The 72,089-nt window shown below is 48.7% G+C and overlaps 1 protein-coding gene across 1 annotated transcript; it reads right to left on the minus strand.

The window, feature by feature from the left end:
• Positions 1 to 19,487: 19,487 nt before the first annotated feature.
• chp2 (calcineurin-like EF-hand protein 2) lies at positions 19,488 to 49,319 on the minus strand. The gene is made up of 7 exons (XM_078241635.1): positions 48,934 to 49,319; positions 43,439 to 43,511; positions 41,124 to 41,204; positions 39,505 to 39,629; positions 28,350 to 28,411; positions 23,233 to 23,355; positions 19,488 to 21,060 (listed from the first exon to the last, which is right to left on the minus strand). Exons 1-7 carry the CDS (start codon positions 48,998 to 49,000, stop codon positions 21,007 to 21,009), a joined length of 585 nt encoding a protein of 194 aa, XP_078097761.1. The 5' UTR covers positions 49,001 to 49,319; the 3' UTR covers positions 19,488 to 21,006.
• Positions 49,320 to 72,089: the final 22,770 nt, after the last annotated feature.

Raw genomic sequence — 72,089 nt, forward strand, 5'->3', positions numbered from 1 at the left:
CTGCCAGCTGAAGAATCGGCGGCTAATGTGTTGCTGCCATTACTGCCAGCCCCACTGCCCTTTCCGAGGATCATGAATTGGCTGGAGGCGGGGCTTTTGTCCCTCCCTCAGGATTAAGCCCTGCCTCAGACAGCTGCCGGCCAATCTGATTGGTCGGAGGTTCTCCGTATGGCCCACGCAGTAGGGGTGGACAGGGCTGGAATTGGGATTGGGATTGGCTGCAGTCCCCAGGGATGAAGGTCAGGATCCTTCAAGCCCATCTAGAATAAACTGGAGTGGGGTGAGAATTGCACAGGAAGAGGCCACATTTCTGCTTCCCGATGGTGGGATAAACTATTGCGAGTAAGTTGGCTGAATTTTAGGGCCAAGCGTCCAGGAAGTATTCTCGCATGTATTTGCATATCATGCATACTCATTACAAGGCCAACTGGCCAGATTTAAGCTCCCACTCCAATTCACTTCTATGTGGGCCAGAAATCCGGGTCTTCAGACTCACCACTCGAGGGAAGTGGTGTGCACCCAGCGAGCTGGACTTCCCCCTGGGCACTGGAGTGAATAGCCACTGCTTTGGCCTTCATGCACCCACTCAAAAATGTCAGCCTCCTGATTCAGATCCAATGCTGGTAGCCCAGGCTCCATGAAGGCTGGGTAAGGGTGGCAGGGTCAGTGGGTAAGGGTGGCAGGGTCAGTGGGTAGCAGAGGGGGTCGGTGGTAAGGGGGGGTGAGTGGGTAAGGGGGGTAAGTGGGTAAGGGGGATGAGTGGGTAAGGGGGGTAAGTGGGTAAGGGGGATGAGTGGGTAAGGGAGGGTGACTGGGTAAGGGGGGTGAGTGGGAAGGGGGGTCTGGGTAAGGGGAAGGGGTGAGTGGGTAAGGGGGGGTCAGTGGGTAAGGGGGTAAGTGGGTAAGGGTTGAGTGGGTAAGGGGGTGAGTGGGTAAGGGGGTGAGTGGGTAAGGGAGTGAGTGGGCAGAGGAGTCAGTGGGTAAGGGGGGGTCAGTGGGTAAGGGGAGGGTCAGTGGCTAAGGGGGGGAGTGGGTAAGGGCAGTGAATGGGTAAGGGGAGTGAGTGGATAAGGGGGAGTGCATGGGTCAGGGGGTGAGTGGGTCAGGGGGTGAGTGGGTAAGGGGGGGTGAGTGGGTAAGGGGGGTGAGTGGGTAAGGGGGGATGAGTGGGTAAGGGGGTGAGTGGGTAAGGGGGGGTGAGTGGGTAAGGGGAGGGGGTGAGTGGGTAAGGGGGGATGAGTGGGTAAGGGGGTGAGTGGGTAAGGGGGGGTGAGTGGGTAAGGGGAGGGGGTGAGTGGGTAAGGGGGGGTGAGTGGATAAGGGGGGGTGAGTGGGTAAGAGTGGAAATTTCACAAATTCTGCGAAGATTTGTGGTGGGATGGAAGGCTGCTTGGAATTTAAAAACCAGTGAAGGATGCCGAAAATAATAAAGTGGGAGAAAATAGAGCATGAGTTTTTTTAAAAAGTTTATTTGTTAGTGTCACAAGTAGGCTTACATTAACACTGCAATGAAGTTAGTGTGAAAATCCCCGAGTCGCCACACTCCAGCGTCTGTTCGGGTACACTGAGGGAGAATTTAGCACGGCCAATGCACCTAACCAGCATGTCTTTCGGACTGTGGGAGGAAACTGGAGCACCCGGAGGAAACCCACGCAGACACAGGGAGAACGTGCAAACTCCACACAGACAGTGACCCAAACTGGGAATCGAACTCGGGTCCCTGGCGCTCTGAGGCAGCAGTGCTAACCACTGTTCCCAGAATCACTTTAATTCAACAGAAAGTTCTTGTGGGGTTGGGGAAGGGGTGTGGTGCCTCTGATGGGCAAAGGAAACACCCAGGGGAAGTCCATCTTGTGGCTGTTAAATAGCACTTTATTTCTACAATGATTTACTGGCCATGTTGTTGAGGACCTGCTACAGTAACTCACAACACCAGCAGATGACGCTATGGAGCAGATTTTTTCCCATCAGTGGGAAGGTTTGGGAACAGGATCCATTTATTTAAGAGAGAAAATTGCTTGGATTTATGTAGCGCCTTTCATGGGCGTAAATCTGAACTGCTTTACAGCATTGAAGTATAACTATCTGTTGAGTATATAAAACTTGACAATCAAATGATAAATGAGCAGGTGAACAATTCTATAGGGCTTCAATCAGGGATAACTATTGCTCAGGACACCAGGGGGAGCTCACATTGACTGAAATACATCAGACAGGGCCTCGGTTTAATAGCTTACCCCAAAACTCGACCAGTGCAGCACTCCCCCAGTACAGACCCTCTGACAGTGCAGCACTCCCCTGTACGGACCCTCTGACAGTGCATCACTCCCTCAGTACTGACCCTCTGACAGTGCGGCACTCCCTCAGTACTGACCCTCTGACAGTGCAGCACTCCCCTGTACGGACCCTCTGACAGTGCAGCACTCCCCCAGTACTGACCCTGTGACAGAGCGGCACTCCCTCAGTATTGACCCTCTGACAGGGCAGCACTCCCTCAGTATTGACCATCTGACAGTGCAGCACTCCCTCAGTACAGACCCTCTCACAGTGCAGCACTCCCTCAGTACTGACCCTCTCACAGTGCGGCACTCCCTCAGTACTGACCCTCTCACAGTGCGGCACTCCCTCAGTACTGACCCTCTCACAGTGTGGCACTCCCTCAGTACTGACCCTCTCACAGTGCGGCACTCCCTCAGTACAGACCCTCTCACAGTGCGGCACTCCCTCAGTACTGACCCTCTGACAGTGCGGCACTCCCTCAGTACTGACCCTCTCACAGTGCGGCACTCCCTCAGTACTGACCCTCTCACAGTGCGGCACTCCCTCAGTACAGACCCTCTCACAGTGCGGCACTCCCTCAGTACTGACCCTCTCACAGTGCGGCACTCCCTCAGTACTGACCCTGTGACAGTGCAGCACCCACTCAGAGCTGACGTTCAGGGCGGCACGGTAGCACAGTGGTTAGCACTGCTGCTTCACACTCCAGGGACCTGGGTTCGATTCCCAGCTTGGGTCACTGTCTGTGTGGAGTTTGCACATTCTCCTCGTGTCTGCGTGGGTTTCCTCCGGGTGCTCCGGTTGCCTCCCACGGTCCAAAGATGTGCGGGTTAGGTTGAATGGCCATGATAAAATTGCCCTTAGTGTCCTGAGATGCGTAGGTTAGAGGGATTAGTGGGTAAAATAAGTAGGGGTATGGGGGTAGGGCCTGGGTGGGATTGTGGTCGGTGCAGACTCGATGGGCCGAATGGCCTCTTCCTGCGCTGTAGGGTTTCTATGATTCTATGACCCTCTGACAGTGCTGCACTCCCTCAGCACTGACCCTCTGACAGTACAGCACCCCATCAGTACTGTCCATCTGACAGTGCGGCACTCCCTCAGCACTGACTCTCTGACAGTGCGGCACTCCCTCATAGAACATAGAACATAGAACATTACAGCGCAGTACAGGCCCTTCGGCCCTCGATGTTGTGCCGACCTGTGAAACCATCTAAAGCCCATCTAACCTACACTATTCCAATATCATCCATATCTTTATCCAATGACCATTTAAATGCCCTTAATGTTGGCGAGTCCACTACTCTTGCAGGCAGGGCATTCTACGCCCTTGCTACTCTCTGAGTAAAGAACCTACCTCTGACATCTGTCCTATATCTATCACCCCTCAATTTAAAGCTATGTCCCCTCGTGCTAGCCATCACCATCCGAGGAAAAAGGCTCTCACTGTCCACCCTATCTAATCCTCTGATCATCTTATATGCCTCTATTAAGTCACCTCTTAACCTTCTCTCTAACGAAAACAGCCTCAAGTCCCTCAGCCTTTCCTCATAAGACCTTCCCACCATACCAGGCAACATCCTGGTAAATCTCCTCTGCACCCTTTCCAATGCTTCCAGATCCTTCCTATAATGCGGCGACCAGAACTGTTCGCAATATTCCAAGTGCGGCCGCACCAGGGTTTTGTACAGCTGCAACATGACCTCATGGCTCCGAAACTCAATCCCTCTACCAATGAAAGCTAACACACCGTGCACCTTCTTAACAACCCTATCAACCTGGGTGCCAACTTTCAGGGATCTATGCACATGGACACCGAGATCTCTCTGCTCATCCACACTACCAAGTATCTTACCATTAGCCCAGTACTCTGTATTCCTGTTACTCCTTCCAAAGTGAATCACCTCACACTTTTCCGCATTAAACTCCATTTGCCACGTCTCAGCCCAGCTCTGCAGCTTATCTATGTCCCTCTGTAACCTGCAACATCCTTCTGCACTGTCCACAACTCCACCGACTTTAGTGTCATCTGCAAATTTGCTAACTCATCCTTCTACGCGCTCATCCAGGACATTTATAAAAAAGACAGTGGCCCCAAAACAGATCCTTGCGGTACACCACTAGCAACTGAACTCCAGGATGAACATTTCCCATCAATCACCACCCTCTGTAGTACTCCCTCAAGACTGACCCTCTGACACTACAGCATCACCTCAGTACTGACTCTCTGACAGTGCAGCACTCCTTCAGTACTGGCCCTCTGACAGTGCGGCACTCCCTCAGTACTGGCCCTCTGACAGTGCAGCACTGCCTCAGTACTGACCCTCTGACAGTGCAGCGCTCCCTCAGTACTGACCTTCTGACAGTGCGGCACTCCCTCAGTATTGACCCTCTGACAGTGCAGCACTGCCTCAGTACTGACCCTCTGACAGTGCGGCACTCCCTCAGTACTGACCCTCTGACAGTGCGGCACTCCCTCAACACTGACCCTCTGACAGTGCAGCATTCCGTCAGTACTGACCCTCTGGCAGTGCAGCACTCCTTCAGTCCTGGCCCTCTGACAGTGCACACTCCCTCAGTACTGACCTTCTGACAGTGCGGCACTCCCTCAGTATTGACCCTCTGACAGTGCAGCACTGCCTCAGTACTGACCCTCTGACAGTGCGGCACTCCCTCAGTACTGACCCTCTGACAGTGCGGCACTCCCTCAACACTGACCCTCTGACAGTGCAGCATTCCGTCAGTACTGACCCTCTGGCAGTGCAGCACTCCTTCAGTCCTGGCCCTCTGACAGTGCACACTCCCTCAGTACTGACCCTCTGATAGTGCACACTCCCTCAGTACTGACCCTCTGATAGTGCAGCACTCCCTCAGTACTGACCCTCTGACAGTGCAGCACTCCCTCAGCACTGACCCTCTGACAGTGCGGCACTCCCTCAGCACTGACCCTCTGACAGTGCAGCACTCCCTCAGTACTGACCCTCTGACAGTGCAGCACTCCCTCAGCACTGACCCTCTGACAGTGCGGCACTCCCTCAGCACTGACCCTCTGACAGTGCGGCACTCCCTCAGCACTGACCCTCTGACAGTGCGGCACTCCCTCAGTACTGACCCTCTGACAGTGCGGCACTCCCTCAGCACTGACCCTCTGACAGTGCAGCACTCCCTCAGCACTGACCCTCTGACAGTGCGGCACTCCCTCAGCACTGACCCTCTGACAGTGCGGCACTCCCTCAGCACTGACCCTCTGACAGTGCGGCACTCCCTCAGCACTGACCCTCTGACAGTGCGGCACTCCCTCAGTACTGACCCTCTGACAGTGCAGCACTCCCTCAGTACTGACCCTCTGACAGTGCAGCACTCCCTCAGTACTGACCCTCTGACAGTGCGGCACTCCCTCAGCACTGACCCTCTGACAGTGCAGCACTCCCTCAGATGAGGGAGGAATGTTGGCTGGGCCATTGAGGAGAACTCCTCCTCTCCACTCCCTCAATGTCACGGGGTCTACTTTTTAATTTTGAGCCGAGTACGTACATGTGGCTTTATGAATAATATGGACCAGGATTTTTCGGATGATGGCATTCCCATTCCTGCCAGCTGAAGAATCGGCGGCTAATGTGTTGCTGCCATTACTGCCAGCCCCACTGCACTTTCCGAGGATCATGAACTGGCGGGAGGCGGGGCTTTTGTCCCTCCCTCAGGATTAAGCCCTGCCTCAGACAGCTGCCGGCCAATCTGATTGGTCGGAGGTTCTCCACGCAGTAGGGGTGGACAGGACTGGGATTGGGATTGGGATTGGCTGCAGTCCCCAGGGATGAAGGTCAGGATCCTTCAAGCCCATCTGGAATAAACTGGGGTGAGAATTGCACAGGAAGAGGCCACATTTCTGCTTCCCGATGGTGGGATAAACTATTATAGAATAGAATAGAATAGAAATCCTACAGCGCAGACCACAATCCCACCCAGGCCCCACCCCCACATATTTTACCCGCTAATCCCTCTAACCTACGCATCCCAGGACTCTAAGGGGCAATTTTTTTTAAACCTGGCCAATCAACCTAACCCGCACATCTTTGGACTGTGGGAGGAAACCGGAGCACCCGGAGGAAACCCACGCAGACACGGGGAGAATGTGCAAACTCCACACAGACAGTGACCCGAGCCGGGAATCGAACCGAGTAAGTTGGCTGAATTTTAGGGCCAAGCGTCCAGGAAGTATTCTCGCATATATTTGCATATCATGCATACTCATTACAAGGCCAACTGACCAGATTTAAGCTCCCACTCCAATTCACTTCTATGTGGGCCAGAAATCCGGGTCTTCAGACTCACCACTCGAGGGAAGTGGTGTGCACCCAGCGAGCTGGACTTCCCCCTGGGCACTGGAGTGAATAGCCACTGCTTTGGCCTTCATGCACCCACTCATAAATGTCAGCCTCCTGATTCAGATCCAATGCCGGTAGCCCAGGCTCCATGAAGGCTGGGTAAGGGTGGCAGGGTCAGTGGGTAAGGGTGGCAGGGTCAGTGGGTAAGGGTGGCAGGGTCAGTGGGTAGCGGAGGGGGTCAGTGGGTAAGGGGGGGTGAGTGGGTAAGGGAGGGTGACTGGGTAAGGGGGGTGAGTGGGAAGGTGGGTCTGGGTAAGGGGAAGGGGTGAGTGGGTAGGGGGGGTCAGTGGGTAGGGGAGAGTCAGTGGGTAAGGGGGGTGAGGAGGTATGGGAGGTCAGTGGGTAAGGGGATCTGTGGGTAGGGGAGGGTCACTGGGTAAAGGAGGGTCAGTGGGTAAGGGGGTAATTGGGTAAGGGTTGAATGGGTTAGGGGGGTGAGTGGGTAAGGGGGGGCGAGTGGGTAAGGGGGGTGAGTGGGTAAGGGAAGGGTCAGTGGGTAAGGGGCAGTGGGTAAGGGGGGTCAGTGGGTAAGAGGGGGTCAGTGGGTAAGGGGGGGTCAGTGGGTAAGGGGAGGGTCAGTGGGTAAGGGGGGTGTGGGTAAGGGCGGTGAATGGGTAAGGGAAGTGAGTGGGTCAGGGGGTGAGTGGGTAAGGGGGGATGAGTGGGTAAGGGGGGGTGAGTGGGTAAGGGGGGATGAGTGGGTAAGGGGGGATGAGTGGGTAAGGGGGGGTGAGTGGGTAAGGGGGGTGAGTGGGTAAGGGGGGATGAGTGGGTAGGGGGGGATGAGTGGGTAAGGGGGGTTGAGTGGGTAAGGGGAGAGGGTGAGTCGGTAAGGAGGGGGTGAGTGGATAAGAGTGAAAATTTCACAAATTCTGCGAAGATTTGTGGTGGGATGGAAGGCTGCTTGGAATTTAAAAACCAGTGAAGGATGCCGAAAATAATAAAGTGGGAGAAAATAGAGCATGAGTTTTTTTAAAAAGTTTATTTGTTAGTGTCACAAGTAGGCTTACATTAACACTGCAATGAAGTTAGTGTGAAAATCCCCGAGTCGCCACACTCCGGCGCCTGTTTGGGTACACTGAGGGAGAATTTAGCACGGCCAATGCACCTAACCAGCACGTCTTTCGGACTGTGGGAGGAAACTGGAGCACCCGGAGGAAACCCACGCAGACACGGGGAGAACGTGCAAACTCCACATAGACAGTGACCCAAGCTGGGAATCAAACTTGGGTCCCTGGCGCTCTGAGGCAGCAGTGCTAACCACTGTTCCCAGAATCACTTTAATTCAACAGAAAGTTCTTGTGGAGTTGGGGAAGGGGTGTGGTGCCTCTGATGGGCAAAGGAAACACCCAGGGGAAGTCCATCTTGTGGCTGTTAAATAGCACTTTATTTCTACAATGAATTACTGGCCATGTTGTTGAGGACCTGCTACAGTAACTTAACGATGTGGAGATGCCGGTGTTGGACTGGGGTAAACACAGTAAGAAGTCTCACAACACCAGGTTAAAGTCCAACAGGTTTATTTGGTAGCAAATACCATAAGTGGCACGGTAGCACAGTGGTTAGCACTGCTGCTTCACAGCTCCAGGATCCTGGGTTCGATTCCCGGCTCTGTGTGGAGTTTGCACATTCTCCTCGTGTCTGCGTGGGTTTGCTCCGGTTTCCTCCCACAATCCAAAGATGTGCGGTTAGGTTGATTGGCCAGGTTAAAAACAAAAAATTGCCCCTGAGATGCGTAGGTTAGAGGGCTTAGCGGGTAAACATGTGGGGGTAGGGCCTGGGTGGGATTGTGGTCGGTGCAGACTCGATGGGCCGACTGGACTCCTTCTGCACTGTAGGGTTTCTATGATAAGCTTTCGGAGCACTGCTCCGAAAGCTTATGGTATTTGCTACCAAATAAACCTGTTGGACTTTAACCTGGTGTTGTGAGACTTCTTACAGTAACTCACAACACCAGCAGATGACGCTATGGAGCAGATTTTTTCCCATCAGTGGGAAGGTTTGGGAACAGGATCCATTTATTTAAGAGAGAAAATTGCTTGGATTTATGTAGCGCCTTTCATGGGCGTAAATCTGAACTGCTTTACAGCATTGAAGTATAACTATCTGTTGAGTATATAAAATATGACAATCAAATGATAAATGAGCAGGTGAACTATTCTATAGGGCTTCAATCAGGATAACTATTGCTCAGGACACCAGGGGGAGCTCACATTGACTGAAATACATCAGACAGAGCCTCGGTCTAATAGCTTACACCAAAACCCGACCAGTGCAGCACTCCCCCAGTATGGACCCTCTGACAGTGCGGCACTCCCTCAGTACTGACCTTCTGACTGTGCAGCACTCCCTCAGTATTGACCCTCTGACAGTGCGGCACTGCCTCAGTACTGACCCTCTGACAGTGTAGCACTCCCCCAGTACTGACTCCCTCACAGTGCGGCACTCCCTCAGTACTGACCCTATGACAGTGTGGCGCTCCCTCAGTACTGACCCTCTGACAGTGCGGCACTCCCTCAGTACTGACCATCCGACAGTGCAGCACTCCCTCAGTACTGACCCTCTGACAGTGCAGCACTCCCTCAGTACTGACCCTCTGACAGTGCAGCACTCCCTCAGTACTGACCCCCTGACAGTGCAGCACTCCCTCAGTACTGACCCTCTGACAGTGCGACATTCCCTCAGTACTGACCCTCTGACAGTGCAGCACTCCCTCAGTACTGACCCACTGACAGTGCGGCACTCCCTCAGTACTGACCCTATGACAGTGCAGCACTCCCTCAGTACTGACCCTCTGACAATGCGACATTCCCTCAGTACTGACCCTCTGACAGTGCAGCACTCCCTCAGTACTGACCCACTGACAGTGCGGCACTCCCTCAGTACTGACCCTATGACAGTGCAGCACTCCCTCAGTACTGACCCTCTGACAGTGCAGCACTTCCTCAGTACTGGCCCTATGACAGTGCAGCACCCCCTCAGCACTGACTCTCTGACAGTGCGGCACTCCCTCAGCACTGACCCTCTGACAGTGCAGCACTGCCTCAGTACTGACCCTCTGACAGGGCAGCACTCCCTCAGCACTGACTCTCTGACAGTGCGGCACTCCCTCAGCACTGACCCTCTGACAGGACAGCACCCCCTCAGCACTGACTCTCTGACAGTGTGGCACTCCCTCATAGAACATAGAACATTACAGCGCAATACAGGCCCTTCGGCCCTCGATGTTGTGCCGACCTGTGAAACCAATCTAAAGCCCATCTGACCTACACTATTCCAATATCATCCACATCTTTATCCAATGACCATTTAAATGCCCTTAATGTTGGCGAGTCCACTACTCTTGCAGGCAGGGCATTCTACGCCCTTGCTACTCTCTGAGTAAAGAACCTACCTCTTACATCTGTCCTATATCTATCACCCCTCAATTTAAAGCTATGTCCCCTCATGCTAGCCATCACCATCCGAGGAAAAAGGCTCTCACTGTCCACCCTATCTAATCCTCTGATCATCTTATATGCCTCTATTAAGTCACCTCTTAGCCTTCTCTCTAACAAAAACAGCCTCAAGTCCCTCAGCCTTTCCTCATAAGACCTTCCCACCATACCAGGCAACATCCTGGTAAATCTCCTCTGCACTCTTTCCAATGCTTCCACATTCTTCCTATAATGCGGCGACCAGAACTGTTCGCAATACTCCAAGTGCGGCCGCATCAGAGTTTTGTACAGTTGCAACATGACCTCATGGCTCCGAAACTCAATCCCTCTACCATTAAAAGCTAACACACTGTACGCCTTCTTAACAACCCTATCAACCTGGGTGCCAACTTTCAGGGATCTATGCACATGGACACCGAGATCTCTCTGCTCATCCACACTACCAAGTATCTTACCATTAGCCCAGTACTCTGTATTCCTGTTACTCCTTCCAAAGTGAATCACCTCACACTTTTCCGCATTAAACTCCATTTGTCACCTCTCAGCCCAGCTCTGCAGCTTATCTATGTCCCTCTGTAACCTGCAACATCCTTCCGCACTGTCCACAACTCCACCAATTTTAGTGTCATCTGCAAATTTGCTAACACATCCTTCTACGCCCTCATCTAGGTCATTTATAAAAAAGACAAACAGCAGTGGCCCCAAAATAGATCCTTGCGGTACACCACTAGTAACAGAACTCCAGGATGAACATTTCCCATCAACCACCATCCGCTGTAGTACTCCTCAAGTCTGACCCTCTGATAGTACAGCATTCCCTCAGTACTGACCCTCTGACAGTACAGCATCCCCTCAGTACTGACCCTCTGACAGTACAGCATTCCCTCAGTACTGACCCTCTGACAGTACAGCATCCCCTCAGTACTGACTCTCTGACAGTGCGGCACTCCCTCAGTACTGACCCTCTGACAATGCAGCACTCCTTCAGGACTGACCCTCAGACAGTGCGGCACTCCCTCAGTACTGACCCTCTGACAGTGCAGCACTCCCTCAGTACTGACCCTCCGACAGTGCAGCACTCCCTCAGTATTGACCCTCTGACACTGCAGCACTCCCTCAGTACTGACCCTCTGACAGTGCAGCACTCCTTCAGGACTGACCCTCAGACAGTGCAGCACTCCCTCAGCACTGACTCTCTGACAGTGCAGCACTCCCTCAGTATTGACCCTCTGACACTGCAGCACTCCCTCAGTACTGACCCTCTGACAGTGCAGCACTCCCTCAGTACTGACCCTCTGACAGTGCTGCACTCCTTCAGGACTGACCCTCTAACAGTGCGGCACTCCCTCAGTACTGACCCTCTGACAGTGCAGCACTCCTTCAGGACTGACCCTCAGACAGTGCAGCGCTCCCTCAGTACTGACCCTCTGACAGTGCGGCACTCCCTCAATACTGACCCTCTGACAGTGCAGCACTCCCTCAGTACTGACCCTCTGACAGTGCAGCACTCTTCACTATGGACCCTCTGACAGTGCAGCGCTCCCTCAGTACTGATCCTCTCACACTGCAGCACTCCCTCAGTACTGACCCTCTGACAGTGCAGCACTCTTCACTACGGACCCTCTGACAGTGCAGCGCTCCCTCAGTACTGACTCTCCGACAGTGCATCACTCCCTCAGTACTGACCCTCTGACAGTGCGGCACTTCCTCAGTACTGACTCTCCGACAGTGCATCACTCCCTCAGTACTGACCCTCTGACAGTGCGGCACTCCCTCAGTACTGACCCTATGACAGTGCAGCACCCACTCAGAGCTGACCCTCTGACAGTGCAGCACTCCCTCAGCACTGACCCTCCGACAGGTCTGCATTCCCTCAGTGCTGACCCTCTGACAGTACAGCACCCCGTCAGTACTCTCCATCTGACAGAGTGGCACTCCCTCAGTACTGACCCTTTGACAGCGCAGCACTCGCTCAGTACTGACCCTCTGACAGTGGAGCACTCCCTCAGTACTGACCCTCTGACAGTGCGGCACTCCCTCAGTACTGACCCTCTGACAGTGCAGCATTCCCTCAGTACTGACCCTCTGACAGTGCAGCACTCCCTCAGTATTGACCCTCTGACAGAGCGGCACTCCCTCAGTACTGGCCCTCTGACAGTGCAGCACTCCCTCAGTACTGGCCCTCTGACAGCGCAGCACTCCCTCAGTATTGACCCTCTGACAGAGCGGCACTCCCTCAGTACTGATCCTCTGACAGTGCGGCACTCCCTCAGGACTGACCTTCAGTTGAATGGATGAAGAAGGTACAGTGGGCCACGGTTCGAGAAATGGAGATTGCGGGCTCGGTGTCGAAATATCCCATATCTTAGGGATGGGCCCTTGGTCTGACTTTGCCCTGTTCGGGACACTTTTTGCCTTCTTTGTGAGCACGGTGGCACGGTGGTTAGCACTGCTGCCTCACAGCGCCAGGGATCCGATTTGATTCCCAGCTTGGATCACTGTCTGTGTGGAGTCTGCACATTCTCCCCGTGCCTGCGTGGGTTTCCTCCGGGTGCTCCCGTTTCCTCCCACAGTCCCATGATGTTCGGGTTAGGTGCATTGGCCATGCTAAATTGCCCCTTGGTGCCAGGGGGACTAGCAGGCTAAATGCATGGGGTGATGGGGATTGGACCTGGGTGGGAGTGTGGTCTGTGCAGACTCGATGGGCCGACTGTCCTCCTTCTGCACTGTAGGGATTGTATGATTCTATAAGCACTGAGTCCAGCAGGGGGAGTAACGATGACATGGATTCTGGCTTTGAAGAGTGAAGTCTAATTGTCTTCTGGGAACTCTGCCACCTCGAAGCATCTTCTAATCCCTATGTTTAGTAAATGATTGCAGATACTTATCTCAGAGTAAAGGATATTGCCCTGATATCTGTTCCAAAGTTCCTTTCACATCCTCTGGTTTAATATGGGAAAACTTTGACGTTATAAACCACCCTTATCTCAGCTTTTCAATATTTAATTGTACAATTCCCTTTAAAAGCCCTCAGCCCTGGACCTTAGACCTTTTTAGTATCTCTGCTCCAAACTTGCCTCCTTTGTTCAGTGTTCCTCCTTGCTTGCAATCTTCACAAGCGCAGAAACTAAAGTTGAACCCCACAATCAATGCCGGGTCTGACCATTAACTTTAAAAAGATGTCCTCCACCCCCCACCTCAGGGTTCTGCTGATATTGTGCCCCAGTGGCCACCATTCTTCTGTTGAAGATTGCAGTCCGCCACCAGGCTGCCCGACTGTCTGTCTCGGCGCTAACAGTGTGAAGCAATGCCGGCTCCACCTTCCGTCCAGTTCCACCTCCTGCCACTGGAGGGCAGACCGAATGGGCAGACCAAGTGGAGACCAGGAACTGGGCGCCCAATCACCAGAGAAGGCCCGGTGACCTCTCCTCATGTTACAGCACAGGACATCAATACCATACAGTGGAGACTGAGGCCACTCGGCCCTTTGAGCTTGTGCCAGATTAGAAAAAGAATTCTCTAATTAACCTCCCACCCCCCTCCTCTTCACTCTTAACTCTACTCTTTTCTTTTCCCTTTACAAGAGTTCATTGAAATGCCTGTTACAGTTACCCTGAAATTGCTTTTAATATCAAAAAACCTTCTCCTCATCTCCACCTCAGGCTCTTTTGTCAATTAATTTAAATCCTTGTCCTCTGGTTAACGAATTTCCACAGGGGAAGTTGCTAGTCTATTTTGGGGCAGCACGGTAGCACAGTGGTTAGCACTGCTGCTTCACAGGGACCTGGGTTCGATTCCCGGCTTGGGTCACTGTCTGTGTGGAGTTTGCACATTCTCCTCGTGTCTGTGTGGGTTTCCTCCGGGTGCTCCGGTTTCCTCCCATAGTCCAAAGATGTGCGGGTTAGGTTGATTGGCTATGCTAAAATTGCCCCTTAGTGTCCTGGGATGCATAGATTAGAGGGATTAGCGGGTAAAATATGTAGGGATATGGGGGTAGGGCCTGGGTGGGATTGTGGTCGGTGCAGACTCGATGGGCCAAATGGCCTCTTTCTGTACTGTAGGGTTTCTATGATTCTATGATCTATGATTTAAAAAAATTATTTCTAATTTTGATCTGCTCCGTTAAGTCTCCCGTTAACAACCCCAGCTTCACCCATTTAACTGAAGTCCCTCATCCCTGCTACCAACCTAGTAAATCTGTGCCCTCCCCAACCATCTATCCCAGAGATATCTTCTTTTGCACTGTCTGCAATTGAAGAGTTTCTTCTGATGAAACAAAGCTCAATGCCATTTATCTAAATTCTTCATCATTTGGTGCCCACATCACCTTTCATCACATATCAGATAGGGTGATCTCAACTAGACACCCCAGGGTGCAGAGTGAGGAGGACAATGGAACTTTTCAGTTAATACACATGGTGCAGGAATCAACCACATTCACCGGCCCCATTGTGGCTTCATACGGCGTAGAATGAGGCCATTCAGCCCATTGTGCCTATGATAGCTTTTCAACAGACCGCCACACAAGTGGCTTCAAGTATCTTAGGTAATTAAAAGTCACAACAGTCCCAAATGACCATAGGCTGCTCTGCCCTTTGAGGGGGGAGAGCTGAAAGGTGGTGATTTAATCTGAGGGTCACCATACCTCAGGAGAGGGGTAATGTTGAGAGAAGATGGGGCCTTTTGAATAACCTCAGCTGGTACGGGAATTGAACCCACACTGTTGGAGTCACTCCGCACCAGCTGTCCAGCCAAATTTGCTAAACAGACCTATCCAAGCCTAGTGTGTTTAATAACAGTTACAATATGTAAACTTGCATTCCACTCAGGTGAGATGGAAAGGAGCAGTCACTCAAATATCCTTGGGAGCACGAAAGACCCCATCTCCTGTTGGCTTTTACACTTTTCCAAAGTTTCTGAGATGAGACATCAACGGGCAATCACCTGTTCCAGACACAATGACTGCAGCAAATATGGATTGATTGAATTCCTCTGGAATATACAGCCAGAAAGACTTTTAAGAACTATTTGCCAAGCTAGAGAGATCAGAATGCTGTATTGAAAGGCTACAAAGTCTCTCCCTCTCTCTCTCTTGCCCAGATATGCAAAAGTAACCATCCTGAGAAGAGAAATCTGCAAACCAGGGTCTTAGAAACCAGAATCATAGAAACCCTACACAGTGCAGAAAGAGGCCATTTGGCCCATCGAGTCTACACCGACCACTATCCCACCCAAGCCGTACCCCCATATCCCGACATATTACCCGCTAATCCCTCTAACCTGCGCATCTCAGGACACTAAGGGGCAATTTTTTGTAGCACGGCCAATCAACCTAACCCGCACATCTTTGGACTGTGGGGGGAAACCGGAGCACCCGGAGGAAACCCACGCAGACACGAGGAGAATGTGCAAACTCCACACAGACAGTGACCCAAGCCGGGAATCGAACCCAGGTCCCTGGAGCTGTGAAGCAGCAGTGCTAACCACTGTGCTACCGTCCCGTCTTATGGGAATAAAACATTGAAATCTGCTCTGTACAGTTAAACCCAGGAAGATAATAGAATAAAATGGTTACCACATGGAATTACCGCATCAAGATTGGTCAAAGGACAATTAATTGTATACCTTTGTTTTATCTTCTTCATGAACTGTAAAAAAAATCTTTAAGCCTATCCTTATTCTAACATCTGTACTATCATGTATGAGGACCCAACACAAGAACACAAGGAATAGAAGCAGTAGGCCACCAGGCCCTTCAAGCTGCCCCGCCATTAAATACGATCATTGCTGATCTATGTCGGCCTTAACTCCTTTTCTGTGCAATTTCCCCATAGTCCTCTATTCCTCAATCTATCAAATAATTATCCACCTCCACTTTAAATACTTCCAATGATCCAGCCTCCACCATCCTCTGGGGCAGAGAATTCCAGAGATTCAACACCCTCTGCGAGAATTTCTACACACCTCAGTTTTAAATGACCGGCTCTTTATCTTGTAGCTGTGTCCCCTTGTTCGAGACTCTCCCACTAGTGAAAACATCTCACCATCTGCCCTGTCAAACCCCCTCAGGATTTTATATGTTTGAATAAGGCCACCCTCTCACTCTTCTAAACTTCAAGGAATACAGAGCCATACTATTCAGTCTCTCTTGATAGGACAACTGTCTCAGCCCAGGAATTCATGGAATTATAGAATCCCCACAGTGCAGAAGGAGGCCACTCGGCCCATCGAGTCTGCACTGACCACAATCCCACCCAGGCCCCATTCCTGTAACCCCACATTTACCCTGCTAACCCCCTGACACTCGGGGGCAATTTAGCATGGCCAGTCAACCTAACCCGCACATCTTTGGACTGTGGGAGGAAACCGGAGCACACAGACACGGAGAGAACATGCAAACTCCACACAGACAGTGACCCGAGGCCAGAATTGAACCTGGGTCCCTGGCACTGTGAGGCAGTAGTGCTAACCACTGTGCCACCGCGCTACCCTGGTGAATCTCCTCTGGACTGCGTTCAATGTTACTATATCTTTTTTAAGGTAAGAGGACAGTGAATGTGTGTGATCTATGAATGGGGTTGCAATTCACGTAGGTTTTTTTAAATTTAAGAATTTAGGAAGTAGTTTCAATGAACTGATCTTCAGGGACCTGGGTTTGATTCCCAGCTTGGGTCACTGTCTGTGCGGAGTCTACATGGTCTCCCCGTGTCTGCGTGGGTTTCCTCCGGGTGCTCCGGTTTCCTCCCACAGTCCGAAAGATGTGTTGGATAGGTGTATTGGCCATGCTAAATTCTCCCTCAGTGTACCCGAACAGGTGCCGGAGTGTGGTGACATGGGAATTTTCATAATAACCTCATTGCAGTGTTAATGCAAGCCTTACTTGTGACACTAATAGATAAATTAAACTTTTTGTTCTTCGTTCAAACTCAAAAAACTTGTTTGAATATGTATTTATGTGCTAAAGGCATATATAGCGTGACTACTGTAGTATCCTCTCTAAATTCACAAAAAAAACCTGTTGGGGTCAGATCTGAAGTGGCAGAGTTAGGGAATAATTTTTACTCTCCCCACGTGGCCAGCGCGGATCATGATCAGAATCTAATAAGGATGCTGTCGAGAGTTCATCAGATAAACCAGGACGAGAAAAAAATAACTGCACCTTAATGTAACTGAGGTCAAATCTCTAGGTGGTGTACTGACAGAAAAGGACTTTGTCCTTGGGTGTGGATCTGGAGCAGAGATTCAGCAGGTTGTTCAACCATTTGTAGGGCTTGTTAACTTTTGATTGATATTTACTTTAACTGAGTCTTTGAATAAATCGAACCTGAAGTTTGTGTCAAAGAACCCAGAAACGCAGCACATACAGACTGGAGAAATGCACCGATAACGAAGGATAGAAAGCCGTCTAGTCCAGTGACTGCTCTTCCAACAATTAAACATGTACTGAAGAAAAGTAATAAAAAGAGTGAGTCACAAGATCGTAGCGAAATGATAGGGAGACCAAATTTCACTTTGATAAAGATGCCAAATCTTTGCAGAGCTTCAGATTTCTAGGTGTCCAGATCACCAACAACCTGTCCTGGTCCCCCCATGCCGACACTATAGTTAAGAAAGCCCACCAACACCTCTACTTTCTCAGAAGACTAAGGAAATTTGGCATGTCCGCTACGACTCTCACCAACTTTTACAGATGCATCATAGAAAGCATTCTTTCTGGCTGTATCACAGCTTGGTATGGCTCCTGCTCTGCCCAAGACCGCAAGGAACTACAAAAGGCCGTGAATGTAGCCCAATCTATCACGCAAATCAGCCTCCCATCCATTGACTCTGTCTCCACTTCCCGCACCCTCGGCAAAGCAGCCAGCATAATTAAGGACTTCTCACACCCCGGACATTCTCTCTTCCACCTTCTTCTTTCGGGAAAAATATGCAAAAGTCTGAGGTCACGTACCTCAGACTCAAGAACAGCTTCTTCCCTGTTGCCATCAGACTTTTGAATGGACCTACCTTGCATTTTGATCTTTCTCTACACCCTAGCTATGACTGTAACACTACATTCTGCACTCTCTATGAACAGTATGCTTTGTCTGTATAGCGCGCAAGAAACAATACTTTTCACTGTATACTAACACGTGACAATAAATCAAATCAAATTTGAGACGCTCGGCTGATGCAGGGTGCACACAAAGTTTGCAGTCCTGCCCACTGCAGGAATCATCATGGGCAGGACGGATAATTTGAAGGCCCATTGACAGGTCTATTGATAGGTGGGTGGGAATCTCCAGTCTAGAGGTGGGTAGGACTGGAAAATCCCACCCAATCAATGCACTCAACAGGTCAGCCCACCTGGCAAGTTTAGGACCTGTGTAGAGAAGTTGTCACCTTAGTCGTGAAAGTGAAAAAGCAGATTACGATTGGGTGAGGAAGGAGTTAAGATTTCAAATTGAAGTTTAAAATATACTAATCAATCCTTGGTCTCTCTGTGAGGCATGGATGGAGGGTGTATGTTGCGACAGTAGAGCAGATTTTGGCAGATTTGCCATCTGTTGGAGACGCTTGTTCGTGGGTCCCAGAGGGAGTGATGACCTGGATATCTCTGCACGGTTAACTGAAGAGGCCTCCCCGCTTCTTTCTGCTTGTGCCAGTTAGACAACCTCCAGCAAGAGAGAAAGGTCCTTCTTGCTTCTTTCTTCTTCTTCTGTTATTCCCACTCACTGATCATCAGCCAGTTTTTAACCCATTTTTCAAAGGTGTGCCAGCTAGGTGGATTGACCAAATTGCCCTTTAGTGTCCAAAGATGTGTAGGATAGATGGATTGGCCATGCTAAATGCGCAGGGCTATGGGGATAGAGTGGAGGGGAGGACCTGGGTAAGATGCTCTTTCAGAGAGTTGGTGCAGGCTCGATGAGCTGAATGGCCTCCTTCTGCACTTCAGGGGTTCTATGATTCCCTTGGTACCGCACTGCGAGTGTTCATCTGGATTTCCTGCTCAGGTCGCTGGGGCGGGGCTTGAATCAACAACTCTGGTTCAGGCTTGAGAGCATTGGCCACTGAGTGTCAAGCTGATCGCTGCTGTGAAGGGTGTGGTCGTAGTGGACAATGATTCGAACCATCCCAGTGGCAAGGGGGCCACTTGTTGTTCAGCTACACTGGTGGAGGGTGAGGATGGAATAGGAGCAGGAGAAGGCCACTCGGCCCTTTGTGCCTGCTCTGCCATTCAATAAGATCATGGTGGATCTGGCTGTAACCCTCCACTCCACATTCCTCCTATCCCCGAACGTGTGTGTGGAATACACGAGTGAGGTCAGTGGATCCATGGCGCAAGAATCAGAACCTAAACCACGAGGAGAGAAACCAGCCTGAGCGGCAAACAAAAATCCCTACACAACAGTTAATTTCCAGAATTATTTTATTAATTACACTCCGATCAGGTTACACAGCAGTGAAAAAAATCCAATTTGTTAAAATCAATTGGACACCATCGCAGAGTCGCCTGTTCCATGGTGAAGGAGACTTCAGCTTGCTCTGGTTACTGGGATCAGTAAGAGGCCTCTAGGGCCTGAATTTTCGGGATGGTGAGTGCTCGGCACCCTCCATCCTGAGAGTCAGAGAATCATAGAATTCCTACAGTATAGAAGGAGGCCATTCGACCTATCGAGTTTGTACCGACCACAGTCCCACTCACGCCATATTCCTGCAGCCCCACGCATTTACCCCGCTAATCCCTCTGACACTAGGGTCAATTTAGCATGGCCAATCAACCTAACCCGCACATCTTTGGACTGTGGGAGGAAACCGGAGCACCCGGAGGAAACCCACGCAGACACGGGGAGAACGTGCAGACTCCACATAGGCAGTGATCCAAGGCCGGAATTGAACCTGGGACCCTGGTGCAGTGAAGCAGCAGTGCTAACCATTTTACACTCAACTGAATGATGACTGGCAGCAGGACAGGAATCCCATCTCGGAGAGCTGTCGCCCAATCTGAAATGGCTCCCTTGATTGGCTTTGTAATACAAACCTACCAACCTCTGATTGGCCCACAGCTCCTGCGGATGGGGGAAAGAGGGCGGTTAGGATCTCTGCCTCATTGGCCTTGATCTGGGGGTGACGTGGGCCTCTCACTGGCTCTCCAGCCGGTGGGCAAGACCCATTTTATTTAATTTATTCATGTTACAAGTAGGCTTACATTAATACTGCACTGAGGTTGCTGAAAATCCCCTAGTCGCCACACTCCGGTGCCTGTTCGGGTACACTGAGGGAGAATTTAGCACGGCCAATGCACCCTAACCAGCATGTCTTTCAGACTGTGGGAGGAAACCGGAGCACCCGGGAGGAAACCCACGCAGACACGGGGAGGACTCCGCACAGACAGTGACTCAAGCCGGGAATCAAACCCGGGTCCCTGGCGCTGTGAGACAGCAGTGCTAACCAGGGGTTGGGGCGACATGGAAGCGGGTGAAGAGGGCAGGCAGGATCTCTGCCCTATGGCCTTGATTTGGGGGTTTTGTGGGCCTCTCGCTGGCGCTCCAGCCAGTGGACGAAACCCCAGTCGCCGCCATTGAATAACAATCGGGAGTGTTACTGATAAACGGGAAAGGGGTCAGAACCCTGGCTGACCTTGCGGCTTCCTGATCCCAGAATGCTGAAATGATTTACAATTCCCTATTTCCAATCTACGAGAGCAACAGAGGACTCAACACTGACTGGGAAAGGAGGGCAAAATCTCCCAGTCCCTGTATAACCCCAGACAGCTCTGAGGGACTCAGAGGAACTGTGATGGCGGCTAAATCTGAATCACAATATACAAATCTCCCAATGACAGTTTAGTAGCACACAATCTCCGTCCATTTATTCTTCCCAGGAATTCACACCGAGGGTAGACTTCCCTCGTGGCGAGGGTCACGATGTTACTGAAGAAATCGAATGCTCATCTTGTGTTCCAGATTAATATTCTCCAATGACTGGAGGAAGGCAAGAGAAACAGAAAGACTTTATATTTACATGGTGCTTTGCATGGTTATTGGGCTACTCAAAGTGTGTTACAGCCAATGAACTACTTTCTGAAGTTTAGTCATGGTTGTAACGCAGGGAACTGGGCAGCCAATTTACACAGCAAGATCCCACAGACAGCCATGTGATAATTACCAGTTAATCTGCTTTTGTCATGTTGACTGAGGGGTAAACATCATCCAGGGAGAACAACCCCCTCACCCCTCCAGCTCTTCTTCACAATAGTGCCATGGGATCTTTACATCTACCCAACAAGCAAATGCGGCCTCATCGGAAAGATGGCACCTCTCACAATACAGCACTCCTTCAAGTTTAGTGTCATAAGTAGGCTGATATTAACACTGCAATGAAGTTACTGTGAAAATCCCCTAGTCGTCATGCTCTGGTGCCTGTTCAGGTACACTGAGGGAGAATTTAGCATGGCCAATTCATCCAACTAGTACGTCTTTCAGACTGTGGGAGGAAACCGGAGGAAACCCACGCAGACAAGGGGGAGAATGTGCAGACTCCACAACCACTGTGCTACCGTGCCACACATGTAGTATTGTGCTGGAGTGTCGGCTTAGATCTTGGTGCTCAGGATTCTGGGGTGGGACTTGAACCGAACACCTTGTGAGGTGAGAGTGTTACCAAGTGACCAAAGCGAACACTGCAGACAGAGGGTGAAGCGGGGGAGGGGGAGGGGCTGTTCCATCAGGTAACCAGCCGTGGCCAATTACATTCATTCTGCAAAGGTTACACAAGGTCAAGCCTAAGCAATAGGAGCCAGTAACTCATTAACTGTCTATGGAAGGAGTAACATAGGCAGTTGGGAAATGCTAGGGGACGAGCTTGCTGTAAATAGGCCTGTGTTCTGGATGTACTCGGACGAGATAGCACGTTTAATACCACAGAATCCAATGAGGCTGCACGTGGAAGGTCCAGAATCCGAATAGCTCAAGCCATTAATGGACCAGTGCGACCAATGAAGGTCACCAAACGATTGATTGACAGCAAACACTCATGGGAGCCACTTTTATCCCACGTATTGAAACCTATGAAAGAGATGATATACTGGAATGCTTGGGAACTTTGACCCTGCTTAGCCTGAGCAATGAAGTTGATAAACTTGCAGCTTCCTGAGAAACCCCTGGTACATGAGTATTAACTGGATATTAATTAAGGGGCTGTGTCTCACTGATGTAACTTAATTAAAAAGCCTATTAACCAGCAATGTTCCCTAGTCCTCGAACATGTGTTCAAGGTCCACTATGTGCAACAAGATACCCCCCCATCAGGGTAATAAGGATTTGTGACTATATCTGATTAATATCCAGAGGTCGACATGGATGGGAAAAGAAAGAGCGTTTGGATTAGGAAAAGGGGAGGGATAAAGATTGCAAAATAAGGAAGGGGAAAAGAGTAAACAAAAACTGTGGCACAGTGATTAACGCTGCTGCCCCACAGCGCCAGGGACCCGGGTTCAATTCCGGCCTTGGGTCACTGTCTGTGTGGAGTCTGCAGGTTCTCCCCGTGTCTGCGTGGGTTTCCTCCGGGTGCTACGCTTTCCTCCCACAGTCCAAAGATGTGCGGGTTAGGCTGATTGGCCGTGCTAAAATTGTCCCTTAGTGTTCTGGATGCGCAGGTTAGAGGGATTAGTGGGGTAAATATGTGGGATGATGGGGATAGGGCCTGGATGGAGGGCTGTTGTCAGTGCAGACTCGATGGGCCGAATGGCCTCCTTCTGCACTGTAGGATTCTATGATTTCTATGATTTTTCTGGCCTCAGCCTAGACATGGCAGACTAGCCAAACAGTCGAAGGGCATCATGGCAGATGTGACCCCATCCAGCATGCACGGGGAACTGGCTAGCAGGAAGTACTGGAGAGTGGTCCAGGGCAGGACTTGGGTTTATTTTCCTCCTTCCTCAAAACCTCCCCAAGCTCCCCCTCTCCACACTCCCCCGGAAAATTCTAGCACTTCCAGATGGAGATGAATTATTTCAACAAAGGGGCACGTTGACCCCGTGACCTCCCTGAGCTGTGTGGCTTCTCACTGTGCAGTGAACTAAGCAAGCTGCCTAACCACTGGGCTATCCCTATCATTTGACTGGTGGCGGTTAGCTATTCAGGTGGTGCAAGTACCTTTCTGAACTCCTCGAATGAGATGGCACCGTCTCCATCCATATCAGCCTCCTGAATGGTCCGATCAGTGATGCTCTCCAATTGATCCTCTGTAACCTGTGCCTCCAACATCATCCGGAGAACCTAACCAAAGAGAGACTTGATGTTTGCCGAGAAATTGTCACCAATATCAGTGGATGAAAGGGGTACAGAAAACTCAGGAAATTCGGCACGTCTGCTACGACTCTCACCAACTTTTACAGATGCACCATAGAAAGCATTCTTTCTGGTTGTATCACAGTTGGGATGGCTCCTGCTCTGCCCAAGACCGCAAGGAACTACAAAAGGTCGTGAATGTAGCCCAATCCATCATGTAAACCAGCCTCCCCTCCATTGACTCTGTCTACACTTCCCGCTGCCTCGGCAAAGCAGCCGGCATAATCTAAGACACGGACATTCTCTCTTCCACCTTCTTCCGTTGGGAAAAAGATACAAAAGTCTGAACTCACGTACCAACCGACTCAAGAACAGCTTCTTCCCTGCTGCTGTCAGACTTTTGATTCGACCTACCTCGCATTAAGTTGATCTTTCTCTACACCCTAGCTATGACTGTAACACTACATTCTGCACTCTCTCCTTTCCTTCTCTATGAATGGTATGCTTTGTCTGTATAGCGCACAAGAAACAATACTTTTCACTGTATACCAATACATGTGACAATAATAAATCAAATCAAAAGTCTTTGTGTTTTGTTCATCAGACTGACATAGTACACCTGTGACAGGCATGAATTAAATTAAATAACTTGACTCCAGATAAAGAGAGACTGTTCCGTGACCAGTGGGACCCACAGGGGGCCTGGAACACCTCATCAGTCCCAGAACCAAGAGGTAGAATCTTACCGAAAAATGGTCAGGGTCTGACTGAAGATCAGTGTGTTTCTCTTCAGATCTTCTGACACTTTATCGAAAAGGTAGGTTTGTTTCACGCTGTCATCTTGAGAGTGGGGCCTAAATACGGCGGGGAAGCCAGCTGCACTGAGATTGGGGCGCTGTTTTTAAATGGAAACAACCCCCCCCTCCCCCACCCCCAACTCCATCCCACGACGGGTGTTTCAGGATCTCCCCAACCCCGCCACAATCAACACCAACACCTCCCTGTCTCTCCCCCCCCAGCAGTAAGCACCGGCATTTCCTCCCTCCCTCATTGAATGCTCCTTCCTTCCCTCCCTCCCCAATACACATACATGAATTTTTTGAGGAGGTAACTAAGTGTGTTGATGAAGGTAGGGCAGTTGATGTCATATACATGGATTTTAGTAAGGCGTTTGATAAGGTCCCCCATGGTCGGCTTATGATGAAAGTAAGGAGGTGTGGGATAGAGGGAAAGTTGGCCGATTGGATAGGTAACTGGCTGTCTGATCGAAGACAGAGGGTGGTGGTGGATGGAAAATTTTCGGATTGGAGGCAGGTTGCTAGTGGAGTGCCATAGGGATCAGTGCTTGGTCCTCTGCTCTTTGTGATTTTTATTAATGACTTAGAGGAGGGGGCTGAAGGGTGGATCAGTAAATTTGCTGATGACACCAAGATTGGTGGAGTAGTGGATGAGGTGGAGGGCTGTTGTAGGCTGCAAAGAGACATAGATAGGATGCAAAGCTGGGCTGAAAAATGGCAAATGGAGTTTAACCTGATAAATGTGAGGTGATTCATTTTGGTAGGACTAATTTAAATGTGGATTACAGGGTCAAAGGTAGGGTTCTGAAGACTGTGGAGGAACAGAGAGATCTTGAGGTCCATATCCACAGATCTCTAAAGGTTGCCACTCAAGTGGATAGAGCTGTGAAGAAGGCCTATAGTGTGTTAGCTTTTATTAACAGGGGGTTGGAGTTTAAGAGCCGTGGGGTTATACTGCAACTGTACAGGACCTTGGTGAGACCACATTTGGAATATTGTGTGCAGTTCTGGTCACCTCACTATAAGAAGGATGTGGAAGCGCTGGAAAGAGTGCAGAGGAGATTTACCAGGATGCTGCCTGGTTTGGAGGGTAGGTCTTATGAGGAAAGGTTGAGGGAGCTAGGGCTGTTCTCTCTGGAGCGGAGGAGGCTGAGGGGAAACTTAATAGAGGTTTATAAAATGATGAAGGGGATAGATAGAGTGAATGTTCAAAGACTATTTCCTCGGGTGGATGGAGCTATTACAAGGGGGCATAACTATAGGGTTCGTGGTGGGAGATATAGGAAGGATATCAGAGGTAGGTTCTTTACGCAGAGAGTGGTTGGGGTGTGGAATGGACTGCCTGCAGTGATAGTGGAGTCAGACACTTTAGGAACATTTAAGCGGTTATTGGATAGGCACATGGAGCACACCAGGATGATAGGGAGTGGGATAGCTTGATCTTGGTTTCAGATAAAGCTCGGCACAACATCGTGGGCCGAAGGGCCTGTTCTGTGCTGTACTGTTCTATGTTCTATGCACCGCCCCCAATGAGGCTCCCAATAGGGTCCACCCTGGCACTGCCCCCAGCACAGGTTGACACTGTCAGGTTGGCCAGGTCCCTTTACGCCCCCGGGGGATCCCCACAACAGGTTTATGTCTGGAGGAACCTGATTCAGGCCTTGCCGATGATAGGACAAGAGGGAGGGATCAATTGATGGGGCGGGGGCGGTGGGAATTCATTATATTCAAATGTTTTAAAATCAGGCTTTTGGCCATTATGCCAAAGTTCTGGCGAAACCCAGAAATTGCTAATCTCACTGGTGAGATGGTGATCACTGATTTTCGAGCTCATGCCACCGATCCTGCACACAGGGACTGCAGCCTCAACCTTGCCTCCAACATTTTAATTTAATTAGATAAGTTTCCTTTAGAGTTTTGTCTTTTGTTACAGAGCCCCTTGAAGGGTTGTCAATTTGTTCAACCAGTCAATTTGTTAATTAGTCCGATTTATGTTCTCGGTATAGCCAAGAGAGTATAAAGAGAGATTGCTGGGACATTGAGTGGGTGGTAGGTGGAAAACAGACATATGAAATGCTGCGTTCTGTCAATAAACCTACTGTCAGGAAAAGGAATTGTGTCTCATATTTCACCATCCGGCAATAGGATCCAATGAACACATACAACTGGGTCGTGGCTATGTTCATAGAATCCCTACACTGCAGAAGGAGGCCATTCGGCCCATCGAGCCTGCAATGACAACAATCCCACCCAGGCCCTATCCCTGTACCCCAGATATTTACCCTGCTAGTCCCCCTGATACTAAGGGGGACTAGCAGGGCCAATCGACCTAATCCACACATCTTTGGACTGTGGGAGGAAACTGGAGCACCCGGAGGAAACCCACGCAGACACGGGGAGAACGTGCAAACTCCACACTGACAGTCGCCCAAGGTTGGAATTGAACCCGGGTCCCTGGCGCTGTGAGGCAAAAGTGCTAACCACTGTGCCACCGTACTACCCCTGGAGAGGTCACAGGTTCTAACACCAATTGAAAGCCAGCAGACAGGCCACATCACTGAAAGCTGCTAGACTTGGTAAGAATTCTAACCATTTCACCAATTTTGTTTCAGAAAGGGATCTGAACATTCCTCCAGGTTCAGACCCCTAACTGTAAACCTCTGAAGTAGCCCGACAAACAGATCATCTGTTAATACAGATGTTTGTGGCTTCATGTGTAATGGGATAGTCATAGAATCCCTACAGTGCAGAAGAAGGCCATTCGGCCCATCATGTCTGCACTGACCACAATTCCATCCAGGCCCTATTCCCGTAATTCCACATATTTACCCTGCTAATCCCCCGTCACCCCATATATTTACCCTGCTAGTCCCCCTGATAGTAATCTGCACATCTTTGGACTGTAATACTGGACACAATACTGCTATTATATTAAAGAAACGCCTGATAATGTCACCTTTACCATTCAGACTGCTTTTTTGTTACACAGAGAAACACGGCAGTTTATTCATTTCTTTCCAAGGCTAGGGGAGTGAATTATCTCGAAGCTTCCCTTGTCCCAGTGCTGTCCCCTGGAGGGTGAAACCTCATTTGCTCGGAAATCGAGTGCACACTCCACTTCCAGCCAAGTTGCTGTGAAGAATGGCAGCATTTCCGAGGAAATTCCCAATTGGAGTTGCCTTAGAACTAGAATCCGCATTGTTAAAAGTGCCATGAGTGGGGTAGTGTGCCAGGGATCGTCTGAAAATGGACCAGAAATCACATGGGATCCTGCTATCCATTTCAGAGATAGTGAACACACTGATGTCAGACAAATATCGCGACTAAAACCAATATTTAAAAATGTCAGTGTTACCAAGTTTACACTGAGATAGCATTGAATAAACCAGCACAGTGCTGGCCCTAACACAATGCAAACATTGTTTTATGTTCTGTTTATTTGAGTTGAAACAATCTGTGGTTTGAGGCTGTGCAGAAGACAGTGTAGGAGGAGGTTAATCTCACACAGCCTCGATTGGTGTTGACAAGTGCAGCACAGGACAGACCAGAAATCATTCTGGCCTTCTCCAGCCAGTGACATTGAGACACCATTGAAATCACACCTTGTTCAATTTCTCCTCAATCCTCTACTGGATTCCTTGGTGACTATTTTATATTGATGGCCTCTAGTTTATGCTCTACACTACGAAAGCAAACATTCTCTCTGTATCCACTCCATCAAAACCTTTCAGAATTTTATAGACGTCCATTAGTCACCCCCTGATGCTGATTGATTCACAAGAAAAGAGACTCAGTCTGTTATTACCTTGATGCACTCATATGGGCATAGATAAAGTAGATAGTCAACATCTTTTCCCCAAGGTAGGGAAGTCTAAAACTAGAGGGCATAGGTTTAAGGTGAGAGGGGAGAGATACAAAAGGGTCCAGTGTGGCAATATTTTCACTGAGAATGGTGAGTGTCTGGAACAAGCTGCCAGAGGCAGTAGTAGATGTGAGTACAATTTTGTCTTTTAAAAAGCATTTAGACAGTTACATGAGTAAGATGGGTATAGAGGGAAATGGGCCAAATGCAGGCAATTGGGACTGGTTTAGTGGTAAAAACTGGGCGGCATGGACAAGTTGGGCCAAAGGGCCTGTTTCCATGCTGTAAATCTCTATGACACTATTATCTGATATGTTCTTTACCTGGATGAGTTCCTCTCTAGATATTTTTCCATCTTTGTCCTGGTCATACAATTGGAACGCAACTGAAATGAGAAAGAGAAAGACTGTCACTTGAAACCTGTGTGAATTCATAGAATCCCTACAGTGCAAAAGGAGGCCACTCAGTCCATCGAGTCTGCACCAACCACACTCCCACCCAAGCCCTATTCCCGTAACCCCACATATTTACCCTGCTAAGCACCTGGCACTAGGGTCAATCAACCTAATCCGCACATCTTTGGAGTGTGGAGGAAGCCGGAACACCCAGAGGAAACCCATGCAGACACAGGGAGAATGTGCATACAGACAGTGATCCAAGGCTGGAATTGAACCCAGGTCCCTGGTGTGAGAAACCATAGAAACCTTACAGTGCAGAAGGAGACCATTTGGCCCATCGAGTCTGCACCGACAACAATCCCATCCCAGGCCCTATCCCCATAACCCCAAACATTTACCATGCTAATCCCTCTAACCTACACATCCTGGGACACTAAGGGGCAATTTAGCATGGCCAATCACCTAACCTGCCCGTCTTTAGACCGTGGGAGGATGTCGGAGCACCCGGAGGAAACCCACGCAGACACGGGGAGAATGTACAAACTCCGCACAGACAGTGACCCAAGCCGGGAACTGAACTCAGGTCTCTGGTGCTGTGAGGCAGCAGTGCTAAACACTGTGCCACCGTGCTGTCCATTGTCGATGTCTGATTAAGGAGCATTGGCATCAATGAGAGCTATTGAGACTAATCCTGCGCCCCACTTGGGGGGGGGGGGGGGGGGGGGGGTTGTACCTGCTGTCACTTTATAATCCGGGGGTCCTGGGAGAGAGATGAGTGATGGGGTGGATTTTCCCAGGGACAGGAATTCTCATTGGCTTGTTTTTCTGCTCTTTCCATCGCTCCAATGGATATACTAAACAGGTCCCTCCATTGCCACTAACCCCTTGACCACCCTGTTCATTCGGCAGTAAGGATACTCCAGTGGTAAGCAATAAAAGAACTAACTTTAAAGTAAATCAAAGTAAAGGTTCAATAAAGAAACTTCATTACACCTGGTCATACAATTGGAACGCAACTGAAATGAGAAAGAGAAAGACTGTCACTTGAAACCTGTGTGAATTCATAGAATCCCTGACCTACAGTGCAAAAGGAGGCCACTCAGTCCATCGAGTCTGCTTAGGCCACTTAACAAACAAAGAACAAAGAACAATACAGCATAGCAACAGGCCCTTCGGCCCTCCAAGCCCGCGCCGCTCCCTGGTCCAAACTAGACCACTCTTTTGTATCCCTCCATTCCCACTCCGTTCATATGGCTGTCTAGATAAGTCTTAAACGTTCCCAGTGTGTCCGCCTCCACCACCTTGCCTGGCAGCGCATTCCAGGCCCCCACCACCCTCTGTGTAAAATATGTCCGTCTGATATCTGTGTTAAACCTCCCCCCCTTCACCTTGAACCTATGACCCCTCGTGAACGTCACCACCGACCTGGGGAAAAGCTTCCCACCGTTCACCCTATCTATGCCTTTCATAATTTTATACACCTCTATTAAGTCTCCCCTCATCCTCCGTCTTTCCAGGGAGAACAACCCCAGTTTACCCAATCTCTCCTCATAACTAAGCCCCTCCATACCAGGTAACATCCTGGTAAACCTCCTCTGTACTCTCTCCAAAGCCTCCATGTCCTTCTGGTAGTGTGGCGACCAGAACTGGACGCAGTATTCCAGATGCGGCCGAACCAACGTTCTATATATCTGCAACATCAGACCCCAACTTTTATACTCTATGCCCCGTCCTATAAAGGCAAGCATGCCATATGCCTTCTTCACCACCTTCTCCACCTGTGACGTCACTTTCAAGGATCTGTGGACTTGCACATCCAGGTCCCTCTGCGTATCTACACCCTTTATGGTTCTGCCATTTATCATATAGCTCCTCCCTACATTATTTCTACCAAAATGCATCACTTCGCATTTATCAGGATTGAACTCCATCTGCCATTTCTTTGCCCAAATTTCCAGCCTATCTATATCCTTCTGTAGCTTCTGACAATGCTCCTCACGATCTGCAAGTTCCTGCCAATTTTGTGTCGTCCGCAAACTTACTGATCACCCCAGTTACACCTTCTTCCAGATCATTTATATAAATCACAAACAGCAGAGGTCCCAATACAGAGCCCTGCGGAACACCACTAGTCACAGGCCTCCAGCCGGAAAAAGACCCTTCCACTACCACCCTCTGTCTTCTGTGACCAAGCCAGTTCTCCACCCATCTAGCCACCTCCCCCTTTATCCCATGAGATCCAACCTTTTTCACCAGCCTACCATGAGGGACTTTGTCAAACGCTTTACTAAAGTCCATATTGACGACATCCACGGCCCTTCCCTCGTCAACCATTTTGGTCACTTCTTCAAAAAACTCCACCAGGTTAATGAGGCATGACCTCCCTCTCACAAAACCATGCTGACTATCGTTAATGAGTTTATTCCTTTCTAAATGCGCATACATCCTATCTCTAAGAATCTTCAACAACTTCCCCACCATGGACGTCAAGCTCACCGGCCTATAATTACCCGGGTTATCCTTCCTACCCTTCTTAAATAACGGGACCACATTAGCTATCCTCCAATCCTCTGGGACCTCACCTGCGTCCAGTGACGAAACAAAGATTTGTGTCAGAGGCCCAGCGATTTCATCTCTCGTCTCCCTGAGCAGCCTTGGATAGATTCCATCAGGCCCTGGGGATTTGTCAGTCTTTAAATTCTCTAACAAACTTAACACTTCCTCCTTTGTAATGGAGATTTTCTCCAACGGTTCAACACTCCCCTCCGAGACACTCCCAGTCAACACATCCCTCTCCTTTGTGAATACCGACGCAAAGTATTCATTTAGGATCTCCCCTACTTCTTTGGGCTCCAAGCATAATTCCCCACTTTTGTCCCTGAGAGGTCCGATTTTTTCCCTGACAACCCTTTTGTTCCTAACGTATGAATAAAATGCCTTGGGATTCTCCTTAATCCTGTCTGCCAAGAACATTTCGTGACCCCTTTTTGCTCTTCTAATTCCCCGTTTGAGTTCTTTCCCACTTTCTTTGTACTCCTCCAGAGCTCCCTCCGTTTTTAGCTGCCTGGACCTACCATACGCCTCTCTTTTCTTTTTGACCAGTCCCTCAATTTCCCTGGTTATCCACGGTTCTCGAATCCTACCCTTCCTATCCTTCTTTTTAACAGGCACATGCCTGTCCTGTAGCCCTAACAACTGTTCCTTAAAAGACTCCCACATGCCAGACGTGGATTTACCCTCAAACAGCCTCTCCCAATCAAGAGCTGCCAATTTCTGCCTAATCCCACTAAAGTTAGCCTTCCCCCAATCCAACACCTTACCCTTGGGACACCACTCATCCTTTTCCATCACTATCCTAAAGCTAACAGAATTGTGGTCACTATTTGCCACATGTTCCCCTAAATAGTGACCACTTAGGCCACAAATGCTCCCCCAATCCCCATCTGCTTTCTACTTATACCAGGTCAGCTGACCATCATATCATTTTGTCATTGGTTACATTGTCTACCAGCTGACCCTCACACCATGTCATCATTTATTGCATTAAAACAAATTCCCCTTTTTTTCAAATTAATTTTAGATAACCATCCTCAAGTATTCTCAACAACCTTCGGGTACCCGCAGCCCTTTTAGTAAAACAGTCGGATAACTGTAGATTTGCACCAACCCAGTTTGAAACCTCCTTGTTTTCCAGCATTTCTTTAATGTTGGCCAAATCAATTCTCAGTCACTTTTCTGTTACACTTTTTGTCGAGTGAACATTGTCCACATAACACTCAATTAGTACCTTCTTTCCCGATGTTGCCATGAAAGATAACCCTGTTAATGTGTCAGACAGATATATCCCCATATCCAAAGCCTCCACTAATGCTAGGGTTTCGACTGCCAATGTACTTTTGACTACCCTTTTTTACTTTCTTTGCTTCCTGGCCAAGGGGCAACATTTTCCTTCTTTACCTTCCGAGAATATTATGAATCCGGCACTGCTCGAATGTCCATCTGGTAGATTGGAATGTGAAGCATCACTAAACACAACGACCTTCATGTCTTCCGGTTCTCCCAGTGCCGGGAATTTAATTACACATTGCTCTAATTTTAGCTTTTTTAAGGTTTTATTTGGCTGCAAGATCTCTCTGGCGCACCTCAACATATTACTTAACTTTAGGACAATATAGCTGCCATCCGGTCTTGTCTGCGTGCATAGCCAATTTAGCTCTCCTATCATACTCCTCAACAATTCTGTTTCCTTTTTGTTGGCTGGTTCCTCTTTTTTCAACAACCTTTCTTTGGTTATGGGAATAGCAACAATGCTATCCCAATATCCATGTTGATTCATCATTATCCCGGATTTGCTTTGTCGTATATCAAGACCGAGATATCAAAAGGCAGCAGGCATCACACAAACTCCAGCCAATTTTCCTTCAGACGTCCAATAGAACATTGCGGGATCTGCTTTTAACCGGACACAGCCAGTTTTTAGCAATACAGATCGTACAGAAAAATAGCAAACCCTTGATGCATCGTCAATCCGTACACGCATTTGTTCAGTTTTCACAACTGTCCCTATGTATTACCTGCCTCTTCAGTGGCTTCAAAAAAACCCATTTCTTTGAAATGTTTCATCCTGCAGAAATGCTGCTTTGATATCTTACAAACTTACATTCCCAATTATTATAGGCGAAAAAAAAATTCAGTATCAGTTTCCCCACTGTGGGTGAATCAACCCTAATGTCTCTCCTCTCTAAGTGTTCCTCATACCCACGGCCTTTGCTTTATAAGTCCCATCTTACAAAACCTTCTCTGTGCAAACCCACCAGTGGGATAGAGCAGGTTGCCCTTTGTCTGGTACCTCAGCGGACACCGTAAACTCTTTCCAACTGTCCAATTCTTTTTGTTTAGCTTCTCTTATTTCCACAACCTCCATTTAATTGGCATCCATCACAACTTCCCTATCATGGGGACTTCTACTCCTATTCCTGTCACTGGTTTGATTCCCAACCTTCCTTGTTAAACTCCGGCCTCCACTGCCACGTCTGGTCCTGTCAGGGCTGCTACTCTCAGACCTCTGTTAACATGACTTTGGTCACAGATTCGTGACCTTTTCCTGGGTTCACGAGTGCTCACTGACTCATCATCAGAACTCAATCTTGTTTTTTTGGCTTTCATTTTTTTCACCCCATTTTCCCAATCTGTAGCCTTCACTTTTTACACTCGCTCTTGGATGTTGAATCAGTGTTTATATTTTCCGAGGCTTTTCCTGCTCTCTCGATTAAAGTGGAATCCCTTCACCCACTTGACCGTTCGGGTCAACACGATGCCCACTTTGGGTAACTGAACCTTAGAAGTAACGGCTTCATTTCCTGTCTCACTGTTAGCTGTTCATCAGATTCCCTCTTGTCTATAGCTGTCTGATCATCATCGTTGCCCAAGGTGAGTGTGTGTGAGGTACAAGGTGAGTGTGTGTGTGGTACAAGGTGAGTGTGTGTGAGGTACAAGGAGGGTGTGTGTGAGGTACAAGGTGAGCGTGTGTGAGGTACAAGGTGAGTGTGTGTGAGGTACAAGGTGAGTGTGTGTGAGGTACAAGGTGAGTGTGTGTGAGGTACAAGGTGAGCGTGTGTGAGGTACAAGGTGAGCGTGTGTGAGGTACAAGGTGAGCGTGTGCGTGTGGAGCGTGTGTGAGGTACAAGGTGAGTGTGTGTGAGGTACAAGGTGAGTGTGTGTGAGGTACAAGGTGAGTGTGTGTGAGGTACAGGGTGAGTGTGTGTGAGGTACAGGGTGGAGTGTGTGTGAGGTACAAGGTGAGTGTGTGTGAGGTACAAGGTGAGTGTGTGTGAGGTACAAGGTGAGTGTGTGTGAGGTACAAGGTGAGTGTGTGTGAGGTACAAGGTGAGTGTATGTGAGGTACAAGGTGAGCGTGTGTGAGGTACAAGGTGAGCGTGTGTGAGGTACAAGGTGGGCGTGTGTGAGGTACAATGTGGGTGTGTGTGAGGTACAAGGTGAGTGTGTGTGAGGTACAAGGTGAGTGTGTGTGAGGTACAAGGTGAGTGTGTGTGAGGTACAAGGTGAGTGTGTGTGAGGTACAAGGTGAGTGTGTGTGAGGTACAAGGTGAGTGTGTGTGAGGTACAAGGTGAGTGTGTGTGAAGTACAAGGTGAGTGTGTGTGAGGTACAAGGTGAGCGTGTGTGAGGTACAAGGTGAGCGTGTGTGAGGTACAAGGTGGGCGTGTGTGAGGTACAAGGTGGGTGTGTGTGAGGTACAAGGTGAGTGTGTGTGAGGTACAAGGTGAGTGTGTGTGAGGTACAAGGTGAGTGTGTGTGAGGTACAAGGTGAGTGTGTGTGAGGTACAAGGTGAGTGTGTGTGAGGTACAAGGTGGGTGTGTGTGAGGTACAAGGTGAGTGTGTGTGAGGTACAAGGTGAGTGTGTGTGAGGTACAAGGTGAGTGTGTGTGAGGTACAAGGTGAGTGTGTGTGAGGTACAAGGTGAGTGTGTGTGAGGTACAGGGTGAGTGTGTGTGAGGTACAAGGTGAGTGTGTGTGAGGTACAAGGTGAGCGTGTGTGAGGTACAAGGTGCCTCTTGTATTTCTACATCTTGTTCAGATGCTCCAAATTCATAAACAATTCCCACTGCTCTTGAAGAGTAGGCTCGCACTGTCTGCTTACCGTATCGGACAGCGATGGCAACTACTTTGCCATCTGTCCCCATCACTTCACCTGGCCCTTTCTACTCTTTCATAGTCGGCCTTACCACCTTTTTAAAAATGTACCCCCGATAGTCTTATGTGATGCCTTAGGGCTCGTATCCGCTATGAAACCTCGACCTTTATAAAGGCCATTTTCCCGGCTTGCATGGTATGCAGATGTGCGGACAAATGGAGCTAATGCTTGTCTCTTCTAATGCCGGAGGAGCGTCTGCCAATACTGATGGTAATCTTGGGTTCCTCCTGTATACCAATTGGTATGGACCCTAGCTCCCCGCCATTTGTAATGAATTTTTCACATGCACCGCCCACACTGATGCAATGTGTATTTTACAGCCTGGTTGACTGGCCAAAATCTTGTGCTGCATGATTCCGTTCGCAGAGACTATTGTTGAATGGGCTTTCTGCTGCAGTGTGCATCACCACAACATTTACATTTTCACACAAATTCACCACCATTGTCCATCAGGAATTTACATGGTGCCCCCAACCCTGTTCCAATCCAGTAAGTCAGAATTTTGTCCACAATAGTCTTTTTATCTTTGCTATAAATCACTGTAGATATCCAAAGAGATGCAGGTTAGGTTGATTGGCCATGCTAATTTGACTCAGTGTCAGGGGATTAGCAAGGTAAATATTTGGGGTTACGGGAATAGGGCCTGGGTGGGATTGTGGTTGGTGCAGACTCGATGGGCTGAATGGCCTCCTTCTGCACTGTAGGGATTCGATGATATGCTGAACCGGGTGACCATGTCCATGAAGTGTAGTAAATTTGTATTTATCCCAAATTTTCAAATCCATCACCACTACATCGTTGAAACCCTGAGCCAATGCTAGGCTCATGACTGGGCGCAGAGGCATCCTTCTATATTTTGTACAAATCTCACATTCGGCTGGTATTTGCTCTATGAGATCATTATAGCGATTGTCTGGCACACCTGCACCCCGCAGCAGTGCTCTCAGTCTGTGTGGTGCTGGATAAGCAAACTGCTTATGAAGTTTCAAAATTATCTTTTTGTCCATCAAGCTGTTGTCATTAATTGACACTAATGCGCCATGAATCCTCTGGATTGACATTTTCGGTTCACTTAAGGGAAGGCAATAATGTTCTGACCTCGTAAAATGTAGATCTACACATCTCCAAACCTCCACAGCTTTGTCATACTTCAAATCTATAGTCACCTGTACATTTTCCATGGCAGACCTGCTTAATATCAAAGGTATGTCACTTGAAACAACATCCGTACTTATGAACGATCTGATTCCTTCAATTCTACAGGGGAGTACCACCCTTTTGGAAGAAGTTAAAATATTAACATCTCCAAATCAAAACAGGTGGAACTCTCACATTCTTCAACTTTCTTTCGGTCTTTATGATTAAGGGACCCTAAATAATAATTTAGCTAATCTTTGCCACATACAGTTGATGTACATCCACTATCCAGCACTGCACAATTAAAGGAGTCAATCATCAGTACACTCATTATTAGGCTCAATTTTTCTGTCACCAAAACAAATCTTTCAATGTCCTTATCTTCATCACTGTTGGTTTCTACATATTTTGTTTCGTGTGTAGCTTCAAAGACAGTTTCTTATTTTTGGACAATTCACTATATGGGGCATCACATTGAAAATAGTAACTCACCATCCCTTTACCATTTCTTTGGTTTAAACGCTTTTTAACACCCTCCCATGTGTGTCTTCTATCTCCATTATCAAACCGGTTGTATCCGGTTTCAACATCAGGTCTATTAGTGTAACTGTCTCTGTTTGGGGCCCTTTGTGTATCATTTGGTCAAGCACGCAGCTGAGCTACCATTGAATCCTCAACACTGGGTGTTAGGGCATTCTGATCTGAATTGAAAAAATGGCAAGGAACGACTGTTTCCCGAAAAACTTTTTTTTAAAGATGTTACCATTTGATCAAAGAGGGGCTCTGCTCTGTTTCCTTAAATTGTACTCCAGTCATTACCATATTCATCTGAAACAGACATGCACAGTCCAACAACTTAAAGGCCAATACCGCATTTGGAATCTCCATTCTAAATCTGATTAGTCTGTTACGGCCCTTATCGAAATCCATGATATATTCCTCTGTGGACTGGTTTTCTTGTCTTCTAATCTGTCAAAAGTCATCTACCCTTCATAATTCTCTAAAAACACATCTTTTTGGTAAAACTTATCTAGAAATTGCAACAGGAGCTGAAACTCTTCTTTATCCAGGGCATCTGCAGTTCAGTCAGAAAACACTTTGGTCCTAATCTTATTTCTGGCCGGAAGTGACAAAGCCAAGGCCATACCTTGCTTTTTCCTCAGTATTGTAATGACATAGATCCACATTTCCACTTCTGCCTTCCATTACCAATATGGTTCAGCATCCAAAACGACATAAGTTTGTTTTTATCTTCTGCTATGGTCATGTCCCGAATCTTTGGCACCTCTTCAGGACTTACAAAACAAACACCAAGCAGCGACGAATTTTGCTCTGCTACCAATGTTCATCACACAGTAAGGATACTCCAGCAGGAAGCAGTAAAAGAAATAGCTTGTCAACATTCTTGGGGTTACCATTGACCAGAAACTCAACTGGACTCGCCACATAAACACAGTGGCTACCAACGCAGGTCAGAGGCTAGGAATACTGCGGTGAGTAACTCACCTCCTGACTCCCCAAAGCCTGTCCACCATCTACAAGGCACAAGTCAGGAGTGTGATGCAATACACCCCACTTCCCTGGATGGGTGCAGCTCCAACAACACTCAAGAAGCTCGACAGCATCTGGGATGAAGCAGCCCCGTTTGATTGGCTCCCCATCCACAAACATCCACTCCCTCCACCACCGACGCTCAGTAGCAGCAGTGTGTACCATCCACAAGATGCACTGCAGCAATTCACCAAAGATCCTTAGACAGCATCTTCGAAACCCACAGCCACTTCCATTTATAAGGAGAACCTTAAGGGCAGCAAAAACGTGGGAATGCCACCACCTGCAAGTTCCCTTCCAAGCCCCACACCATCCTGACTTGGAAATATATCGCCGTTCCTTCGTAGTCGCTGGGTCAAAATCCTGGAATTCCCTCTCTGGTGGCTATTCAAGGGCAACTAGGGATGGGCAATAACTGCTGGCCAGCCAGCGACACCCATGTCGCACGAAAGAACAAAAAAAAAGTAAATCAAAGTAAGGGTTTAATGAAGAAACTTCATTACACCACCACTTGGGACGTGCCCTGGACCACAAATACTCCCCACAATCCCCATGTGCTTTTTATTTATACTGGGTCAGCTGACCACCACATCTTGTTGCCATTGGTTACATTTTCTACATTGATCAGCTGACCCTCACAACATGTTATCATTGGTTACATTATAACAACCCTCATCAGTTTTCTGTCATTGGAACTGAGTAAACTTAAAGGTTCACCAGATTGATTCTGGGGATGAAAGGGTTGACGTTTGAGGAGAGATTAAATAGTTTGGGTTTGTACTCGCTGGAGTTTAGAAGGATGCGAGGGGATCTGATCGAGGTATGTAACATTTTAAAATGGATTGATAAAGTAAATGTAGACCAAATGTTTCCTCTTGTGGGGCAATCTCGAACAAGAGGTCACAGGTATAAGTTGAGAGGCGGTAGATTTAAAACTGAGATGAGGAGGAACCATTTCTCGCAGAGGGTGGTGAATTTGTGGAACTCGCTGCCCCATAGCGCGGTGGAGTCTGAATCGTTGAATGGTTTCAAGAAGGAGATGGATATATTTTTGATTTTAAAAAGTGGGTTAAAGGGATATGAGGAGCAGGTGGGGAGGTGGATTTGAGACCAGGGAGAGATCAGCCATGATCTGATTGAATGGCGGAGCAGGCTCGAAAGGCTGAATTTACCTACTTCTGCTCCTGGTTCCTATGTTCCTACCTCCACTCAAGTCTGCCTCCCTTGGGTTTGAGGTGGAGGTGAGGCTCATTCGATGGGGGTTGCAGGGAGTGAGGTCTGGCCAGGTTGAGGGTTTTATGGGGAGTTGGGTATCAGAGGAAGAGATGAATGTGTGGCTGAGCAGTCAGTAGCTGCAGGGACATTGTGGTGGAGGGAGGGTCAAAGTCTAGATGGGCAGGATGGTAAATTAAAGTTGTAAGTAAATTGGCGGAGAGTTTTCCTTCAGGGGTCAGAGACAGGATTGGAAAGGGGAGAGTGGGTGGAGAGTGATGCAAGGAAGTGATCAGAGATGATCTGTGATTGACACGATGGGAGTAGTGAGGCCCCATGAGATGGCAAGGTCATCAAACAGCTCGCTGCCAGAGCTTGACTGGGACCAGGCTGAGGGTCATAGGTCGTATTGGAACAATCAACTTTACATGAAGCCGTGGACAGGTCCAGTAGACCAGTACTTACAACGCAGTTTATTGCTCCGGCTGTTAATTGGCTCTGGGGCATTGGGATCGGCAAACTTTTCCTTGACTGTGGGCCGGAAGCACGCCAAGATCCGGACGAACGATCGGAAATCCAGAGACTGCTTCCTATAAACAATTCCAAAAGAGAGGAGAGGTGAGAATACTGCAGAATGATTACCCCTCGGGAAGCGTACCTTTAGCCCAGCTCTTTATTACCTAGTATTGACAGCACAGAAACAGGCCATTCAGCCCAACTGGTCCATGCTGGGTATGCTCCACATGACCATCCCATCGCCCTGTTCTCTTCGAAAGCCCGGAGAATTGTTACCCTTCAATTCTTCGCCATTGAAAAGGAATTTAATTCGATTAATTATTGTCACATGTATTAGTACACAGTGAAAAGTATTGTTTCTTGCGCACTATACAGACAAAGCATACCATTCATAGAGAAGGAAACGAGAGAGTGCAGAATGTAGTGTTACAGTCATAGCTCGGGTGTAGAGAAAGATCAACTTAATGCGAGGTAGGTCCATTAAAAAGTCTGACAGCAGCAGGGAAGAAGCTGTTCTTGAGTCGGTTGGTACGTGACCTCAGACTTTTGTATCTTTTTCCCGATGGAAGAAGGTGGAAGAAAGAATGTCCGGGATGTGTGGGGTCTAGCCTCCAATAATCTTACAGATCATCGTAAACTCACTGGGTAAAAAAAAATCTCTTTATCCCTCGCCTGGCCAGTTATCGTAAATCTGTGACATTTGTGACTGTCGCTCTTCGCACAGGGGACAGTTTGGCTTCGTTCACTCTCTCTCGATTTCTAAATAGCTCGAACACAGACTGTATTCGGAACTCTGATGTGTGGCGATTGGATCGATCAGGTACACACGGCGCATGTGCACACACATCCCTGCCCGAATGTGGGGTACACACACACATACACGCACAGACCGCTGCCCAAATGTGGGGTACGCATCTACATACACACATCCCTGCCCGAATGCAGGGTATGCATCTACACACACATACCCCTGCCCGAATGTGGGGTACACACGCACCATACACACACAGACCGCTGCCTGAATGTGGGGTACACATCTACCCCTGCCCGAATGTGGGGTACACACACATACACACACAGACCGCTGCCTGAATGTGGGGTACACATCTACCCCTGCCCGAATGTGGGGTACACACGCACCATACACACACAGACCGCTGCCCGAATGTGGGGTATGTATCTACACACACATATTCCTGCCTGAATGTAGGGTACGCATCTACACACACGTACCCCTGCCCGAATGTGGGGTACACACGCACTATACACACACAGACCGCTGCCTGAATGTGGGGTACACATCTACCCCTGCCCGAATGTGGGGTACACACACATACACGCACAGACCGCTGCCCGAATGTGGGGTATGGATCTACACTCACAGACCGCTGCCTGAATGTGGAGTATACACACACACACACACATGCCGCTGCCCGAGTGTGGGGTACACACACACATACACGCACAGACCGCTGCACGAGTGTGGGGCATGCATCTACACACACATTGACCTCTCCCGCTCAGATGCAGACACAAGTTGAATAAATATGAGATTCCAGCGGACTTACTCATCAGGAAAGAAAGCATTGATGATTCTGTCTCCGAGTGGGTTCACAGCAAGCTCTCCGATTCGCTGGAAATCTTCCCGGCTGAAAAACAAATCCAGGCTCGTGTGTTACTAGTATAGTAACTCACAGAGACACCAACAAACATTCCTCACATTAGTTCCAAGTTCAGTTACTGTTACACACACATGCACTGACCATTCCACACACAGTAGAACAATGAGGTTTTGTGTATCACTCACTCACTCCCTCAGTAATCCCTCCACTCCCTCAGCAACACAGTATTCCCTCAGCACTCTCTCAGCAACCCCCTCACCATCCCCTCAACTCTCTCAGCAACACAGCACTCCCTCAGTTTTATATATTTAAGTGGTTGCAGATTGCTTTAAGAGCTGATCACATGATTTGGTGATGATGTCATTAGGGTGCTGCACAGGGTGCTGCACAGGCTGCTGCTTTACTTTCAGTTACTGTACAGGCAGCAGCTCCTTCCATAAATCTGTTGTTGGTTTGAATCCACGTGTGCAAAACTTTTTGTTTAAAACTCACAACAACTAACAAAGTTCAGACATTACAAAGAGAAAATTGACGATGAGTTGGGATTTTGTTCATCGAGAAAAGATCCTAAGGAGAAGATAAAAGAACATTGTGGGCGGAATTCTCCCCCAAAAATTCGAAGTGTTGAATTAGCGGGAAAACTGGAATAAATCATGCCGGTTTTTTCAGTGGGGGTTTAAACTAGAATCTCCCACAGTCTGTGTTCTGCAAAGGCCACCAGCCTGACTATCATTAAATTTCAGGGGTGGCCTATCCCCACCCGGGAGGCTGAAACCAGCGGCCTCTGCGCATGCACAGTGGCCCCGAACTGTCAGCCTCCCATTTGCTGGCCAGCCCAGTGCTGTCCCCTCCCAATCCTCCCATGGCTCAATTGCGATCCCCCCGTCCCCAGGGCCAACCTTGACGCCCCCCCCCCCCCCAACCCCCCGCAGGCAGACCCCACACCCCCCGGCATGGGGTGGGCTCCCGTTGTCACGCTGCCACTGGAATCGCGGGCCTCCCTCCTGCCCCCTTCAATCCCAATGGCAGAGTGGCAGCGGGACCCCCCCACCCATCACCTCCTATGCCCCACCCTTTGGCCTGCCATCACAGTAGGCCCCTTGACACTGCCCCATTCCCGGTGGGTAGTGTAAAGGTGCCCCCGGGCCTGGGTACTTTGCCCCTTGGCAGTGCCGGGGCACAGGCTGGCACTGCCAGGGTGCCCATGCCCAGGGGGCACAACTCCCCGCCACCCAACCCCCTGGAGGGCCCCGATTGCCCTCCCCCCTACATTCCAGCGGGATTGGGCTGCTAGCTCCCTGAAAGTTGGGAGCTAGTCTACACTCCGCTGGAGTGAAACACTCTGGCGGGGTGGGAAAGGTTAGCAGGCCCAGAGAATTCAGGACCATTCAGTCCCACTAATAGCATTTTAATGATATTTAAAATATCATTTAAATGCGTGTCCTGCCTCCCCGCCGATTTCCAGCACGGAGCAGATCGCACCGGAAATCCGGCACTAGGAGATGCTAGCGGGGCGCAAACTCTTGCGTGAATCCCGCACATTGCCCCTCCCCGTGCGATTCTCCCATCCCATTGCGCTAATTTTTTAGTGCAGCGGGATGAGAGAATCGTGGCTCGTGGGTCCTCACACTTTGAATGTCAGAAATCTGAGGAGAAGCAACCGGATTAAAGGTTGAAGTGCCAGTGCAAGAAGACCAAGATGCAAAAAGCTCTGTGTGTGGTTTTAAAAAGGCCTTTCCTTGTTCCTGATCAAGATGAGGTTCCAGTCAGAATCCAGCATATTTGAAATGAAGGATGCTTTGCTCTACAGCTCGACTAACAGACTATTTACCTTATTTGTAACTGCTTGCTGTACCTGCATGCTTGCTCTCAGTGACTGCTGTACTAGGACACCCAGGTCCCTTTGTATAATCAACATTTTCCAATCTCTCATTTAAATAATATTCTGCCATTCTGTTTCTCCGTCTGGAAGTGGATAACTTCACATATATCCACATTATATCGAACCTTCCATGTATTTGCCCACACACTCAACTTGTCTAAATCACCTTGAAGCCCCTTAACATTCTCCTCACCACTCACATTCCCACCACGTTTCTTGTCGTTGGCAAACTCGGAAATATTACTTTTGGTTCCCTCGTCCCAAATCATTGATCTATTGGGTCCCCAAAACCCAGCCAGGCCATTAACTGCTTGTGCTCAGGTGCAGAGGGAGGTGCCGTGTTTCCATCATTAATAACCAATCAGTTTCTGACACTTACGTCAACTTTCCTCTGTTGCTCTTGTCCAACTCTTCATACCGACCGTACAGGCGGCCGATGTGAGCCTTGGAAACTGAAAAGAATGGGCTGTCATCAGTAACCGTTTGTAAGTCATCTATATAACCCCCCCTTCCCTGTTTGAAAAAATACATTCCTCCCTGTAATCTTGCAAAGAAAGTAAATAATGCTTCAGATCCCAGTACAGTACACAATTATGCTGCAATACTCTAATGCACCAATTTAGTCCCATCCAACCCAACTCCAAATTCCCAAGTATAAAAACATCACTCGACCCAATCCCATCTCTTTCTATAGACCCCAGTGAATTACACCACCTCCTATTCCCTGGAACATAAAATTGTAAGAAATTGAAGCAACGGGTGGCACAGTAGTTAGCACTGCTGCATCACAGCGCAGGGACCTGGGTTCAATACCAGCCTCAGGTGACTGTGTAGAGTTTGTAAGTTCTCCCCGTGTCTGTGTGGGTTTCCTCCAGGTGCTCCGGTGTCCTCCCACAGTCCAAAGATGTGCTGGTTAGTTGGATTGGCCATGCTAAATTGCCTCTTAGTGTCCAAAGATGTGCAGGTTAGGTGGATTGGCCATGCTAAATTGCCCCTTAGTGTCCAAAGATGTGCAGGTTAGGTGGATTGGCCATGCTAAATTGCCCCTTAGTGTCCAAAGATGTGCAGGTTAGGTGGATTGGCCATGCTAAATTGCCCCTTAGTGTCCAAAGATGTGCAGGTTAGGTGGATTGGCCATGCTAAATTGCCTCTTAGTGTCCAAAGATGTGCAGGTTAGGTGGATTGGCCATGCTAAATTGCCTCATAGTGTCCAAACATGTGAAGGTTAGGTGGATTGGCCATGCTAAATTGCCCCTAAGTGTCCAAAGATGTGCAGGTTAGGTGGATTGGCCATGCTAAATTGCCCCTAAGTGTCCAAAGATGTGCAGGTTAGGTGGATTGGCCATGCTAAATTGCCTCTTAGTGTCCAAATGTGTGCAGGTTAGGTGGATTGGCCATGCTAAATGCACGGGGTTACAGGAATATGGCAGATGGGTGTGAGCCTGGGTGGGATGCTCTTTTGGAGAGTTGGTGCAGACTCAATAGACTGAATGACATCTTTTTTGCCCTGTCGGAATTCTATGATTCTATGAGTAAGCCACTTGACCCTCAAGCCTGCTCCGCCAATCAATAAGATCATGGCTGATCTGATTGTGGCCTTAACTCCACTTTCCTGTCTGGCCCCTCATGACCCTCGACTCCCTTGTCGATTAAAATTCAGCCTTGAATAAATTCAATGCCCCAGCCTCCTCTGCTCCCTGGGGCAGAGAATTCCAAACACTAATGACCCTCCGAGAGAATAAATTTCTCCTCCTCTCCATCTTAAATGGGAGACCTCTAATTTTGAAATTGGGGACCCCCTTGTTCCGCCACAAAGGAAAACATCCAACCTGTCGAGCCCCTCAGAATCCTGAATGTTTCAATAAGTTCACCTCTTGAGGGTTTCAGGCACGTTAAGCCCCACCCACAGGCTTGTGCAGCGCGATTCGGAAGCACTGATATTTTTGCAGGCAGGGTGCGTTTGGGGGGCACCTCAGAACGGGCCTAAACATCGGATCTGAATCACTCCCAGTTTCAAGTCCACCCAGCACTTAGAGCAGTGGTTCCCAAACTTTTTTCACTGAGCCGTACTTTCAGAATAAAGATTTGCTCGCGCCACACCAAATTTTTTATTGATAAGAAATACATTCAAAAACAAAAAAAACAACTCCTAGCAGTGCTTGATTCAAAACATAGAACACAACTACTTTATAATATGATCATGGGACATCCAGAAAGTATAAAACAATGCAGCTACATAAAAACATGATTCATTCCCAAAATATACTTATAGACGAGCCTCTTACATATGTAACCTTAAGTATACAAACTCAATGAGAGGTGTGAGCTTGTTTTTGTCAGGTAATCTAATTTATATTAGGTCTAATTTGAGACAAACAAACTCTCATCTCCTCATCAACACAAAGAAGCCTTTCTCTTTTCTGGTCTTTGATATTTGTCAGAACTGAAAATCCCTGTTCACAACAATATGTCGTGGAGAACTGTAGAAGGATAGCTAATGCTCTTGAAGAGATGCATGGATACTGTTTTTGGTTGTATATCCAAAAAGAGTCCAGTGGCATACTCCCGTGTTTCATTTTCAGGGTGCGATCACTCAAAATGCAGGCCATTTCCTCCTCCTCATCCAATGTCAGACCTGAACAGCTGGAATTCGCAAAGGGGTCTCTAACCCAGTCGAATTTTTCTGTAGACAACGATGGGAAGTAATGATCAATCTTTTCTACCAGTGTTGCAAGATGTTCCTGTATGAGGCCGTACAGTTCATTGCTCGTTTTAAAACTTTTTACCAGTGGGAACATTTCGAGGTTATGTTGTGTTCTATGTTATGAATTAAGGAGTTGTTTTTTTTTGTTTTTGAATGTATTTCTTATCAATAAAAAATTTGGTGTGGCGCGAGCAAATTTTTATTCCGAAAGTGCGGCCCAGTGAAAAAAGTTTGGGAACCACTGCCTTAAAGGAACATCTACCACACTGTGACTCAAGAGGTCAGACTGTAATCCACTGACCAGTGACCAATGCAATTAGCGTTAACGTAATCACACATATTTAGAGAGTAAAGCACAGTTGGCCAATATATTGAAGGCACAGGCAGGCTTGGCCTGTCTCTATGGGCCCGAGAGGCAATCTGAAACTTGCTCACACCCTCCCACCTTGTGAAAGTTTATGGCCAGGGAGTAACTCGATAAGCATAAAGTATGTTTCAGATTGCTGCAGGGTTGTGGCTGCAGCTATGTAAACAAGACAACCTTGAGGCTCCCGTGATAGTGTAAAGAATATAAAACAGAATAACAGCAGCTGGGATGAGAAAACACAGGTTCACAAAGTAAACCCTGAAACTAACACACACACACATATGCACACACACACGCCTGCACACGCACACACACTCTGTGGGCGGCACGATGGCACAGTGGTTAGCACTGCTGCCTCACAGTGCCGGGAACCCGGGTTCGATGCTCCCACAGTCTGAAAGATGTGCTGGTTAGGTGCATTGGCCATGCTAAATTCTCCCTCAGTGTACCCGAACAGGCACCGGAGTGTGGCGACTAGGGTACTTTCACAGTAACTTCATTGCAGTGTTAATGTAAGCCTACTTGTGGCACGAATAAATAAATTTTAAAAACACTCATACTCACACATACACATGCGCAAACACTCTCACACATACACGTGTGCACATGCACACACGCACATGTGCCGAAACACGTGTGCCACACACACATACTCACATTTGCACACCCTCACATGTGCATAAACATGCACACACACATGCATGTACACACATGTGCACCACGTGCAAACACTCTCACACATGTGCATGTGCACACACTCTTGCACATACATGCATACGCATGCACACATACATATGCACACACACGTACCCGCGCGCGCGCACACACATTCTCACACTTACAAACATACACATGTGCACACATCCACATGCATGCACGTGCACCCACACGCACACGTGTGCACACACATGAACATACACACACAGCTTTCTTATACTTGGCTGAGAAATTTAGGAGCCAGTCGCAGAAGGTAATAGGGAAGGTAAATGGAAAGCTAACTTTTATTTTGGGGGGAGCTTGAGTATAAAATTAATGTGGTGTTGCTGCCACTGTACAAGGTTCCACTAAGGCCACATTTAGGATTCAGTATACAGTTTTAATCCCCTGTTTAAGGAAAGATATATTATCATTGGAGGCAATAGAGAGGAGGCTTACTAGGATGGTCCCGGGTATGGAGGGACTGTCATATGAGGAAAGATTAAGCAGGTTGGGTCTGTACTCCTTGGAGTTCAGAAGATTGAGAGGTGGTATGATTGAAACATCAGGTTTTTAGAGGGTTAGACAGGGTTAATGTTAGGAGGATGTTTTCACTCATGGAAGAGCGTCGGACCAGAGGGCATCGTCGCAGAGTAAGGTGATGCTCATTTAAGACAGATTTGAGGAAGAATTTCTTTTCAGAGAGTGGCGGATCTTTGGAATTCTTTACCCCAGGAAGCTGGGGAGGCTGAGACCTTTAGCATTTTCAAGGCTGAGATTGAAAGGTTTTTAATCAGTTGGGGCATTAAAGGTAAATAAGGCAGGAAAGTGGACTTAATGAGTGTTAGATCAGCCATGACCTTATTAAATGATGGAGCAGTTTCGAAGAGCTAAATGGTCTACTCCTGTTCCTATTTCTTATGGTCGAATGGTATCTCTGGTGTAAACCCTTCACGCTCCTGAACTTTGATGATTGTGGGTTCACGTCCCACTCCAGTGACTTGGGCATAAGATCCAGGATGACTCTCGCAGTGCAGCACTACCCACAGTGCACGGGGAGGGGGAAAAAAGCGGTAAAACTTGGAATGGAGGGCACCAGTAAAGCTGGTCTGAACCGGTCTTGCAAACCTCAAAATGGAACTCCAGTGTTACTGATCTTCACAGCGATTTCAAAATTTCCAACAGGCTTTTCATAGAATCCCTACAGTGCAGAAAGAGGCCATTCAGCCCATCAAATCTGCACCAACTCTCCAGCAGAGCATCTTACCCAGGCCCTATCCCCATAACCCTACGTGTTTACCCTGCTAATCCATCTAACCCACTCATCTTTGGACTGTGGGAGGAAACCGGAGCACCCGGAGGAAACCCACGCAGACACGGGGAGAACGTGCAAACTCCACACGGTCACCCAAAGTGCGAATTGAACCCAGGTCCCTGGAGCTGTGAGGCAGCAGTGCTAACCACTGTGCCACCGTGCGTGGGTGGATGTGGAAGAGCAGCAGAGTTCCCCTCTTCACTCCGCCCCCGGGGTCTGGACAATATTTATCCCTCAACCAACACCACCAAACAAGAAACGTTAATGTGGTCATCACTACATGGCTGCCTGTGGGATCTTGCTGTGTGCAAACTGTCCCCTGCCCCAGTGGCTACACCCGTTGGCTGTAAAGTGCTTTGAGATGTCCAGAAAGGCGCTATATAAATGCGAGTGGTACTTACACCACAATCCTCATGCCAAGCCACTGTCTGAAAGTTAAAATTCCTTCCCTCCCAGTGCTATGTGCTCGATCTTGCAGCGTAGGTACTTTTCAAACTGAAGCCACATTGACAAGAGTCCATCTGAATTAAATATTCCAAACTTCAAACCTTCAAGACCCACCCTGAATGGAAAAGTTCCATTCAGGGTGGATGGGGGGGATAACAGAGACACGGTTTGTCAAACACTAAAGTGTTGCAGTTACTGGTACTGGAGTATTCAATGCAATTCTGTTTAAACCCGTCTCTGACTTTGCAACAACACAGCAGGAAATCTCTTGGAACAAATCCAGCTGAACGAGCAAAAAACATAAATCAACAGTTCAATCTCCCGATCGTTCCCAGATTTACTCACAGCCGGTCTCCTGGATAATTTCGTGCAAATCCTCAATCTTGGAAAGTTGGGATGAATAGGAACCCATTTTCCTCCGCACTTCAACACCCAAGATCGCACTGCAGTTTGGACTTAACTTTACCGAGCCGCCCTTTAGAATTGGATTGATGTGTCCCTCTCCAATGACAGGGCTCCCCAGCAGCTTATCAAAGCAGCAGGGGGACAGGGGAGGGAGAATGTTCTGGAGTCAATCTGCTGATTGGGGTCCCTGATTACCAACACATCCTGGAACAGTGGCCCGCATTCAGAGCTCTCTCTGTTTATCTCACAATGTGCCTTTTCCCTGCTGTCCCTTCCCCCCGCTTCTCTAATCGCCGATGTTCCGAGTCTGTCACTCACTCCCCTACACAGCTGTGAATTCTAATGTTGCTGTGTTCATTCAGAGGCTGCAAGAGGGACATGCTAACCCTCAGCTTTCCTTTGCTCAAATCGCAGTAAAATAGAATCGATAATACTGGCACCACTGCTACTGGAGTTCCATTTGAAAATGTACAATGCCAGCTGGGACATGTTTCACTCCTTCCCTTTATCCAGCAGCTTCTACTGTGTTTTGTTTTGTTCACCTTCAGTGACAGCCTTGGCTCAGTGCATAGCTGCCCCTCCACCCCCTTCATACACACTCACACATGCACATATACACCTGCACACTCATGCACACACACACACACTCATACACACATGCATGCACGCAAACACACACATACACGCGCATAAGCATACACATACTCACGCACACACACGCATGCAGGCAAACTCACACGCATGCACATAAGCACACACACACGCACATGCATGCACGCAAACTCACACACATTCACTCACGCACATATACACATGTGCACACGCACACACACGCATGCAGGCAAACTCACACGCACACACATAAGCACACACACACAATCACACATACACGCACATGCATGCACGCAAACTCACATACACACATTCACTCACGCACATATACACATGTGCACACACACATGCACGCACACACTTACACACACATGCCCACACACATGCGCATAAGCACATGCACACATACTCAGGCACACATACACACACACATACACACTTACTCACACACACTCACAGATACCCACACACACATTTACTCACACGCACACACACACAGGGATCCTCCCTGTCCTCTCAGGTTGGTGTAAAGATCCTTGGGCACTATTTGGGAGGGAAGGGGAGTTCTCAGTCACTCAACCATCATCACAACTGCAGATTTTCTGCTGGTTATCACCGTGCTGTCTGTGGGATCGTGCTGTGCACAGATTGGCAAAGCCAGCAGGAAGCCGCGCCCTCCCTCACCTGTCCTCACAAAGGTTGTGCGTAAACACTGCCACAGGATGTTGTTTAGCTTTTCGAGCACACGTGGCGTTGGTTAATCAGGATTCGATCATCGCCTACAGCAAAAGCTAAACACGGCGGAGGCTGGAAATGTGAAATAGAAACAGAAAATGCTGGAAAAACTCAGCAGGTTCAGCAGCGCCTGTGGAGAGAGAAACAGAGTTAATGTTTCCAGTCCGTTTGAGTCATATTGGATTGGAAATGTTAACTCTGTTTCTCCCTCCACAGTTGCTACTGGACCTGCTGAGTATTTCCAGCATCGTCTGTGTTTATTCCATCATTGCTTCGCCCACACATTCAATTTCTGGGTTCAGCACTGGGTGGTTGATCAGATGTGGAGATGTCGGCGTTGGACTGGGGTGAACACAGTAAGAAGTCTCACAACACCAGGTTAAAGTCCAACAGGTTTATTTAAGATTGAAAGATGCCCTCATAAGAACAGGATATGGCGCTCGACTCATCGATCAACAGTTCCGACGCGCCACAGCGAAAAACCGCACCGACCTCCTCAGAAGACAAACACGGGACACAGTGGACAGAGTACCCTTCATCGTCCAGTACTTCCCCGGAGTGGAAAAGCTACGGCATCTCCTCCGGAGTCTTCAATATGTCATTGATGAAGATGAACATGTCGCCAAGGCCATCCCCACTTCTTGCCTTCAAACAACCACGCAACCTCAAACAGGCCATTGTCCGCAGCAAACTACCCAGCCTTCAGGAGAACAGTGACCACGACACCACACAACCCTGCCACAGCAACCTCTGCAAGACGTGCCGGATCATCGACACGGATGCCATCATCTCACGTGAGAACACCATCTACCAGGTACACGGTACCTACTCTTGCAACTCGGCCAACATTGTCTACCTGATACGCTGCAAGAAAGGATGTCCCGAGGCATGGCACAGCATGGCACATTGGGGAAACCATGCAGACGCTACGACAACGGATGAACGAACACCGCTCGACAATCACCAGGCAAGACTGTTCTCTTCCTGTGGGGGAGCACTTCAGCAGTCACGGGCATTCATAAGAACATAAGAAATAGGAGCAGGAGTAGGCCATCTAGCCCCTCGAGCCTGCCCCGCCATTCAATAAGATCATGGCTGATCTGACGTGGATCAGTACCACTTACCCGCCTGATCCCCATAACCCTTAATTCCCTTACCGATCAGGAATCCATCCATCCGCGCTTTAAACATATTCAGCGAGGTAGCCTCCACCACCTCAGTGGGCAGAGAATTCCAGAGATTCACCACCCTCTGGGAGAAGAAGTTCCTCCTCAATTCTGTCTTAAACCGACCCCCCTTTATTTTGAGGCTGTGTCCTCTAGTTTTATCTTCCTTACTAAGTGGAAAGAATCTCTCCGCCTCCACCCTATCCAGCCCCCGCATTATCTTATAAGTCTCCATAAGATCCCCCCTCATCCTTCTAAACTCCAACGAGTACAAACCCAATCTCCTCAGCCTCTCCTCATAATCCAAACCCCTCATCTCCGGTATCAACCTGGTGAACCTTCTCTGCACTCCCTCCAATGCCAATATATCCTTCCTCATATAAGGGGACCAATACTACACACAGTATTCCAGCTGCGGCCTCACCAATGCCCTGTACAGGTGCATCAAGACATCCCTGCTTTTATGTTCTATCCCCTTCGCAATATAGGCCAACATCCCATTTGCCTTCTTGATCACCTGTTGTACCTGCAGACTGGGCTTTTGCGTCTCATGCACAAGGACCCCCAGGTCCCTTTGCACGGTAGCATGTTTTAATTTGTTTCCATTGAGATAATAATCCCATTTGTTATTATTTCCTCCAAAGTGTATAACCTCACATTTCTCAACGTTATACTCCATTTGCCATATCCTCGCCCACTCACTCAGCCTGTCCAAATCTCTCTGCAGATCTTCTCCGTCCTCCACACGATTCAGCCTTGGATCTTCAGGTAAGCGTTCTCCAAGGCGGCCTTCACGACACATGACAGCGCAGAGTCGCTGAGCAGAAACTGATAGCCAAGTTCCGCACACATGAGGACGGCCTAAACAGGGATGTTGGATTTATGTCACATTATCAGTAACCCCCACAGCTTGCCTCCTGGGCTTGCAGAATCTCACTAGCTGTTCTGTCTGGAGACAATACACATTTCTTTAACCTGTGTTTAATGCTCCCTCCACTCACATTGTCTGTATCTTTGAGACCTGGCTGGCTGTAGGGATTCGCATTCTAATCAGTATTCTGCAACTTGATTTTGTGTCTGTTTGCACTGTTTGAGAGCAGATATCCACTCCATCTGACGAAGGAGCAGTGCTCCGAAAGCTTATGGTATTTGCTACCAAATAAACCTGTTGGACTTTAACCTGGTGTTGTGAGACTTCTTACTGGTTGATCAGAGACAGGGACCCTGACATTTCTTTTTGTGTTCTCTGCCTCCACCCAACACCCCCCTACCCACCCCACCTTGACCCCCCCACCCTGCCCTGAACCCTCCCTGCCCTCCTCACCCAGCCCTGACCCCCCCATCCCGCCTTGACCCCCCCATCCCGCCCTGACCCCCTTCACCCTGCCCTGACCCCCACCACCCGACCCTGACCCCCCTCCCCACCCAGCCCCGACACCCCCACCCCACTCTGACTCCACCATCCCGACACCTCCCCCTCCCCAGTGCTCTCGAAATCCAGAGCTGCCAGCATCTCCCCAGTCACTGCTGCAGCTCCGATCAAATCCATCAAAGCAGTTCAGGACTATCTGGAACTCACTTCATGCCCGGGATTCTCTGATCTCATTTGCTCCGTCACAGTGGCCAGTGAGAACGGAGAATTTGATGTCCAGCCAAATCTCCAGTCACCGCAGCGGGACTGTAGAATCCTAGCTCGGGGCAAGGTTGGAGAATTCCAGCCTGCGTGTCTCTCTATCACAAAAGAGATACAAATATCCATCAGAACGTCTGGGAGAGCTCATTCAGAGCGTGACAGATCATTTGGAGCTAAAGATTTATAGGCAGAATTAAACTTTGTGGCTGCAATTGCCTTTGCAGCTGATTGTAGTGTGGGTACAGCGGCTCCTGAACTGGACAAAGAACAATTCACCTTCAGAAGGCTTCCATCTCGAGACTTCAGGGAAAGAAGTATTTTTGAGATATTAACAACTTGTATTTATACCAGTACTTGTGGAGACAGGCTGGTAATCCCAGTGGGTGCGTGATTCAGCTCAAAGCTAATAGGGGACATGGGGACCAATCCCATTTTAATTCAACACGGTGGCACAGTGGTTAGCACTGCCGCCTCACAGTGTCAGGGATCCAGGTTCAATTCCCGGCTTGGGTCACTGTTTGTGTGGAGTTTGCATGTTCTCCCCGTGTCTGCGTGGGTTTCCTCCAGGTGCTCCGGTTTCCTCCCACAGTCCAAAGATGTGTCGGATAGTTGGATTGGCCATAATAAATGTATGGGGTTACAGGAATAGGGTGGGATTTGGGCCTGGGTAGATGCTCTTTCGGAGAGTTGATGCAGACTCGATGGGCCAAATGGCCTCTTTCTGCACTGTGGGGATTCTCTGGTTCTATGGATTCTGGAATTGAAAGCCAGTCTCGGTGAGATTGTTATAAAAGCCCCGCCTGGTTCACTAATACCCCTTGCGGGGGAAGAGAAATCTGCTGACCTTCCCTGGCCTACACGCAAAGGTCAACTCCAACTCCAGGAACAGACTCTGAACTCGCTAGCCACACAGTCCCAGGGCAATCAGGACAATACTGGCCTTGCCAGCGATGTCCACCTTGTGGGAAAGTGTAGTAGTGTGGCCCTTTGAGGGGGATGAGGGGGAGCAATTCCGAGGGCCATGGGATCGGTGAGGTCCCTATGGATTGTCCCAGCAGGAATCTGAGCTAATTGTCATGAGGGCACGCACCTCAGGTCGAGCAGTTGGAGCCAGGGAATCGAGTAGAGCAGTTGTATTGTAATCCAGTCTGACCTTGTGTATATTATTCTTTATTTGGCAATAAAGCCTTTTGTTGATTCCACATTGAGTCGCCCTCGATCTATTTCATCCAGTACCTCCATCATCCTAAAATGTAATGAAGTTCGACAACACCAAGCCAAAAAAATGAGGATTGGAACAAGCAGTCAAAATAAGTTTCAAGGAATGACATAAAGGAGAAAGAGAGAGAGAGGGAGACTGAGAGAGAAAGACAGAGAGAGAGAGAGAGAAAGATATAGAAAGACAGAGTGAAAGACAGAGAGAGAGAGAGACAGACTGAGACAGAGAGAAACAGAGAAAGACTGAGAGAGAAAGATATAGAAAGACAGAGAGCGAGAGAGAGAGAGAGACTGAGAAAGAGAGACAGAGAGAGAAGTGATAGAAAGACTGAGAGAAACAGAGAGAAAGACAGAGTGAAAGGCAGAGAGAGAGACAGAGAAAGAGACAGAAAGAGAGACAGATAGAGACTGAGACTGGAGCAATAGAAAGATTGCGAGAGAGACACACACAGGGAGAGAGAGAGACATAGAAAGAGAGAGACAGAGTGGAGCGATAAAAAGACAGAGAGAGAGAGAGAGAGAAAGCAATAGGAGAGAGGGAGACAGACAGAGATAGTAAGACAGAGAGAGAAAGACTGTGAGTGATAGAAAGACAGAGAAAGGGAGAGAGAGTGACAGAGATATAAAGACAGAGGGAGAGAGACAGAGAGAGAAAGGAAGAGAAAGAGAGAGAAAGATACAGAGGACGAGAAAGACAGAGAGAGAGAGAGAAAGATACAGGGGATGAGAAAGACAGAGAGAGAGGAAAAGAGAGGCACACAGAGAAAAAGAGAGAGAGAGAGAGAGAGAGGTTAAGGGAGGGAAAGTCCAGAGGTCAGGATCTGGTCTTGACCTGTAAGCCACAAGGACAGTATCACTAAACCAAACATTGCAATGTAGGAGGGGTTGTCATATCTCAACACTCCCTTATGCCAGACATCCTGGGGACTGGGTTTATCAATGAAGACACTGTGTTGCTGGAGAGGCAAGCAACAATAAACAACTCGCTCTGATCTGACACCCTGAATTCACAGGGGCCAACTGCACATTGCACATAGTAAGAGCCCAGAAAAACCAAGGCAACAAGACTCGTAGAGTCCCTACAGTGCAGAAGGAGGCCATTCAGCCCATCCAGTCTGCACTGACCACAAGCTACGACCTAATCTGTTTTTTCCCCCCCTCCTCACTGCTTGGGGATGATAATGTTGGATACGACACGAGGGAAACTCCCAGCTCTTCCAGCAACAGCATTTCGGGAGTTTTCAATTTGGTTCCATGCTTCACCTCTGGCAGTGTCACACACCCTCTGGTATGGGCCTGGTTTATACCCCAGAGCCTGGGAGTTTGGGCTTGAACCCAGACTCCCAAATTCAATATTACCAAGCCCAGCTGACCCTCACATTTAACTCTAAGGGATTATCCACCCTAAAGCCAGCATTTTCCCATTCGCTTGTACCGTGGCTCCGGTATCGATGGGTTGAATTTTACCCCACCCAAGGGGCAGGGACAGAGGCGAGGGGGACAGGAAAGTTTGGGGACTCCAAAGCCCTGATACTGCCCCTGTGGCAAGGAGGTCTCTCAGTTGTTGCTTCAGAAGGTGGGGTGATCAGCCTCTCCTCAGATGAGGGCAGCCAATTTTCATAATTAAGGCCCCAATTATGGGTCATTAGAGGGGCCTGTGGGGGAAAGCCCCCTCCCTCACCCCCACTGCCTGGTGAAGAAGGTCCCTCCAGCACCCCGGGGTGGGGTGACCATTGGAGCTAGAATCTCCATGGCCTAACGAGGGAGTCACGGACAGGAAAGACCACCCATGCAACTCAGCCAGCCAATCCAGTGGGTTTCCTCTCTGCCCCATGGCCCTCAGAGTATTTCAGACTCAATTGGCTCACCTGGAAGTGCCGTCCTAGTTGCCGACCTGCCTCCGCAGTCCCTACCTCTCCCTGCAATGGTCCTGAAGCCTCAGGGCTGCCAATTAGGAGGTTCCCTCCTGTAGGATTGGAGAGTTGGTCCCACTGTTGGCAGGTAGGGGTTCTGATACTCCCAATTGGTGCCAATATCAGGGTGCCGAAGCTCCTATTGCTATGAGTTCCAATTCTAGCGTTGGGTGGAATTTTCTCAAAAAGATCCAAAGTGTTGAATGAGGCAGGTAATGGGAATTCAAGACACTCTGTGAAATAAGAGGCTGTAATGTGAACCCCACCAGTAAGTGGTGGGGGGGTGGAGTCTCAGCTCAGCTGGTGAGGCAGGCTGCTGAGCTCTCGGGGTTGCGCAGGGGCCCGATCTCGCAGTCTACTGTCACTCCCCCCAGTCCTCCTCCCATGGACATTGCCCTCCCCCCGCCCCGATCTCTGCCCCAGCCGATTGCCAACTCCAACCTCCGATTGCACCCCCCCCACTGTTCAGCCATCCCCTTGCAGAGATCCCCCCCTCCCCCCACCTCTCACCGACAGGCCTCATCCCCCTCAGGCCTGCCCCCATCAAGCCCTGCCCCCTCAGAACCCACCCCCATCAGGGCCCACTCCCCTTGACACTGCCACGGTTCCAGGCTGGCTGGCAGTGCCAGCGTGCAGATTGGCACTGCCCAGCCCTGCCTCCGACCACTTGGGGAGCTTCAAGAGCCTCCGGTTCCACCGGCGAAGCCATCATCCCCGTTGCTGGGGACCATCTGTGATCCTCGTAGATGAGAACCTTGACTGGCGAGGTTGCTACGGTAAGTGAGGCCGGACTATTGCATCCCAGGCTCACCAGTGACATGTTAAACATTTAGTTAATATTGAATCAGCCTCGTGCCCTTCCTGGGCACAACACTGATTTTGCTGGCAAAACGGGGCCGGCAAGATCGCAAAAAAGCGAGAAACCAAACGCAAACCTAATGTTTCACCTCTCACCCTATCTTACTGGCTAGGCACCTGTGGTGAGCCGGTAAGATCCCGCTCAATGTTGCACTTATGGACTTAAACCCGCTCTTTACAATTAGTTAGCAAAACACATGCATATTTGCTGTGATTTAGGTTATCAGCCCTGGAGCTCTCAAAGAGGCCTTTTCAGAGAGAGAAACAGAGAGACACTGTTTTCTTCTGGCAGTCCAGGTAGCAACTTCTTGTAATTTAAAATGAAAGTGAACTCCTTTCTTTCCTGCAAGTTAACCTCCTATTAAGCACATGACTTTGTCTCTGTCAATCAACCTAATCAAAACTCTACTCTGAAACCCCTAGGGAAGACCCAAGTAAATGCAAATGCATTAGCTTTGCTTAAACAAACACTCCAGTTCTAAAACGAGTAGTTATCTTGTTCTCCCAGTTCTAATTTAGAATCATAGAATCCCTACAGTGCAGAAGGAGGCCATTCGACCCATCGAGTCTGCACCAACCACAATCCCACCCAGGCCCTATTCCTGTAACCCCACATATTTATCCTGCTAATCCCCCTGACACTAGGGTCAATTTCGCATGCCAATCAATCTAACCCGCACATCTTTGGACTGTGGGAGGAAATCCACGCAGACACAGAGAGAAAGTGCAAATTCCACACAGACAGACACCCGAGGCCGGAATTGAACCCGGGTCCCTAGTGCTGTGAGGCAGCAGTGCTAACCACTGTGCCGCCTTAAGGAATTAAGGTTTTCCTAGACAAATCTGCACCCTGCAAAACAGATCTGAATTCTAAACATACCGCTTACAAGAAACATGCTATAAATATATTTCTTAAAGGCACAGTATTATCATATTATTGTTTTTGGGAATCTGCTGTGCAGTCATTAGCCACTATGATTGCTACAATCACAGCAGTGACGACAGTATAAAAGTACGTCCTTGGTTGTAAAGTGCTTTCAGGAAACTGCGAAGTGGTGATCGGGGCTGTGGAATTGCGAAAGCTTTCTTTTTTTAAAAACACACAGGGGGTGATCTTACCATTGGGCCCCACAGGCTAATGGATGGGCCGAGTGGTAAGATCCCTGCGAAATCAGCCCATCTTGTCCACGTCAGCCTGAGGACACTCAGGGTTCTTGTGCCCCTTTTGAGTGTTCGATATTTGTGTGGGCACGTGGAACCTTTATCTTCAGCTCCAACTCCGGTTGGTCATGTGCATGGGTCTGACCAGCGTAAAAAATCTAAACTGTGCGTGCGCGGCTTTTTCCCATCCGCCACATGCGCAGGAAGCCCAAGATTCATCGGGTCTTCAGATGCCAAACACAGAGCAGAACTTTTTGATTTGATTTATTACTGTCACATGTATTAGTATACAGTGAAAAGTATTGTTTCTTGCGTGCTATACAGACAAAGCATACCGTTCATAGAGAAGGAAACGAGTGCAGAATATAGTGTCACAGTCATAGCTAGGGTGTAGAGAAAGATCAACTTAAGTTGATCTTTCTCTACACAGAAAGTCTGACGGCAGCAGGGAAGAAGCTGTTCTTGAGTCGGTTGGTACGTGATCTCAGACTTTTTTATCTTTTTCCCGACGGAAGAAGGTGGAAGAGAGAATGTCCGGGGTATGTGGGGTCCTTGATTATGCTGGCTGCTTTTTTTGAGGCAGCAGGAAGTGTAGACAGAGTCAATGGATGGGACAGAGTCAATGGATGGGAGGTTGATTTGCGTGATGGATTGGGCTTCCATTCATGACCTTTTGTAGTTCCTTGCGGTCTTGGGCAGAGCAGGTGCCATACCAAGCTGTGATACAACCAGAAAGAATGCTTTCTATGGTGCATCTGTAAAAGTTGGTGAGAGTCGTAGCTGACATGCCAAATTTCCTTAGTCTTCTGAGAAAGTAGCTGAGGACCAAGATTGCTTTTAGTTTAATTACATGAATTTTAAAAACTTTTTTCACATCACACTTGAGGGGAGGGGGTGGGGAGAAGGGCTTCCGGAACCACTGATATGGAAATGTCACGCTGCTAATTTTCATGAACTGTGGGCAGTCGGTGCCATCTGGTGGGTATGCGAGAAACTGCAACATGTCACGTTCCTCTGCCAAGGGGAGTCAGTCAGCATTGCTTTGAGTTCACACACAACCTACAATATCCTGAGAGGCTGCCTCGAAAACAATCAGACAACACCAAGCAGCCCGGAGAAGAAGTTACTGGCACAGGTTTAGTGGTACCCGGGTTAACAATCCTCCCCTTGAAGGAAGCCCAGATGTGGGAAACTCAACTGGGCTGCAAAAATTTGAGTTTTAAATATTCAAGTTCAGGGCTCATCCAGCCCATAAAATTTTCTTTTGCAGGTAATTGCAGTGAATTGTTGGAATTTGTTTTTTTCACTTTACAAAGAAACGTTGTGTTTTTGAACAGGAGATGAGTGCTTAAGGGAGGGAGTCCTATCACTTTGCAGTGGAATCAAACGGAATGGGTCCATGTGTATAAGTGAGTTGTTCAAATGAGAATAAAATGTATTTCCCCATTGCATTAGGAACAGGAGGAGGCCATTCAGCCCCTTGAGCTTGTTTTGCCTTTTAACGAGATCATAGCCGTCCTGTTTCCTATCTCCAGCTATCCTTTCAGGTCCCACATTCATTTATATCTTTGCCTCACATAGGTCGACCAGCCTTGGGCCCAGATTTCTGCCCCCAGGTTGGGTGCACAGAGTCAGGAGAACCCAACCTTTAAAACTGTCCGCATGTTTTGCTCTGGGAAAGGGCGGGCTGAATTAGAGGTGACCCCGGAATGAGTGCAGAGGTTGTCTGGTGTCGCTGTGTCCTGGCACTGTTCCGAAATAAAACACAATTAACCCCACCAATCCCCACCGTTCATCCCACCACACACACTCTCTATGCCTGATACAACCTTTGACAACCCTCTACCCTCATAGCTTCTCATACCAACTTAGTGCCAATGCATACCAACCCATGACCCCCCCCCCAACCATACACACTACTCTTTGCCCTTACCCACTCCATGTCAAATCACGAAGTTTCCTTTGACATTTCACAGGCAGCTTTACAGTTCCTTGACAGCTTTGATACCTCCTGAGCAGCTTGACAGTTCCTTGACAGCTTTGATACCTCCTGAGCAGCTTGACAGTTCCTTGACAGCTTTGATACCTCCTGAGCAGCTTGACAGTTCCTTGACAGCTTTGATACCTCCTGAGCAGCTTGACAGTTTCTTGATAGCTGGATGGTTCCGATGAGTTTGTGGGTAAAGATTGCACAACCATGTCGCCCTTTAACAATCCCAAAGGGAGCCTTACCTCTCCCAGAGCTGTTCTGGGACCCTATCTTGAGGGGTAGCCGTGGCTATCCAAACAAGTCCGCCAGGTTCAGACCTCCTTTTACCTGGTCTGCTCTATGCTCCCCGGGATTCATGCAGCTGGGATTTAAAAATCGGGTGTCTCAGCAGCGTTTCTGAGGGTGGGGTGGGGAGGGTGGGTGGGGGGGTGGTTGGAGAGGAGGAGGGGTGGGTGGTAGAGAGAGAGAGAGAATTCCAGATCTCCACTACCCTTTGTGTGAAGAAATGTCCAGACAGTTTGGCTCCAATACCCACTTGTTATGGACTGAAGGAAATAGCTTCTCTCCGTCAACTCCTTCGATCATCTTAAACATCTCGATTATATCACCCCCTTCCGCTCCATGCAATGCAAGTCTCGTCGATGTGGACTGTACTCATAATTGAACCTTTTAGTCCTGACATTGTTCTGATAGTTGATCCCAAAGCAAAACACTGCGGATGCTGAAAGTCTGAATTTAAAACTGAAAATGCTGGAAATATTGATCCGGCCCATCAGTATCTGTTGAGAGAGAAACAGAGTTAACATTTATAACTCACATGTCCAGGACAGGCACATCATATCATGAAATTTCAATCAATACTTTTAAAAATCAGACACAGACAACTTGTTAAAGATGGATGCCACAAGTCATGTGATTTTTGGCAATTTGACTACAGATTCTCTGGTCCTGTCGGCAGTGTGCCCTCTGCCGTGGGATTCCCCTCAGTGTGGGGTGGCTTCAATGGAAATTCCCATTGATAACAGCATGGGGTTTCACTGCCAGCAAATGATGTGCTGCCTCCAATCACTGAGAAAACACCACAGGGAGGCCAAGAGGATCCCGCTCAATATCAAGTCTCTGATAAACACCTAATTCAATATGGACATGGGGAGGGTACCCTTCAGCCATTTGTGGAATTTACACAACTCACTTTTAAGGATGGCCAATACGTAAAGACTACGGCGTTGCCAGATTGCCTATTTCCATGTTTCACGTTGGACAAAAAAGTAAATTGAAACTCAACGGCCGCTATCAATTTTCCACTGTATCACGATGTCCTCCCCCATTCCAAACAAGTGGGTGTGCCTCAGAAGTGTGAACCCGTTGGCATGTGATCAAAGCTGGTTTCAGGGACTGAATCTTTACTAGCCCAGGACCCATTGGCCGATCTAAGAACCAAACTCGGAAACTAACCGCAAGTCATCAAGCAGTTTAAGTATTCAACCTGTTCCAGTTTCAAAGGTTGCCTGAGACTGAACCTCTTAGATATTCGGGGCAAAATCTTACCAACAAATGGCGTTGAAAAAAGTGAGTGTTGCTTCCGGCGTGAAATACAACGTGTTTCCTGCTGATGGTGACGGTGTGTTTTTGGGCTGAATCTTATACGTCATTAGAAAGCATTTTTATGCCCATGCGTCTCACACCGCTGTTGTGGTGTGTTCTCTCTGATTCGCCCGCCCTGCAATGACTTAACTGCTGCAGGCACCGAGGACCTCCATATAAACGGCTCCCCAGCACTCGTTCCAGGGAATAGCAGGTGAGAAGATAGCACTGGAGTTTTTGGAGGGTCAGGGTGCTGGATGGAGTGGAGCAGAGGCAGGACGCACTCTACACTCGCTCCAGGAAACGGCCTTCCAGTATGGTCACCACCTCCGCCTGGGATGCAGTGGTAACCCTGTTCAGTGTAAGTGCATTCCAGAAAAGGACGGGGCAATACTGCTGGAAGAAGGTGAGTGATCTTCTTCACTCAGCCAGGGTAAGTGAACCATCCAAGCCTCCCACTGGACCCCCCTCAACGCACCCCTAACCCATTCTCTCACTCAGCCAGCTTGGTCTTTGCCAATATCAGGCACCAGGATCCCCTCTCCCTCCCACAATCACCGCGTTCCCCCTGTAACTGCTGTGTTCCTCATATTCCATCTTCCACCCAAGCCCCACCTCATCGCCATCTTAAATGTCAACACTTCCACTTACACTCGCCCTTTCTGTGTCATTGCAGGACATACTCAACCACAACAAGTGTGAGTGGGCTCAACCAGCTGGAGTCATGCCCCAATTGAGAACCCTCACTCATTTTGAGGAGCGTGCCCTTCTCGAGCAGATAAATGTGAGAATCCTCAACACATACGCTGTCATTCCTCAAGTCTCAAGTGAGCAATCAATGTTCCCTCCGTATCCCCTGTAATGCACTGATGCCATCTCCCTTCTCTTGCAGGCCAGTGGAACAGGTTACACCATCCTAGACCCATTGACTCCAGCAGATCAGAGAGAGAATTCTCGGACCCCATTATTGAAGAGGCGTCACAGCTGTCACCCACACCCGGCACCAGCGCAGATACTCACACCTCAGTGGGTTCATTAAGTAGACAGGCTCCTGGGTCACTCACTGGTGAGTACCTCACAACTGATGTCCACAGCTAGTGGAGGCAGGGATGTCCCAGGTAACTGGCACTGGGAGGAATGCTGGATGCCTGATGGCCTCTGGGCTGGGTCGTCCCACGATGCTGGAGCTGCAAAGGCAGAGTCACGGGTATCAGGATGGGATGGTAGCATCCCTCCTCGGAGTGCAAGGCCGACTGGAGGTGTCCCATCACCTTCTATCTGAAGGGATACTGCCATCACTGTAGCGCCCTAAGGCCAACACTGCAAGGGTGGTGTCCACAGTGGAGACATTGGTGCAGGATGTGCACTCCATGGCAGGAGAAGGCCGCACCATAGTGCAGAGCTTCAGCTGCATGGTGCAGGCACAGATGCGAATCCACAAGTGCAGTGCCAGAGGATGGCAGGGCTTCTGTGTCTCACTCTAGTTGTCCCTCCATCCAATGGAGGAGCACGGGGTCCCCTGGGAACCCGAAGGGAAGAGGATCGGCAGGAGTATAGCCCGGGGACCCTGGGCATCTCCGGTCCATCTGACACCACCACCCCGCCCCCCCCCCCCCCTTCCTGTGAGCAACACACTTCCAACCCCTGACACCAAAGATGAAAGTAGTACAACATTCTTGCTGCCCAAAAGCAGACCCCAGGGGGACGTCTGCCAAGGTCATCTCAAGCAAAAGGGCGTGGGAGTCAGCAGGCTATCTCAACCTCAGCTGTGGATCCTGGGGATACACCTAGATGTAGTGTGAGGGTGAGGAAGTTAAGAAACTGTACGCACTCAGTCAGCATGGGTGAATATAGGCACTCATGTAGATAGGTCACCATTTTGTTTTGAATGTTTAGCAATAATACATTTCACTTTGTCCACCCACAGAGCCCCCACCCTGACTGTTCACGCCACCAAGCTTGGGAGGTACCAATATGCTCACCCAGTGCCTCATCCTGTGGTGTGAAAATGGCAGTACTATGTCTGTCCCACCCTCTTGCCAGCCCCCACTAAGGAAGGGCACTCCCTCAGCTGTGATATGGACAGGAACTCAGGAAGGAGGACACGGGAGGTTTTGCCTGCATACCAGCCTTCACAAATCCTTTAAAGCAAGGGGCACCACAACATGAGGTCTCTAAATGACTCCTCCAGATCTCTCCTCCCAAAATGGTGATTCTGGGAACCCCACCCCCAGGTTGACCTTATCCATCGCCCCAGAGTCCTCTCCGGTGCCCCCTGAGCTGTGCACACTGTGCAGGGCATCCTGAGTGCTCACCTCCAGAATACCCCTCGGAGGTTAAGGCACCAGATTCACATTTATGAAGTGCTGTTGTAAATGGCACAGGCACGATGTTGCGACGTCGTCCGCTGAACATCCGATGAGGGGAGATGTCCTGGAGAGAGTGCTCACTAATGACATGCTAATGTATTCAAATGAGCTTCCTGTGGTCCCACGCCACGTTTCACGCCACTGCGCCAGCGAGGGTCTGGGATGATCGGAACTCGGAAACCCGTTGGCGCGAGCCACGCTCTCCAGATTTTGAGCACGCAACGCCATTCCCGCAGACAAAGCGAGCGGCCTCAAAATTGCCCCCAGAGAGTTTACAGCACAGAAAGGGTCTAGCAGAGAAAACAAGATGTATTCAGATGAGGTGTGACTGGCAGGATAGCAGCAGTCTGAACACACAGTGAAGGAATACAGAAAAAAATACACTTCTGCTAACAAAGGCAAACACACAAAACAAAATGGAGGCCAAGGTGATGATTTGAAGTTGTTGAACTCAATGTTGAATCAAAAGCTGAGGTGCGGTCCCTCCCTTGAGCCTCTGCTGAGTTTCACTGGTGCAGGCCATGGACAGAGAGGTCAGAGTGGGAGCAAGATGGCCAATTAAAATGACCCCTGACAGGAAACACAGTCCTTACAGACTGAATGGACACATGACACAAAGCGGTCAAGAATCTGCATTTTGTCTCTCCAGCGTAGAGGGGGATGGGCGGTGGTGGGGGGGGCATATGCTGAATGAATCGCTGCTTCCCTCAGGAGAAGTGTTTGAGGGGGGTTTGGAAGGTGAGATGGGCAGGCAATGCATCTCCTGCATTTGTGTGGAAAGGAGCTGTAAGAAAAGGAGGGAAGACTGAGGAGCGGTCCAGGGTGTCACGGAGGGAACAGTCCCTTTGGAATGCTGGAAGAGTGGTGATGTTATTTTGTGGCACTCAAGAGCTGTCAAGTGAATTCAGGCTTCGTTAGGAAGAAGAGGTATTTATTGAATAAGAGAGACAATGTGCAGGGTTTGCAGCCCTCGGCTGCCTTGGAGCAACTACCCCAGCTGCTCCAGTCAGGATTAATATCGGTAGGTTATTTTTCAGAAAGTGTGCGATAGAATTCTGGATCAATAAAGGTCAAGGAACCAAACTGATGGACACCTTCCTGACCATGATCGACATTCAGGATGGACTCGGGGAGCAGAGAAGGTGGAAGAGACAGAATGATTTGAGAAACACTTTGATGATTCAGGGTCATTTTGGGTGAATGATGTTCGAGCGGTCACGGGCATTCGGCTTCTGATCTTCGGGTAAGCGTTCTCCAAGGCGGCCTTAACGACACACGACAGCGCAAAGTCGCCGAGCAGAAACTGATAGCCAAGTTCCGCACACATGAGGACGGCCTAAACCGAGATGTTGGCTTTATGTCACACTATCAGTAACTCCCACAGCTTGCCTCCTGTCCTGTCTGGAGACAATACACATCTCTTGAACCTGTGCTTAATGCTCCCTCCTCCACTCATTGTCTGTATCTTTAAGAACTGGTTGGCTGTAGAGATTTGCATTCTAATCAGTATTCTGTAACTTGATTTTGTGTCTCTGTGCCCTGTTTGAGAGCAGATTTCCACTCCATCTGACGAAGGAGCAGCGCTCCGAAAGCTAATGGTATTTGCTACCAAATAAACCTGTTGGACTTTAACCTGGTGTTGTTAAAACTGTCACTGGAATGAGGGGACACAGTGTAAGAATAAGAGGCCTTCCTTTTAAGACGGAGATGAGGAGAATTTTCTTTCTCTCTCAGAGGGTCATTGGTCTTGGGAACGCTCTTCCCCATAGAGCAGTGAGGGATGGGTCATTGGATTTATTCAAAGCAGAGTTGAACAGATTTTATATCTTCTGAGGAAGTCAAGGGTTCTGGGGAGCAGCCAGAAAAGTGGAGTTAAGATGACAAGATCAGCCGTGATCTTTTTGAATGGTCTTATTGAAATGGCCTGCTCCTGTATTTCGCTGGCACAGCTGAGATGAGCAAACCCACACTGAGATTCAGATCCGACAAACTTGCCTGGTATATTGCCACCCCCTGCAGTTACTAACTGAGCCACCGAAGAGCTAGATGGCATTGCTGCTCATATCTCACTGATTGGCATAGGGGTGGCATGATGGCTCAGTGGTTAGCACTGGCACCTCACAGCACCAGGGACTCGGAGTCGATTCCTACCTTGGGTGACTGAGTGGAGTTTGCATGTTCTCCCCGTGTGTGTGTGGGTTTCCTCCAGGTACTCCAGTTTCCTCCCACAGGCCAAAGATGTGCAGATTAGGTGGACTGGTCATGCTAAATTGCCCCTTAGTGTCCAAAGATGTGTAGGTTAGGGGCATTGGCCATGGTAAATGCAGTGTTACTGGGATAGGGCAGGGTTGGTTGTACTGGGTCCGATACTCTTTTGGAGAGTCAGTGCAGACTTGATGGTCTGAATGGCCTCTTTCTGCACTGTAGGGATTCTATTCTTTGGGTAGCCCGGATAGAGAATGGCAACAGCAGAGGACGCTATGGATTAAAACTCAGCCTGAAATCAGCTTCCTGTTTGGACTTGATAACAGGGAAATTCCAGTTCCCTTCACCTCATGTAAACGCAAATAATTTGACAATCTTTTATTTGAAGTAGGGGAGGGGAAGCCAGGAAGAATGCTTCGGAGAATTAAATCCGAAAGGGATCGAAGTCAATGGGGGAGGAAACGAGAAACGGATAGTTTAAAAATTCTTCAAATTGGGTAATGCCATTGCATCACAAAGGGCAATGGTCAAATTAGCTGCAATAAACACAGTAATTGTAGAAATTATGTTAAAGAGGGGCTTTTTTCTTCAGATATCATAATTTCTAAAAAAGTACTTCCTGTTGTCCAGAAAATGTAAATTCTCTTCACCGTGCACAACTTTCCTACTTTTTGGCAGACAATAGTTGGCCGTTGAGCCCATGGAACATCATTCACCCAAAATAACCCTGAATCATCAAAGTGTTACTCAAATAATTCTGTTTCTTGCACCTTCTCTGCTCCCCGAGTCCATCCTGAATGTCGATCATGGTCAGGAAGATGTCCATCAGTTTGGTTCCTTGACCTTTATTGATCCAGAATTCTATCGCACACTTTCTGAAAAATAACCTGCCAATATCAATCCTAAATTGGATTGCTCGGGGTTGGATGGGTCTGGGCAGCTGTCCTAACCCTGAGGTCAAATGTCCAAATGACACCAACCAGCAATGGTGACTTGGGCGGGAGTCACCTCTCCGAGATCTGGAAACTCAACTCCAACAAAGAGCCAATAGTATCGGGAGGAAGAGAGAAAGGAGAAAGAAAAAAATACTCACTCACACACAACACTCACACACAACACACACACACAACCACTCCATACACATAAACTTATGCACTCACATCCTCACACAAAATCACTCACTTGTTCTCACACACTCATACAAACTCTCACGCATTTGCACATTCACCAACAGACTTCACATATACACATACTCATACACACATATACACACAGTCTCGCAGATACACTGGGGAGGGAGGGGAACAATCTTACTGTTGCATCCCACCGGCCAGTGGGTGGGGTGAGCCGGTAAGGTCACGCGGTGGTTATCAGGTTCACGCCCAATTTCTCGTCTCTCGTGATCTTGCCGGCACTGGATATCTGCCGACGTCAGCCTCCCGCCCATTTCCGGCACGAAGCTGAATAAATCATTTAAGTTTATTTTAAATGGCATTTACAAGGATTTAAGGCGCTCGGGATGCTAACGTCCGGGCTCACTTGCCTCTGTGGCCTCGCTGGAAGAGGTTCTCTTAGGCAAAAATTACAGCTAGTCCCTGGCAATGTGGACCAGTCGTGATGGCCTCGCCGGTAGAACCGGAGGCCATTGAGGCCCCCTGGGGAGGTCAGGGCCCGGGGGCACCCTTGCACAGTGCCAGCCTGGTAGTGCCAAAGGGCTGGCCCCCGAAGGCCTACTGGGGAGGCAGGGCCTATTGGGGAGCTGGTCAGTGGGAGGCCCACTGTGCGCTCTACATTGTGGTCAGTATGGGGAGAGAGGGAGGGGGAGACCCGCTGCCAATCTGCATTGGGATTGGTTTGGAGAGGTCGGGGGATGATTGGAGAAGTTGGGCAGGCGATTGCATGGAGAGGGGGGATAGGTCCAGGTGGGTGAGGTCATGATCGGCTGTGTGCCCCCGTGGTACCTGTGGGCGGGGAGGGGGGGGATTTTCTATGTTTATTTCACAGAGGCTGGCTGACAGCAAGAGAGGTGGAATGACACGTCTCTGCTGCTGGAGACCTGCGCATGCGCAATAGCACCCTCTGCTGCTCTCAGCCAGCGTTCAAGTGACTTTCCCTACAGGCGAGGAACCCCCTCTGCTGATTTTCCGTGCACTAAATGCATAAGATAGCAGCTTTGAACCCACCCAAAAAAACGGATCTGAAATCCTCCCATTTTCCTGGGGCTTAGAATTCTTTTGGTAAGATCAACACCACTCACACACACTTGTGAATACAAATTCACACACACGCACTGTCGCACACAGGTACACATACATTTGTACACTCACATATTCTTGCACACATTCAAATACAGACACACCAACACTCACATTCACTCGCACATTCTGTCACACATAGCCATATTAACATTCACACACAAGCACACCCACATTGTCATACTCAACCAGGTGCATTCACATTAACACGCTCATGCACACATACATACACTCTCACTTGCACATTCCCTCATACACAATCACATTCACTCTGTCAAACACTCACTCAAGCACACACAAACGCACATGGTCTAATACACATCCAAACTTAATATAGCACACACTCACACATACATTTAATTTCAGTCACACACATATACTGAACCTCATGTGCTCATATATGTACTACACACTCAGACATCTGCATACATGCCCACATCACACAAATTTACACAGACTCACACTCATACTCGCACACGCTCTTACAGAACCACACACAAACTCACTCATGTTCACACGCACACACAAATATGCACTCATACACAGTCACACAGATACTCACATTGAGGGCGGCACGGTAGCACAGTGGTTAGCACTGCTGTTTCACAGCTCCAGGGTCCCGGGTTCGATTCCCGGCTCGGGTCACTGTCTGTGTGGAGTTTGCACATTCTCCTCGTGTCTGCGTGGGTTTCCTCCGGGTGCTCCGGTTTCCTCCCACAGTCCAAAGATGTGCGGGTTAGGTTGAATGGCCAGGTTAAAAATTGCCCCTGAGATGCGTAGGTTAGCGGGTAAATATGTGGGGGTAGGGCCTGGGTGGGATTGTGGTCGGTGCAGACTCGATGGGCCGAATGGCCTCCTTCTGCACTGTAGGGTTTTTATGATTGACTCAGTCACACACACATTCCCACACACTCCTACATACATACACTCACACAATGCAAACACTTACTCGGACACACTCCCAAAAGCTTGAACGCAATCATACGGAACCTTACATACACACAGGCATAATTACACACACGGTTGCACACATACAAACATTCATGCACACAATTACACACACACCAGTGCATGCATGCATACTCACTCACACATGAGCATACACAAAGACAGATACACATGTGCTCACAACTTTAATCCCCTTCATTAATTTGCACATATTTTGGGAATCATTTTGTGTTTATACAGGAATGTTTGTGGTATTCTGATTTGTAATTCTCACATTCCCTGCAATATGGGTTTTCCAATTGGGTGGGGAAAGGCAAACTGATAGAAAACACATTGAGTGAAACCGATGCAAAAATTCCCTTGCGTTTTGCAGCCTCCATTCCTGAAGGAGTTAATTCTGGCAGGGCTGATTCTCCGGGGGCCATGCGATCACGGGGGATTTTATACAGTGCTGCGATTGAATTATGACAAGCAGTGAGACTGCGTGTGGCATGTTGTCCTTACTCAATATCTCCACACATCCATTTCCCAATAGGAGTAAATGAGCAGCAATTAAGAGCAGGAGCCTCTGGCAGGTTTTCCACCTCCCTAGCCCAGGGGCACTGTAGTTAACTGTAAAAGCCCCACCCACATCTCAGGCCCCACCTCAGAAGAGGAAATAACTTGCATATGCGTGCAACATTACAGAGTATTGACATCACAGAAACTTTAAACCAATCTCACTGGATGTAAAAGATCCTGGGCAGGATTTTATGGCCTTGCTCATCCCAAAACCGTAAAATCCTGCCCAAGTTCAGCGGAACTTTCCATGGTGCGCCCCTTGCCTGCTCCAATTCCCATGGCGGGCGGGACGGTACAATTGTGACCCCCATGTCACTGTTCTGAAAAGGTTATCCCGGTTCTCTGATCAATATTTATCCCTCGAGGGGAAGGCAGTGACATAGTGGTATTATCTCTGGACTAGTAATCCAGAGACCCAGGGTAATGTCCTGGGGATCCGGATCGAATCCCACCATTAGAAATTAGGATTTAATAAAAATCTGGAATTGAAAGTCCAATGGTGACCATGAAACCATTGTCAATTGTCATAAAAACCCATCTGGTTCACTAATGTCCTTAGGGAAGGAAATCTGCAGCGAGCCATAAACTCTTCTACATCAATGAAATTGAGCACTGACAGTAGAGAGTGAGGCCTCAAGGCAGGAGGAACAGTTATGTTGGTGAGTCATAATCAAAGCTGCTGATGGATCGAGTGATTCAATGTCAGATGTGGTTCCATTGGCTGACACTCACACCTCTGAGTCAAGTCTTCCCCACAAACGTGAAGAGCTAAACCAGGTTGATTGCTTGAGGTACTGTCTTTGGTCCAAGTACCTTAAACTGAGGCATCACCTTCCCTCGCACAATCACGGAAGTGTTCCAGCCTAGAAGTAGGCCTTTCAGCCCATCATGTCTACACTGGCTCTCTGATAGATTAACAAACCGAATACCATTCCCACCCCACCTCTCACATTCTTAAAAAATAATCTAATTCCCTTTTCAAAGCCTCAATGGAATCTGCCTCCACCACACTGTCAGCCAACAGATCCCAACCACTCGCTGAGGGAAAAAGATTTCCCTCAAGTCGCCACTGCTTACTTTTCCAATTATCATAAATCTATGCCCCCCTCGTTCTCGACCCTTCAACCAATGGGAACGGTTTCTCCCATCTACTCTTTTGAGACCCTTCATGATTTTGAACATCTCTATCAAATCCCCTCTCAGCCTTTTCTTCTACAAGAAAAACAGCCCCAACCTCTCCAATTAATTTTCATAACTGAAGTGGAGGTGGTGGCACAGTGGTATTGTCACTGGACTCGTGTTCCAGAGACCCAGGGTAATGCTCTGGGGACCTGGGCTTGAATCCCACCCCAGCAGTTGGTGAAATTTGAATTCAATAAAATCTGGAATTAAGAGTCTACTGATGATCATGAAACCATTGTCGATTGTCAGAAAAACCCACCTGGTTCACTAACGTCCTTTAGGGAAGGAAATCTGCCATCTTTACTGGGTCTATGTGTGACTCCAGAACAATGTGGTTGACTCTTAAATGCTTCTGAAAGGGCCGAGTGAGACACTCATTTCAAGTGCAATTAGGGATGGGCAATAAATGCTGGACCAGCGAGCGAGGCCCATAAAAGAAATATCTCATCATGGGAACCAATCTCGTGAATCTATTCTCCAAATCTCTCAGGTGGATTAGAAGATCCCAAGGCACTATTTTGAAGAAGAACTGGGTGTCTTTCCTATTGTCGTGGTCAACATTTATTTCTGAGGGACATCCTGAGGTTGTGAAAGGTGCTATAGAAATGCAAGTCCTGTACACTAAAGCAATCCTAATTGGTTCCTGAATGGGCTTCATAGAACATAGAACAGTACAGCACAGAACAGGCCCTTCGGCCCACGATGT

The sequence above is a fragment of the Mustelus asterias genome, chromosome 24 (assembly GCF_964213995.1).
Source record: "Mustelus asterias chromosome 24, sMusAst1.hap1.1, whole genome shotgun sequence".
Taxonomy (NCBI): Eukaryota; Metazoa; Chordata; class Chondrichthyes; order Carcharhiniformes; family Triakidae; genus Mustelus; species Mustelus asterias.

What these genes read in the sequence shown, in the direction of transcription:
- chp2 (XM_078241635.1), bottom strand. Translation starts at nt 49,000, where the DNA reads ATGGGTTCCTATTCATCCCAACTTTCCAAGATTGAGGATTTGCACGAA. An exon ending in AGCAACAGAGGAAAGTTGAC is followed by an intron (nt 41,205 to 43,438) that starts GTAAGTGTCAGA and finishes TTTGTTTTTCAG; the next exon opens with CCGGGAAGATTTCCAGCGAA. An exon ending in AATGCTTTCTTTCCTGATGA is followed by an intron (nt 39,630 to 41,123) that starts GTAAGTCCGCTG and finishes AATTGTTTATAG; the next exon opens with GAAGCAGTCTCTGGATTTCC.